Raw genomic sequence first — 72,089 nt, 5'->3', positions numbered from 1 at the left:
ACCGGGCCAGCACCCAGGACCTGTCTTCCGGTCCATACCCCTTCCAATGAACCAGGTACTGTACCGACCGCCGTACCAACCTGGAATCTACGATATGACCCACCTTGTACTCCACTTGCCCCTCGACCAAAACAGGAGGAGCAGCGGACTCGGAGTCTCCCCGGACTGCTTCAAAAGGTTTCAGTAGAGATTTATGGAAGACGTTAGGGATCTTGAAAGAAGGCGGAAGGCACAGCCTATACTCCACTGGATTGATTTTTTCCATAATCTTGTGTGGGCCAATGAATTTGGGCCCCAACTTGGCTGAGGAACCTTCAACTTAATGTTTTGCGTGGAGAGCCAAACCTTCTTTCCAACCTGAAACGTGGGACCTGGTGTTCGTTTCCTGTCCGCGAAAAACTTATACCTGCCCTGAGACCTAGATATATTCCACTGGACTTCTGCCCATGAATTCTTTAATAGCTGAACAGAGCTCTCAGCCCCGGGACACCCCGAGTCCAGACGAGAAAACTCACCAAAATGAGGACTGAACCCATAATTGATCAAGAAAGGAGTCATACCCGTGGATTGACTTACCTGACTATTGAAGGCAAATTCAGCCAACGGCAGTGCATCGCACCAGTCATTCTGTCTAGCAGAAGTTAGACACCTGAGGATCTGTTCCAGGGACTGATTAGTGCATTCCATCTGACCATTGCTCTCAGGATGGTATGCAGACGAAAGGGACAGAGACATCCCTAATTTTTTGCAAAAAGCACTCCAAAACTTAGTCATAAACTGCACACCACAATCAGACACCACATTCAGGGGTACCCCATGCAACCGGATGACATGCTGCACAAACAATTTGGATAAAGTCTCAGCTGACGGTAGTGCGGACAGGGGTACAAAAATGAGCCTGCTTAGAAAATTTGTCCACCACTACCCATTTCACCGTATTACCCTTAGATGGAGGGAGATTGGTAACAAAATACATGGACAAGTGAGTCCATGGCCTTTCGGGCACTGCCAAGGGCATCAGCTCCCCTGCCAGCCGGTTATGAGAGCTTTTAGAACGAGCGCAGACCCCACAACCAGAAATGAATTTTTTTATGTCCGAACCAAGGGTAGGCCACGAAAAGATCCTAGCCACCGCCAGACGCGTGGCTGAAATACCAGGGTGAGCATTCAGCTTTGATTCATGGAACTCCTGCAAGAGTTTCAGGCGAAGATGCTCTGGGACAAACAACTTACCCCCCTGGCTTGGCCGCCGGAGCCATCGACTGGGCCCCCTGAATCTCCCATTCCAATTCAGACGAGACCCCTGCTAACCCCAGGGTGAAGAATGGAGGACGGTGGCTCAGGGGGAGACACTGGCTGAAAACTGCACGATAAGGCGTCAGCCTTGACATTCTTAGACCCTGGACGAAATGTAATTGTAAACTGAAAACGGGGAAAAAAAAGTGACGAACGGGCCTAGCTGGGCGTTAGTCTTTTAGCAGACTCAATGTATGACAAATTTTTGTGATCAGTGATCACAGTAACCGGGTGACTGGCCCCCTCCAAAAAGTGCCTCTATTCTTCAAAAGCCAATTTGACCGCAAGAAGCTCTCTATTGCCTACGTCGTAATTTCTTTCCGCAGCAGAGAACTTCTTGAAAAAGGAAGCACATGGCCTGAGGTTGGTTAGAGTGGCAGGCCCTTGGGACAACACTGCCCCCGCCCCCACCCCCACCTCGGAGGCGTCCACTTCCACGACGAATGGTTTGGACGGATCTGGCTGTACTAACACGGGAGCAGACATAAAGCATCTTTTCAGGGTTGCAAAGGCCTCTTTTGTGAGCAAGGACCAGTTTCTCACATCCGCACCTTTACATGTAATATCTGTGAGTGGTTTGACCACCTGTGAAAACCCCGAATAAATATGCGGTAATAATTGGCGAACCCCAAGAAGCACTGAAGACCCTTAAGGTCTCGGGGTTGTGCCCAATCCGCAATGGCCTGCACCTTCTTAGGGTCCATGCGAAAACTCTCACAGGACACAATTAATCCCAAAAAAGACAATTCTTGAACAAAAAGCACACATTTCTCCAATTTGGCATACAGATGATTTTCCCTCAGTCTTTGGAGAATGGTTCGTACGTGATTCCGATGAGACTGACTGTCGGGAGAGTATATCAGAATATCGTCTAAGTAAATGACAACAAAACGACCAATGAGATCCGAGAATACCACGTTGATGAAATTCTGAAATATGGCGGGGGCATTGGTAAGACCAAACGGCATGACTAAATTTTCAAACAGTCCCTCTGTCGTGAGGAACGCGGTTTTCCATTCATCCCCCTTCTGGACCCTTATCAAATTATATGCCCCCCGAAGATCTAGTTTGGAGAACCATTTAGCCCCTGAAAGTTGGTTACACAAATCGGGAATCAACGGAAGGGGGTACGTATTTCATACAGTAATCTTATTGAGCTCACGAAAATCGAGGCAGGGACGTAAACCGCCATGTTTTTTCTTCACAAAAAAACCCCCCTGCCGCCACAGGTGAGACTGAGGGATGTATGTGTCCTTTGCGAAGACTCTCAGCAATGTAATCTTTCATGGCCAAGCGCTCAGGGCCAGACAAATTAAACAAACGGGCTACAGTCCTCGGAGTGCGGCGTCGTCCCAAGAGACCTCTGCGGCCCAGCGGCGGAATTCAGTGCAAAACCACTCAGCCGAGTGTTTCCCTTGACAGACACTCATCACCATGTCCTCTGCCAATCGCACTCGGTCAGGCTCATCATATATGTGCCCGAGGGCCTCAAAAAATGCATTCACAGACACTCTCTCAGGGGCAGTGGGAGGAAGGGAGAAAGCCCAAGCTTGTGGGGACTCTCTTAGTAAAGACATAATGACCCCTACCTTCTGACTTTCATCCCCAGAGGAACGTGGCCTCAAACTAAGAAGAGTTTGCACCCCTCCATGAAGATCCTGAACTCCTTTTTGTTCCCAGAAAAGAAGTCAGGCAGTTTAACAGGTGGTTCTGGAGACACCAAAGCAACATCACTCGCCCCAGCCCCCAGAGATCCAGCAGCTAAAGCCCCCCGCACTGTCTCGGAAACCTGCTGCTGAGAACGAGCAAGAACTTGCTGCTCCAGAGATAAACCCTGAAAAAACTGACTCAGACTTTTCATCTGTTCAGCCAGAGATTGTATGGGATCCATATTTCTCAGCAGAGAAAAAAAAACCCAAAAAACGTAACGGTCAGTTATAATGTCACGGTCCTTTTAGGGTCGGCATGCAGTCACAGCTGAGAAAGGACTCACCCACACTGCAGAGGGGCCCGGGGTCAGACACGGCCGGATAGTTCAGGCAAACAGGACCTGGAGAAGCTGAAGTCAGTGAGCAGTGAAGGACCTACGGTCATGTGACTGCAAGGGGGCGGGGCTTAGCATCCTGCTGCCAGAGATAGGCAAAATACTATACAGGAATACTCAAAGTCAGACAAACCGGGTCATACACAGAGATAACAGTAAAGTCCCAGGGATGAGAGAGACCGGATAGTCGGGGACAGGCAGTGGTCAAAGCCAAACAGACATAGAAGGTACAAATCAGAATCCAACAAGCAGTATCCAGAGAACAGGCCGAGTCGTACACCAAGTTATCAGGCAAACAAGAACACAGCACAAACACACTCAGGGGTCAACACACTCTGCCAAGATCAAAAGTATAACTGACAGGGATAGGAGCTTCCTGAGGCCATAAGAAGCCTTCCCAGAACCAGGGAGAGGCCACAATAATGAGCCCCAGGTGTGCAGGTAAGCCTGAACTGGGATCATAACCTTTAACCTCAGAAGTGCCAGTCATCAGCACTGGTTCCAGACATTAGCCCCACATGTGCGAGTCAAACTCGCACTGAGATCATGACACATGGTATGTGAAAAGAGCTCCATAGAGTAATCTAAAGTGTGGGCTGCCGCATCCTTAACTTTTGGTGGGGGTGAAGGACACAAGGAAAGGTGTTTTTCCTGACCAGAACCCTGCACTGACGACTCTGTGCTTGCAGGTTTCGAACTTTCAGAAGAGGAGGCAATAGAGCTAGTGGCTGTTTCGGCAATGTACGCCAAAACCTGTTCCTGATGCTCCAACTGTAAAATCGGTTTTCCTACACCAAGAAAAGGGAACCTTACAGGCCTTCTTGGGCCAGACAATGACGCAGACTCAACACCTCCTGCCTTAGTTGCTATTGTGCTTTTGCCAGAACCAGCCTATACACCACCACCATCAGTACCAGCTGCGCCCCCCTGCCCATGTCCGCGGCCTCTTCCACCATACTTCCTCATGTTTGGGAAAATGTACCAAAAATACCAGCAGAGAGATGTTACTGTATGACGAGCGTCCAGCTGTGTAAGGTGTATTAAAAAAATTAAATCTACGTATATATTTTGTTAGTCACAGACGCTCCCCCAGTATGTATTTGACCGTAATCCAACAAGCAGATATACGGTACTGTATCAGAAGTGTACAGCTGTATACGTTTTTTGTGTAACTAACAATCTCCTTATATGTATTTACGGAGTGTCACACACACACGCTGACTCTGTATAGATGTGACTGTAATGCAAACAGCAGATATACAATACTGTTTGAGAATCGGACAGCTCAATATGGTGTATGGAGAAATGGAAATGTCCGTATATGTATTTACGGAGTGTCACACACACACGCTGACTCTGCATAGATGTGACCGTAATGCGAACAGCAGATATACAATACTGTTTGAGAATCGGACAGCTCTATATGGTGTCTGTATGGAAAATTTTAAATCTCCGTCTATTTTTATACGGAGTGACACACGCTGTCTGTGTATAGTTTTGACCGTCATCAAACAACAGATATACGAAACTGTTTGAAAAGTGGACAGCTCTATACGGTGTAGGTCTGGAAAAATGGAAAATCTCCTCAGTTTTTTTTCCAGAGTCACAAACAGATAGCTTGTATTTGTCCGTGATACCAGCCGGTACACGGTAGTGTGTGAGGAGCATACATCGCTATAAGGTGTCTGTATGGAAAATTTTAAATCTCCGTCTATTTTTATACGGAGTGACACATGCTGTCTCTGTATAGTTTTGACCGTCATCAAACAGCAGATATACGAAACTGTTTGAAAAGCGGACAGCTCTATACGGTGTAGGTCTGCAAAAATGGAAAATCTCCTCCGTTTGTTTTTCCAGAGTCACACACAGATAGCTTGTATTTGTCCAGTACACGGTAGTGTGTGAGGAGCGTACACCGCTATACGGTGTGTGAAAAAATGAATGCTCTGTAACTGACCAGAACAAAATATTAAAAGTTGGAGTGCTTTGAAAAAAGCAGTTTGAACAGCAGTGTGCACACAGCAATGCAGCTATCAGGTAGCCTTAAAAGGCAGCCTAATCACCACCAGCGCTGCTGCACACAGCAAAAATCTTCCCCTTTCACTGTACACTAACTATACAGTGAAAAGCGCTATCAGCAGAAGCAATTTTTTTTTCTTCTTCCCTGCCTAACGCTCTCCCTATTCAGAATCAACAGCTGCACCTCTCCCTATACTAAGATCGGCAGAAGTTAGATGGCGGTCAGCGGTCACGGACTTTTATGGCCACTGTGACGCCACACAAAGCCAGCCAATCACTTCAATGCCCTTCTCTAAGATGATGGTGGCCGCTGCCCATGTCATCGCGTTGCCCACAGTGTGCGTCCTCCATCATTGGCTGAGAAAAGGCGCTGGAAGCATTATTTGAAACTCGACTTTGGCGCTTGGGTCGGTGACCTCATGGCTAACCACACGCTATGGTCGGGTTTCGATCAGAGAAACCTGACTTTAGCTAAAGTCGGCAACTTTTGAATTTGACCGACCCGTTTTGCTCAACTCTAGTTTCAGGCGTTCCCTCAAAACACATTTGCTCAGAGCGGGCCTATCACGTTCACTAATCAAAGTCATTCTATGTGTAAGTGTGCGTGTGTAGCCCATTCACTATCTCCATCCATCCCTCAAGACGGCTGGACCATCATTGTAAATACACCATTGTAAATACACACCTGTACTTTGTATCTCCTCCACCTCATTGTAGATTGTAAGCTCGCACAAGTAGGGTCATTTTATTTTGCTTTAATTATTGTATTGTTAACATTGTTACTTATGACTTGTGTTTAGAAACTGTTAAACTGTAAAGCGCTGCGGAATATGTTGGCGCTATATAAATAAAGATTATTATTATTATTACTAGCTGAAGAACCCGGCGCTGCCCGGGCATAGTAACTAACTGTGGTTAGTTATAGCAAATTATAATTATCCTCCATCCCATAGTCCCGTGCCCATATACCCATCATACATATTCACGATCCCATAGGCCCGTGCCCATATACCCATCATACATATCCTCCATCCCATAGTCGAGTGCCCATATACCCATCACACATCCTCCATCCCATAGTCCCATGCCCATATACCCATCGCACATCCTCCATCCCATAGTCCCGTGCCCATATACCCATCATACACATTCACCATCCCATAGTCCCATGCCCATATACCCATCATACATATCCTCCATCGCATAGTCCCATGCCCATATACCCATCATACATATCTGCCATCCCATAGTCCCGTGCCCATATACCCATCATACATATCCTCCATCCCATAGTCCCGTGCCCATATACCCGTCATAAATATCCTCCATCCCATAGTCCAGTGCCCATATACCCATCACACATCCTCCATCCCATAGTCAACCATTATGACATCATAGTGAGCAGTGGGGCTTGCAACCTATGATGACATCAGTGTCGCCATGGCAACCATTATGACATCATAATGAGGGGCGGGGCTTGATACACACACACTTTTTCCCCATTATGTAGATAGGGGCAAAATTGTTTGGTGAATTGGAACGGGCGGGGTTAAAATTTCGCCTCACAACAAAGCCTAGGACACTCTCGGGGTCCAGATGTGTGACTGTGCCAAATTTTGTGTCTGTAGCTGCGACGGTGCGGATGCCAATCCCGGACATACACACATACATACACTCACTTGAGCTTTATATATTAGATTACAGGTGCCAACGGGCACTTTTCAAGTTTCTGAGTTAGGATCTTGGGCCCCTATGGTGTGGGCCTGCTCCGTCCTGATACTCAGAGGTCGGAGCACCAACATTGTCCTCCTGCGCGCTGCTCGTTCCCGCCAAGTCTCCCCTGTTTCCAGCGCACTGCAGCTATTTAAGCTAAGCCACGTCCCCTATCACTAAGTGCAAAGGTCGGTCCGGGGTTTTAAGCTTTCCTCTGTGCAACACGGAAGACAACCCCGACAGTTTCGGATCTGTCACGCTAAAGGTACGCCTGGTGTGGTCCTTCTCCTTACAGTTGTGCCACAAAAGAAAAATCTAAAAAAAGCCCCGGGAGGTCGGAGGTGGTTCTCTAGGCTACTGTGCAGTGACCACTGACTACTAATGTGACCAATGGACTGGGACCTGTGAATTGACTTGTTCTGGCTCCATGAGGGACTTTAATTGTCCTCTGTTCCTTTAGTACCTTGAAGTCCGGTTCTCCAGGACTGAAATAGTCAATCCAAGTTTCCTAAGCCAGAGGAATGCAATGAGCTGTCTAGCAGTGGTTTTGATAAAGCAAAGATTGATGTAAGCAGATTGCATTTGAGATCTTACATCCTGAGTCTGCTTTCTGTTACCTGATTGATCCTCATCATCCTGATCTGACCTACAGGGAATACTTACACTGCCTCATCTAGAATTGATTCTGTAGGTTGTATAGATGTCACAACTGCAAGTTTACTCCTTTTCTGTTAGAACAAAACTATGAAATAATGTGGACATTCAAAATATTCAGAGGCAGAAATATAAGAAAGGCTGATGCCAGGAGAATAGATGTCTGGTAAATTCTAGCTAAACGATTGCAATGTGTGCCCTTTGTATCGCACCCTTCACCAAAAAACACAATAGATCTAGGCCACTAAACTTGACATTTAAAATGACTGTAGGGTTACAAAATCATTAACAACAATAATGGAGGATCTGAAACCAATGACAGGAAAGGGAAGTCAAAATTTGCTGCTGAACCATTTGCCATCCATTGTCATTTTAAAAAGCCCTGACTATGAAGATTAAATCTGCAACACGATATTCCTTTATTTAGAAAACCACAATACATACAAATTTTGCCATATTCTACAGGAAAACTCCTTTTCTCTGTTGTTTTGTAAACCTGAAGTTTCTTTCTTTATTGCTTTTTCAACCTTTTTTTACTGCCAAAGTTTTTGTTTTACATTTTCCAAGCATTTTGAGGGCATATTTTGTACTGGCATTTTCTGGCCATTTTTTTAAACCCCATTTAACAATGGAGTAGCAGTTTTTGAAACCAAAAAGTTGACAATGTGCTCAAAAAGATGCCTGTATATCTTTCAGGTCTTTGTTGAGTTTTCTTATTTTATTGACTTGTAAAGTATGGAGACGTCTGAAGAATGGTCAGGTCACTCTGCTTAACCACTTGGCGTTATTGCAAATCTGAAGATGTTAAAAGATGCTCAAAAGTCTTGAAAACATGATCAGGAAGTCGTTTTTACATAGAAACTCAAATGTTAATTTTTTTGAGAGCTTAGTAAGAGCTTTTTTGTGCAGGTTTCAGAGCAGACCTGGCCCCTATACACATTAGCCAACTGTTGGTCAAATAAACAATCTTTTCAGCTAACAGTTATCTATGCCGACTCTCCCTTATATTGGAACTAGAGATGAGCGAATGTGCTCAGAAATACTCGGCTATCACTCGAGTATCACGGTGCTTGGCTGTTTTCATTACTCGGCAAGTAACAGGAGGTGCTTGATGTAAAAGTCGAATACCCATCCTGCATCTTTGGTGCCTGTTATGCAGCCAATAAGCATGTGGGGATTACCTGTGAGTCACTGTAATGCCATAGCCAACTTGGTTGTGGCACTACTGTGATTTGCTGGCCATGTGACATCTTCAGGCATATAAAAGGACAGGCGCCGTCTGGCTTGGCACACTGAAACCATGGCACAGCTCTGTGACACTTCATATTGGAGAGAGAAAGTGCTTGTCTAGGCCTGTGTGCACAGTATAACAATTCAGAGGCCGGTAGTGTTAATACTAGTGCTGAAGCCGAGTCATGATACTAACAGGCCTTCTAAGGGCTAATTGTTTGTATCACATACATTCTGCATAGTCTTGGGAGGGAAAGAAAGTCGCATGAGCAGGCAGAGTGACAGCATCCAGTCTGTAGAAAGGGATTAGGTCTGTGCAGTCCGTTGGCAAATATATAGCTGCAGTTTTTATGTGGGGGCTGAAAAAATAGAATATATTTTGATCCATCAAGTATTACGTGCTTTGCCTTTTTTCTGTTATATAACACACACAAAAATCATTGAAACATTTTCCTGGGCTACACTTCTCAGCCATACACTATTCCGTATAGTGTGGAGTACATTTCTGTGATCTCTAAAACAGGGAAGAAGCTTGTAAAAATTTTGTAGGCTTCCTGTCACGGTCACGTGTGTCTGGACGCAGCGAGTACCGCAAGGCGAACCCATATGACAAACGTGACCCTGGATACACCGCCTCCAGTTGGGCGAATTTAAATAAGACGTGCAGCTGGATACACCGCCTCCAACTGGCGAATTTAGGTATTACATGTATTTATACAATAGTCTGGAAACCCCGGCTCCAGTAAGGCGAATTTAAATAATAAAGGGGAACCTGGGTAACATTAACAATGGTGGGCCCTGCGGTAGGGAAATAGGGAAGTGGAGACCTCCTGCACTCACCTGAGCCAGTGTCCCTGCACTCCTAACGTTCCCTATGCTGGTTCTGCACCGGGAGACGCACAGGAACCTTAAAACCCTGACTCGCCCTCACCCTAAACCCTCACTAGGGAATTGGTCGGTGCGGAAACTAATCCCACCACTGCACTAAACACACACAAGGAAAGACGACAAAACAGGGAAAACACCACTTAGCTTTGCTCTGTTGCGTACTCTCCTAGCAACAGAGCCCACCACCTGCATGCATCTTCTCCTCCACCCGGATCCATCACCATAGTGCAGCCTTGGTGCAGAGTCCACCACCCGTTGCAGCTGCCCAGTAAACAAAAATATCCATGGTACCGCTGAAAACGTCAGCTTGTCCCGCAAAAAACGAGCCATCATACAGCGTCAACCGCAAAAAAAAAAAAAAGTTATAGCTTGCAGAATAAAGCGATACAAAAATAATTATAATTATAATTTCCCATTAGGGTTAGGGTTAGGGCTGGGGTTAGGGCCAGGGCTAGGGTTAGGGCTAGGGTTAGGGCTAAGGTTAGGGCTAGGGTTAGGGCTAGGGTTAGGGCTGAGATTAGGGTTAGGGGTGTGTTGGGGTTAGGGTTGGAGTTATAATTGGGGGGGTTTCCACTGTTTGGGCACATCAGGGGCTCTCCAAATGCAACATGGCGTCTGATCTCAATTCCAGCCAATTCTGCATTGAAAAAGTCAAATGGTGCTCCTTCCCTTCCAAGCTCTGCCATGCGCCCAAACAGTGTTTTACCCCGACATATAGGGTATCAGCATACTCAGGACAAATTGCAAAACAACTTTTGGGGTCCAATTTCTCCTGTTACCCTTAGGAAAATAAAAAATTGGGGGCAAAAATATCATTTTTGTGGAAAAAAATGATTTTTTTATTTTCACGCCCAGGGTTTATAAACTTCTGTGAGGCACTTGGGGGTTCAAAGTGCTCACCACACATCTAGATAAGTTCCGTGGGGGGTCTAGTTTCCAAAATGGGGTTACTTGTGGGGAGTTTCAATAGTTTAGGTACATCAGGGGCTCTCCAAACGCACATGACACCCGCAGACCATTCCATCAAAGTCTGCATTCCAAAACGTCACTACTTCCCTTCCGAGCCCCGACGTGTGCCCATACAGTAATTTTCTCCCACATATGAGGTATCAGCGTACTCAGGACTGAGGTATCAGTGCACTCAGGACAAATTGGACAACAACTTTTGGGGTCCAATTTCTCCTTGTACCCTTGGGAAAATAAAAAAATTGGTGACTAAAAGATCATGTTTGTGGAAAAAATACAATTTTTTTATTTTCACGCCCGGGCTTTATAAACATCTGTGAAGCACTGGGGGGTTCAAAGTGCTCACCACACATCTAGATAAGTTTCTTGGGGGGTCTAGTTTCCAAAATGGTGTCATTTGTGGGGGATTTATACTGTTTTGGTACATCAGGGGCTTTCCAAATGCGACATGGTGTCCGATCTCAATTCCTGCCAAAAACGTCAAATGGAGCTGCTTCCCTTCCGAGCTCTGCCATGCGCCCAAATAGTCATTTACACCCACATATGGGGTATCAGCGTACTCAGGACAAATTGCACAATATCTTTTAGGGTCTTGTTACCCTTGGAAAAATAAGAATTGAGGGTGAAAAGATCATTTATGTGGAAAAAAATATGATTTTTTAATTGTACGGCTGTATGTTATAAACTTCTGTGAAGCCCTTGGGGGTTCAAAGTTCTCACCACACATCTAGATAAGTTCCTTGGGGGGTCTAGTTTCCAAAAGGTGTCATTTGTGGGGGTTTCCACTGTTTTGGTACATCAGGGGTTTTACAATCGCGACATGGTGTCCGATCTCAATTCCAGCCAAAAACGTCAAATGGCACTGCTTCCCTTCCGAGCTCTGCCATGCGCCCAAATAGTGGTTTACCCCCACATGTGGGGTATCAGCATACTCAGGGCAAATTGCACAATAACTTTTAGGGTCCTGTTACCCTTGGAAAAATAAAAATTGGTGGTGAAAAGATCATTTTTGTGGAAAAAATATGATTTTTTAATTGTACTGTTGTACTTTATAAACTTCTGTGAAGCCCTTGTGGGTTCAAACTTCTCACCACATATCTAGATAAGTTCCTTGGGGGGTGTAGTTTCCAAAATGGGGTCACTTGTGGGGGGTTTCCACTGTTTAGGTACATCAGGGGCTCTCCAAATGCGACATGGCTTCCAATCTGAATTCCAGCCAATTTTGCATTGAAAAAGTCAAACGGCGCTCCTTCCCTTCTGAGGTCTGCCATGCGCCGAAACAGTGGTTCGCCCCACATATCAGATATCAGCGTACTCAGGATAAATTGCACAATAACTTTTGCAGTCCAGTTTCTCCTGTTACCCTTGGTAAAATAAAAAAAATTGAACCTGAAGTATTTTTTTTGTGAAGAAAAGTTAAATGTTCATTTTTTTTAAATATTCAAAAAATTCCTGTGATGCACCTAAAGCTTTAATAAACTTCTTGAATGTGGTTTTGAGCACCTTAAGGGGTGCACTTCTTAGAATGGTGTCACTTTTGGGCATTTTCTATCATATAGACCCCTCAAAGTGGCTTCAAATGTGATGTGGTCCGTAAAAATAAAATGGTGTTGCAAAAATGAGAAATCGCTGGTCAAATTTTAACCCTTATAACTTCCTAACAAAAAAAAATTTTGGTTCCAAAATTGTGCTGATGTAAAGTAAACATGTGGGAAATTTTATTTATTAAGTTTTTTGTGTGCCGTATCTCTGTGATTTAAGTGCATAAAAATTCAAATTTGGAAAATTGCGAAATTTTCAAAATTTTCGCCAAATTTCCATTTCTTTACATATAAACGCAAGTTATATAAATGAAATTTTACCATTAACATGAAGTACAATATGTCACGAGAAAACGATGTCAGAATCACCGGGATCCATGGAAGCGTTTCAGAGTTATAACCTCATAAAGGGGCAATGGTCAGAATTGTAAAAATTGGCTCGGTCATGAATGTGCAAACCACCCTTGGGGCTTAAGGGGTTAAATAATAAGACGTGCAGCTGGATACACCGCCTCCAACTGGCGAATTTAGGTATTACATGTATTTATACAATAGTCTGGAAACCCCGCCTAAAGTAAGGCGAATTTAAATAATAAAGGGGAACCTGGGTAACATTAACAATGGTGGGCCCTACGATAGGGAAATAGGGAAGTGGAGACCTCCTGCACTCACCTGAGCCAGTGTCTCTGCTCTCCTAACGTTCCCTATGCCGGTTCCGCACCGGGCGATGCACAGGAACCTTAAAACCCTGACTTGCCCTCTCCCTAAACCCTCAATAGGGAATTGGTCGGTGCGGAAACTAATCCCACCACTGCACTAAACACACAAGGAAAGACGACAAAACAGGGAAAACACCACTTAGCTTTGCTCTGTTGCGTACGCTCCTAGCAACAGAGCCCACCACCTGCATGCATCTTCTCCTCCACCCAGATCAATCACCATAGTGCAGCCTTGGAGCAGAGTCCACCACCCGTTGCAGCTGCCCAGTAAACAGAGTCCCAAAGATGAGTCCAGCTTCTGCCAAAAAGTCCAGCTTGCTTGAGTCCAGTTTTCAGCAACCAAGTCCAGCATGCTGAGTGCAACTCTCACCATCGTCGCCACTCCACCAAGCCATGCAAGCACCTCCTGCTGACACCATAAACTGTGACTCCACCACGCCATGCCAGCCCTCCATGCAGACTCCATAGATGACTCAACCGCTCTGGCTGGGCTGCCCAGGACTCTAACTAAGCTCCTTCATTCACCCAGGCTTCCTTGAGAATGACTAACTCACAATATCACCACCAGTGATCAAACACACCTGAACTCTTTTATAGAGCCTCATACCTGATTTGTAATTAAGTGCACATTAAACCAAAGAAACTAAAGTGCACTACCGCTCACCACCACCGGGGCAACTTAGAATGAATGACACCACGTATAATAATTCTAATGGCCACCGGGGGCAATCACACCACTTTGGCACCAAGCCAAAGGAAAAAAAAGTTCACTTTGTCCATTTAACTTGTCAGATCCAGCCTGGATCATGACACTTCCATTTCTTAGCCATGCAGTTTTACATGGTCTGTGAACATTTCTGTGATCTCTAAAACTGAGAAAAAGCATTGAAACATTTTTCTGGATTAAATTTGATTGTCATCCATACATTTTTGCCTGCTTTCTGATACGTTATGGTCAAGTAAACTCACAAAAACCTCTTTGATTGCTGCAGGTGACCAATTTTTTATTTTATTCAAAATAAGTTTGGTTTCAAGAGACCAAGCAATTACAAAATGCATAAGGTGTGCGTAAAGGGACGGGGAAGTGGAAATGCAGATGATGGTACAAATAGATGCCGAGGATGTGGGGCTGGAGTGACTATACATAGAAAAAAGTTGGTTCAGCTCACCCTTTCAAAGCCGCTAAATCTTCATAGCACGGATCACGTCCCTGTCAGATGGTATGCAATGCAATTCTTGAGAAGAAAGATCCAGCTCAGAAGAATAATAAAACCCAAAACTTTTATTCCAAATCCAGAGAAAAAAAGACATGCCCGACTGGGAGACCCAGAGGAAAGGTTGCTGTTGGGACGTGTTTCGAACAACCACAGGTGCTCTTAGACTCAGTACTCAGTCTAAGAACACCTGTGGTTGTTCAAAACGCATCCAGTCTCCCAACAGCAATCTTTCCCTGGGTCTCCCAGTCGGGCATGTCTTATTTTTATCTGGATTTGGAATAAAAGTTTTGGATTTTATTATTCTTCTGAGCTGGATCTTTCTTCTCAAGAACTGGTGTGACTATGCCTATTGCTGGAACACAAGACACACACCATCACACAAAGGTTCTTGCCCCAGTTTGCAGGAAAGCACGGTACACCACTTCTGAAGCCAGAGCAGTGTGAAGAGGTTGTCGGTTGGATAGCAGATAATGCATCCAGCACCACACAGTCTTCCACACTGTCCAGTCTCACCAGCTTAAAGTCTGGATCAGTTAATCCTCACCCTGATCCTCCTTCCTCCCGCCATGTTGAATCCTAGAAGACTAGTGATCCCACACGAAAACACTTTGAGGCACTCTTTACAGCATCGTTTCTTGTTTGTGGCCTCTCAACCTGCATGCTCCAAGAGGAACAGGAGGACATGCTGCTTAGTGATGTACAAATCTTAACAGAGCCACAGCCACAAGAACATGAGGTGGGGAGCTGTAAATTTGGGATAAAAAGGAAGATGATGATGAGACAGTTGCCACTAAGTCTTGTTGTTAAGTCACAAAATCAGGAGTACCAGAGTGCGGTGGTGGAAGACGAAGTGGTGGATGACGAATTCACCGACCCAACCTGGGAAGCTGGCATGCAGAGCAAGGCAAGCATCCCTGAGGAGTAGAGATCGACAGCACCAAAACAGATGGGAAGACGCAGTGAGGTGACCAGAGGGAGAAGAAAGGCAACTGTTCCGTAGAGCACCGACACGCCTGAATTTCTCTGTCAAAGCGTTAGGTGTTTTATGAAGAGCCAATTTCAACCTGTGCCATGCAAAGATCAACAAGGGTCTGACCACTAAGAATCTAACTACCATCATCTAAGCACCCGACTCACTGGGCTGAACACCTGGGTCCACGATTGATTCCATCTGGTGACACCACTGCCTCTTCCCCTTTGATAGATGCTTCTGTTGTGAGTTCATTTTTCCCTTCACCAGTGAGGTCTGATGAACTCCCTCTTCTGGCGAAGGAAGGTAGTGAGGCTGATCACCAAACAACTGAGCAGGTAGAGGATGACTGGGTCACAGGAACTGATGACTGGATATAAGGCAGCCGACGCCCTGCTGCCTTGCTGGTGATTTCCTGCTGGATTCTTGGAGACCAGTCTGATTTCTGCTTCTCAAAGCTAAGTTTTGCTCTGCCTTTTTACACTTTAGTTCTGGTTTTGTTTGCCTTGTTTTTTGGAGTTCAGCCATCCCCGGCCAGGGGTGAGCTGAATTCCATTTTTGTCTCTGATCTGTTGATCTCTGGCTCTGTCTTCAGAATATACCTGAGTGCTGATATAGTCTTTTTGAAGCCTAGCGACTTCAGGGCCTGTTTTTCCTATCAGTCTGTTGGTTCATTTTTGGATAGGGTTTTTGCGGGTTGCAGACAGCAGCTTTTCTATCCTGTCCTATTTAGTTAGCTTGGGCCCCATCATTTGCTCAACCTATCTTTCTATCTGTGTTAGTGTTTTCATCTTGCTTCACTGTCATTATATGTTGGGGGCTGCTTATTGCTTTGGGGTCTGCTCTGGGGCAGTTTAGATTTCCACTTTCTTTCTTTAGGCCTATTTAGTTCTCCGGCTGTGATTGAGGGGTCTAGGGCATCGTAGGAACCCCACACGGCTACTGTTAGTTGTTGTGGATAGGATCAGGGGTCTGCAATCCAATAGCTTCCAACCTCTCCGGTTTTCTGGACTTAGCTTGTATTTTTGTTTTTCCTCCTTCGGTGACTCATTCATAACACTCTGCGTTATTAACTTCTGTGAAGAACTTGGGGGTTCAAAGCGCTCACCACACATCTAAATAAGTTCCTTAAGGGGTCTAGTTTCCAAAATAGTGTCACTTGTGAGGGGTTTTCACTGTTTAGGCCCATCAGGGGCTCTCCAAATGCGACATGGCATCCAATCTCAATTCCAGCCAATTCTGCATTGAAAAAGTCAAATGGTGCTCCTTCCCTTCAGAGCTCTGCCGTGCGCCTAAACAGTGATTTACCCCCATATATGGGATATGGGCGTACTCAGGACAAATTGCGCAACAACTTTGAGGGTCTAATTTCTCCTGTTACCCTTGTAAAAATAAAAATTTTGGGGCGAAAATATCATTTTTGTGGAAAAAAATGATTTTTTATTTTCACTACTCTACGTTATAAACTTCTGTGAAGCACTTGGAGGTTCAAAGTTTTCACCACACATCTAGATAAGTTCCATAAGGGGTCTAGTTTCCAAAATGGGGTCACTTGTTGGGGGTTTTCACTGTTTAGGCACATCATGGGCTCTCGAAACGCAACATGCGATCTAAATTCCAGCCAATTCTGCAGTGAAAAAGTCAAACAGTGCTCCTTCCATTGCAAGCCCTGGCATGTGCCCAAACAGTGGTTTACCCTCACATATGGGGTATGGGGTAATTTTGTCGTTCATTTTCTTACTTGTGAAAATAAAACAAATTGGTTCTGAAGTAAAATGTTTGTAAAAAAAAAGTTAAATGTTAATTTTTTCCTTCCACATTGCTTCAGTTCCTGTGAAGCATGTAAAGGGTTAATAAACTTCTTGAATGTGGTTTTGAGCACCTTGAGGGGTGCAGTTTTTAGAATGGTGTCACTTTTGGGCATTTTCTGTCATATTGACCTCTCAAAGTGACTTCAAATGTGAGGTGGTCTCTGAAAAAATGGTGTTGTAAATTTTGTTGTGAAAATGAGAAATCGCCGGTCAACTTTTAACCCTTATAACTTCCTAACAAAAAAAAATTTGGTTTCCAAAATTGTGCTGATGTAAAGCAGACATGTGGGAAATGTTATTTATTAAGTATTTTTTGTGCCATATCTCTCTGATTTAAGGGCATAAAAATTAAAAGTCTGAAAATAGCAAAAGTTAAAAAATTTTCGCCATATTTTTGTTTTTTTCATAAATAATATTGAAGAAATTTTACCTCTAGCATGAACGAAAATATGTCACGAAAAAGCATTCTCAGAATCAGCCTGATCTGTTAAAGCGTTCCAGAGTTATTACCTCATAAAGTGACAGTGGTCAGAATTGTAAAAATTGGCCTGGTCATTAAGCTGCAAATTGGCTCCGTCACTAAGGGGTTAATATTAGGCATGGACGCACTGACAAGGGATTTTACAGACATTCTTATATAGATTTTTCTGCGCAAGTATACCAGCCTCAAGAGGTCTAGAAGATCTAATTAATATTGTACTCAGTTTGTACTGTGAAATCTGATGGGGACCTGCTCTAAGGGGTTGAGATGAATAGTTGACATCTATCTAAAATGTATGGCCAGATTTAGACTTCTATTGTATTCCCTGAATGCAGATAACAGATTTTTTATCTATAGCAGCACTCCATTCTATTTGTGGAGAGCTATTTACACATTTCAGTTTAATAAGGAACACTGTGATTCCCGTGGATATATGGTGTATCTTACTGACATGTTAGATCGACTAATTAAGTGACTTGGTGGCTCTCTTACACTGAATTTAATACATTTTTCCTGGATTACAATTGAACTGCTGTTGGTTTAGTCTCCAATTTTACAAAATATACCATCTTTCACTTTTATCATGCAATAGGGAAGACTATCCTCCCTGTGAAAAGCATGTTACAAAGCATCCAGTGCAATATCAGTGCTTCTTCTGTGCGCAGATATGGATTTTTAATTAGAGCACATTCTCCTAAATCATTGTCCCATTGTAGCATAGAAAACAGTTTGATCTTTTCCCCAGACCAACAAAAGATCTCTGGTCCTTCTTTGTTGCAAAATATACCAGCATGTTATTGTATGGCATGACCGAGCTCTGCATATTTCAGATGACTGTAATATGGGTGCACTTTAGCGTCCATACTATACCTGAAATACCAGGACCTCCAATGCATCTGCTGAATTAGATTAATTTAGGATTCTAGGGTGACATCTAAAGACTATCATGCACATTAGATTGGGTGATAAGCTGCTGCTAAAGGAGGCTGGCAGCATCTCGCTCATAGAGAACACAGAAAAGCCAAATTTTCCTTTTAGGAATGAGCCAGCACTAAAATCCTCAGGTGCTTGTTGCCGAACCGAGCAATTCCTAACACTCGCTCGCTCATTTCGAGTAACGAGAATAATCGGAGTCAATGGGAAAGCCAAATTTTTTTATGACAGACCCTACAAAGAGGTCTGAGGAGCAGTGAAAATGTTCAAATGGATGGGAAAAGTGCTAAGAACAATGGTGTCACACTTTTACTTCACTTTAAGGAGTGACAATAAAACATTCCAAACCAACGAGAAATTGCATTTTACAGAAAAAAAAGGTGCCTCCAGTGACCCGCTGCTTCTCTGCTGCTACTCTTCTCCCATCCAGAGCCATAGGGGACATCTATATAAGGTACAGCCAGACTATAAGATGCACCACCCCACTTTCCTCCAAAATTTGGGAAGAAAAAAGTGCATCTTATAGTCCGAATAATAATACTGATAAATTTTGTATACAAGTTTTGGGAGATTTATATACCAACAGACCACTGAATAGTCTATTGGTGAGCATTATAATAGCAATTCAATTTTGAATAAGTATTTTGAGGGTTACATATCAACGAAATGTGCCCAAGAATACGTAATACTGTGTGGCTGAGAAATGTAACCCAGCAAAATTTTTAAATTCTTTATTTAGTATCACAAAAATGTACCCAGAACATAGAATAGTGTATTGGTAAGAAATGTGAAGACACAAGCAACATTTTCAAACGCTTTTTTTCTACTGTTATATACCACAAAATACTTTATAAATAATGAGAAATCGAATCCTGAAAAATTTGACCCGCGTTACCACCTGGGTCCAAAACTGAGGGATTATTCTTCGCCAAAGGAGTAGCATCAATACCCCACAAAGGGATAGGCGTCCGAGGAGGTGTCATAGGAAATCCACAACGTTTAGCAAAATCCAAGTCCATCAGGTTCAGAGCTGCTCCCGAATCCACAAAAGCCTTAGCGGAAAATGTGGACAGGGAGCAGATCAGAGTAATTGCCAGAAGAAACTTAGGTTGAACACCACCCACAGCAAATGTGTGTGCAAAACGTTTCTCTCGTTTAGGGCAGACAGAAAAAATATGCGAGGCATCACCACAGAAGAAACACAGCTTATTGCGCCTTCTGAACTCCTGACGTTGCGCCCTAGACAAAACTCTATCACATTGCATAGGTTCAGACATTTGTTCAACAGGTGGCAACACCTCTCGTGAGGTTTTGCGTTCACGCAAATGCCGATCAACCTGAATGGCTAATGACATAGAATCGTCAAGACCAGAGGGAACAGGAAATCCCACCATAGTATCTTTTACGGTTTCTGACAAACCCTTCCGAAAGAGAGCTGCCAAGGCACCATCATTCCAGGTAGTAAGGACCGCCCACTTTCGGAATTTTTGACAGTACAACTCTGCAGAATCCCGACCCTGGCTCAATGCCAACAGGGCCTTTTCAGCCTGATCAATAGCATTAGGTTCATCATACAACAACCCCAAGGCTTGAAAAAATGCATTCACATTAGTAAGAATAGGATCATCAGGTTTCAAAGAAAACACCCAATCCTGGGTGACAAAAGAGATGACAATTTTAACCTGCTGCGTGGAGCTCCCCAACGAGTTAGGCTTCAAGGCAAAAAATAATTTACAATTATTCTTAAAATTCAAAAATTTAGACCGATCCCCAAAAAAAACATCAGGAGTAGGGATCTTTGGCTCAGCAGCATGTGAATGAGCAAGATAGGCGGAAATTCCCCGCACTTCAGCAGTGAGCTGCTCCACACGATCAGACAATTGCTTCATCTCCATTGAGAAAGGAAAAAAAATTCCCACTACGGCCTCAGAGACATAGGGGAAAAAATGTACACAAAAAAAAAATTCTGACAAACTTTTTTTTTTTTTTTTTACAATTCTTTCCTGCTATTGAGTACCCTAGGATCTGCGGTATGGCTGGTGATTCTGTTATGAATGAGTCACCGAAGGAGGAAAAACAAAAATACAAGCTAAGTCCAGAAAACCGGAGAGGTTGGAAGCTATCGGATTGCAGACCCCTGATCCTATCCACAACAACTAACAGTAGCCGTGGGGGGTTCCTACGATGCCCTAGACCCCTCGATCACAGCCGGAGAACTAAATAGGCCTAAAGAAAGAAAGGGGAAATCTAAACTGCCCCAGAGCAGACCCCAAAGCAATAGGCAGCCCCAAACATATAATGACGGTGAAGCAAGATGAAAACACTAACACAGATAGAAAGATAGGTTGAGCAAACGATGGTGCCCAAGCTAACTAAAAAGGACAGGATAGTAAAGCTGCTGTCTGCAATCCATAAAAAACCCTACCAAAAAATGTCCCAACCGTCTGATAGGAAAAACAGGCCCTGAAGTCGCTAGGACTTCAAAAAGACTATATCAGCACTCAGGTAAATTCTGAAGACAAAGCAAAGAGACAAACTGATCAGAGACAAAAATGGAACTCAGCACACCCCTGACCGGGGATGGCTGAACTCAAAAAACAAGGTAAACAAAACAAAACTAATAAGTTCAATAGCAGAGCAAAAACTTATCATTGGGAAACAGGAATCAGACTGGTCTCCAAGAATCCAGCAGAGAAATCACCAGCGACTCAGAAGGGCGTCGGTTGCCTTATATCCAGTCAGAATTTCCTGTTACCCAGTCATCATCTACTAGATCAGGTGTTTGGTAATCAGCCTCACTACCTTCCTTCACCAGAAGAGGGAGTTCATCAGACATCGACAGTGAAGGGGAAAATGAACTCACAACAGCAGAGCAGTGAAAATAAAAAAATCATTTTTTTTCCTCAGAAATGATTTATTAGCCCTCTATTTTTTATTTTCACAAGGAAATTGGACCACAAAAGTTGTTGTGCAATTTGTCCTGAGTACACTGATACCCCAATTGTGGGGGGAATCACTGTTTGGGCACATGGGAGAGCTCGGAAGGGAAGGAGCACCATTTTGGAATGCAGACTTTGATGGGATGTTCGCTGGCTTCATTTTACATTTGCAGAGCCCCTGATGTGCCTAAACAGTAGAAACCCCCACATCTGACCCCATTTTGGAAAGTAGACCCCCCAAGGAGCTTATCTAGATGTGTGGTGAGCACTTTGAACACCCAAGTGCTTCACAGAAGTTTATAATGCAGAGCCGTGAAAATAAAAAATAATTTTTTTCCTCAAAAATGATTTTTTAGCCCACTATTTTTTATTTTCACAAGGGTAACAGGAGAAATTGGTTGGTGTGCAATTTGTCCTGAGTACGCTGATGCCCCATATGTTGGGGCAAACTACTATTTGGGCACATGTCTGGGCTCGGAAGGGAGGGAGCACCATTTGATTTTTTGAACGCAAAATTGGCTGGAATCAATGATAGCACCATTTAGCATTTGGTGACCCCTGATGTCCCTAAATAGTGGAAACCCCTCAATTAGTGGAAACCCCTCAATTCTAGCTCCATCCCTAACCCTAATCACACCCCCAACCCTAATCCCCACCCTAACCCTAATCCCAACCCTAATTCCCACCCTAACCCTAATTCCAACCATAACCCTAATTCCAACCCTAACCCTAATTCTAACCTTAACCCTAATTGTAACCCTAACTCCAACCCTAACCCTAATTCTAACCCTAACCCTAATTCTAACCCTAACCCTAATGGAAAAATGAAAATAAATATATTTTCTTTAATTCATTATATTTCCCTAACTAAGGGGGTGATAAAGGGGGGGTATTTACTATTTTTTTATTTTGATCACTGTGATTGATTCAAGCAAGGGATTCTCATTCAATCTCAACAGTGGCAAGTAACAGGTGTGGGCCTTTTTTCATCCATTTTTTATCCATTTCATTTTCGTTCTTTCATTTTTTCTTTTTTTTTCTTACTTCATTTTTTCATCTTATTTTTTATTTTTTTAGTTTATTCTTTTCATTATTTCCTTGAATGTTCTTTTATTAATACTCTTATTCATTTCTACAAAGAATATTGCTACTTATCGTGGCTGCCTTCCAGGGACTTTCCATGCTCACTAGAGTTGAGCGATACCGTCCGATACTTCAAAGTATCGGATCGGAATGGATCGGCCGATCTTTAAAAAAAGTATCGGTATCGCCGATTCCGATACCGGAAGTCCCATTCAAGTCTATGGGACTTCCGGTATCGGAATAAGAAAAACCCTGTTTTTGCCTTGTACAGCCTCTCTGGGGTCTGTACGGGCCTTTCGGGGGGCTGTGCCGGCCTGCCAGGGGGTCTGTGCAGGCTCCGGTGGTCTGTGCCGGCCTGCCGGTGGTCTGTGCAGGCTCCGGTGGGCTGTGCCGGCCTGCCGGGGGGCTGTGCCGGCCTGCCGGTGGTCTGTGCAGGCTCCGGGGGGCTGTGCCGGCCTGCCGGGGGGCTGTGCCGGCCTGCCGGGGGGCTGTGCAGGCTTCGGGGGTCTGTGCAGGCATCGTCCGATGGGACTACAAGTCCCATCGGGCGATGCCTGCTACCATGACAGTGATTGACACATTAGCCAATGATGGGACAGTAGTAGTCCCATCATCCGGCTAATGTGTTAAATGTTAAAAAAAAAAAAAAAAATACTACATACATACTACATGCATGCTACATACATACTACATGCTACATACATACTACATGCTACATACATACTACATGCATGCTACATGCATGCTACATACATACTACATACATACTACATACATACTACATGCATGCTACATGCATGCTACATACATGCTACATACATACTACATGCTACATACATACCACATACATACTACATACATACTACATACATACTACATGCATGCTACATACATACTACATACATACTACATACATACTACATACATACTACATGCATGCTACATACATACTACATGCTACATACATACCACATACATACTACATACATACTACATGCTACATACATACTACATATATACTACATGCATGCTACATACATACTACATGCTACATACATACCACATACATACTACATACATGCTACATGCTACATACATACTACATATATACTACATGCATGCTACATACATACTGCATGCTACATGCATACTACATACATACTACATGCTACATACATACCACATATATACTACATACATACAATACATTCATACAATACATACATAGACATACAGTACATATAACATAGAGTAACATACTTACCAATACTTGTCACATTGTTCCCCGAAGCCATTGTCTTTTCCGGAATAAATATTAACATAACAAACCACAAAAATACTCACCCACGATCCGAAGCAGTCCACGAGTGTGTCCCACGACGATCTTGGGTAGAGAACTGCAGCATCAGCTGTTGCTGCCGTTCTCTACGGGCTGCAGGAATCCAATGACGGAAGGTAGGTATCCTTCCGCACTGTATTCCTCCGCCACTTAAAAAAAAAAAGTCCCTAGTCTCACTTTATGCCATTGCTGTGTGGGAAATTCCCACGCAGCAATGGCATAAAGTGAGACTAGGGACTTTTTTTTTTTTTAAGTGGCGGAGGAATACAGTGCGGAAGGATACCTACCTTCCGTCATTGGATTCCTGCAGCCCGTAGAGAACGGCAGCATCATCTGATGCTGCAGTTCTCTACCCAAGATCGTCGTGGGACACACTCGTGGACTGCTTCGGATCGTGGGTGAGTATTTTTGTGGTTTGTTATGTTAATATTTATTCCGTAAAAGACAATGGCTTCGGGGAACAATGTGACAAGTATTGGTAAGTATGTTACTCTATGTTATATGTACTGTATGTCTATGTATGTATTGTATGGATGTATTGTATGTATGTAGTATATATGTGGTATGTATGTAGCATGTAGTATGTATGTAGTATGTATGTAGTATGTACACTCACTGGCCACTTTATTAGGTACACCTGTCCAACTGTGTGTTAAGACTTAATTTCTAATCAGCCAATCACATGGCGGCAACTCAGTGCATTTAGGCATGTAGACATGGTCAAGACAATCTCCTGCAGTTCAAACCGAGCATCAGTATGGGGAAGAAAGGTGATTTGAGTGCCTTTGAACGTGGCATGATTGTTGGTGCCAGAAGGGCTGGTCTGAGAATTTCAGAAACTGCTGATCTACTGGGATTTTCACGCACAACCATCTCTAGGGTTTACAGAGAATGGTCCGAAAAAGAAAAAAAATCCAGTGAGCGGCAGTTCTGTGGCCGGAAATGCCATGTTGATGCCAGAGGTCAGAGGAGAATGGGCAGACTGGTTCGAGCTGATAGAAAGGCAACAGTGACTCAAATTGCCACCCGTTACAACCAAGGTAGGCAGAAGAGCATCTCTGAACGCACAGTGCGTCGAACTTTGAGGCAGATGGGCTACAGCAGCAGAAGACCACACTGGGTACCACTCCTCTCAGCTAAGAACAGGAAACTGAGGCTACAATTTGCACAAGCTCATCGAAATTGGACAGTAGAAGATTGGAAAAACGTTGCCTGGTCTGATGAGTCTCGATTTCTGCTGCGACATTCGGATGGTAGGGTCAGAATTTGGCGTAAACAACATGAAAGCATGGATCCATCCTGCCTTGTATCAACGGTTCAGGCTGGTGGTGGTGGTGTCATGGTGTGGGGAATTTTTTCTGGGCACTCTTTGGGCCCCTTGGTACCAATTGAGCATCGTTGCAACGCCACAGCCTACCTGAGTATTGTTGCTGACCATGTCCATCCCTTTATGACCACAATGTACCCAACATCTGATGGCTACTTTCAGCAGGATAATGCGCCATGTCATAAAGCTCGAATCATCTCAGATTGGTTTCTTGAACATGACAATGAGTTTACTGTACTCAAATGGCCTCCTCAGTCACCAGATCTCAATCCAATAGAGCATCTTTGGGATGTGGTGGAACGGGAGATTCGCATCAGGGATGTGCAGCCGACAAATCTGCGCCAACTGTGTGATGCCATCATGTCAATATGGTCCAAAATCTCTGAGGAATGCTTCCAGCACCTTGTTGAATCTCTGCCACGAAGAATTGAGGCAGTTCTGAAGGCAAAAGGGGGTCCAACCCCTTACTAGCATGGTGTACCTAATAAAGTGGCCAGTGAGTGTATGTAGTATGTATGTGGTATGTATGTAGCATGTAGTATGTATGTAGCATGCATGTAGTATATATGTAGTATGTATGTAGCATGTAGTATGTATGTAGTATGTATGTGGTATGTATGTAGCATGTAGTATGTATGTAGCATGCATGTAGCATGCATGTAGTATGTATGTAGCATGCATGTAGTATGTATGTAGCATGCATGTAGTATGTATGTAGTATGTATGTAGCATGCATGTAGTATATATGTAGTATGTATGTAGTATGTATGTAGCATGTAGCATGTATGTAGTATGTATGTGGTATGTATGTAGCATGTAGTATGTATGTAGCATGCATGTAGCATGCATGTAGTATGTATGTAGCATGCATGTAGTATGTATGTAGCATGCATGTAGTATGTATGTAGTATGTATGTAGCATGCATGTAGTATGTATGTAGTATGTATGTAGTATGTATGTAGCATGTAGCATGTATGTAGTATGTATGTGGTATGTATGTAGCATGTAGTATGTATGTAGCATGCATGTAGCATGCATGTAGTATGTATATAGCATGCATGTAGTATGTATGTATGTAGTATGTATGTAGCATGCATGTAGTATGTATGTAGTATGTATGTAGTATGTATGTAGCATGCAGTATGTATGTAGCATGTATGTAGCATGTATGTAGTATGTATGTAGTATATATGTAGTATGTATGTAGCATGTAGTATGTATGTAGCATGCATGTAGTATATATGTAGTATGTATGTAGCATGTAGTATGTATGTAGCATGCATGTAGTATATATGTAGTATGTATGTAGCATGTAGTATGTATGTAGTATGTATGTAGTATTTTTTTTTTTTTTTTTTTTTTTTTTAACATTTAACACATTAGCCGGATGATGGGACTACTACTGTCCCATCATTGGCTAATGTGTCAATCACTGTCATGGTAGCAGGCATCGCCAGATGGGACTTGTAGTCCCATCGGACGATGCTTGCACAGACCCCCGGACATCAGCACAGCCCCCCGGCAGGCCGGCACAGACCCCCACAGGGTGCACAGACCACCGGCAGGCCGGCACAGCCCCCCGGCAGGCCGGTACAGACCCCCACAGGGTGCACAGACCACCGGCAGGCCGGCACAGCCCCCCGGCAGGCCGGTACAGAGCCCCACAGGGTGCACAGACCACCGGCAGGCCGGCACAGCCCCCCGGCAGGCCGGTACCGACCCCGGGCAGTCCACACAGCCCCCCGGCAGGCCGGCAGAGACCCCCGGAAGGCCCGAAATGACGGCGCATCATGATGCGCACACACCGCGCATCATGATGACGTCAGGCCGTCAATCAACTTTGAACTTCCGATTCCGATGCCGAATTCCGATATTGAAAAAATATCGGAAGTCGGTATCGGAATTCCGATACAGCAAGTATCGGCCGATACCCGATACTTGCGGTATCGGAATGCTCAACACTAATGCTCACACATATCTCCATACCTCTAGGTACTAGTTATTCTCGTATATGTCCTTTGGTCCTGTACGCAACTAAACATGTTATATTATCAACATTTTAGATACTTCTGTCATACATGAAGTGTGAACCCTGTGCTAACTGGTGATTCTTGTTTTTTGTCATATATTTATACATTTATGATGATTGTCATCTTTCATTAGCCCTTGTAATATTGATTCTGAAACAGTGGTTTCTATGTTTTTAATGGATTTTTTGTGTTTTTCTGTCTTTTGTTCCCAGTCTGATGAAGGTCTGAGTTGTAGACCGAAACGTCACATGATTTTGGGAGAATCTGTTGTATAAATAAATTTCTTCTGCATATACTTCTTTTGAGTGCCGGACTTTCTTATACTATACGTTTTGAGGAGTGGTATCCTTTTCCGTGCACCTCGAAGACGGAGTGACGTGTACTCCATTCCTAATAGGTGTGGGCAATATGAAGATCACGCCTCAATCCAGATAAAAATTGACTAGTGATTTCTCATTTTTCGAACAAAATTTACAAAAACATTTTTTAGGGACCACATCACATTTGAAGTGATTTTGAGGGGTCTGTATGGCAGAAAATACCCAAAAGTGACACCATTCTGAAAACTGCACCCCTCAAGGTGCTCAAAATTACATTCAAGAAGTTTATTAACCCTTCAGGTGCTTTACAGGAGTTAATGGAATGTGGAAGGAAAAAATTAACATTTACATTTTTTTCCCAAAAATGTTATTTTAGACTATTTTTTAATTTCATAAGGGTAACAGGAGAATATGGACTGCAAAATTTGTTGTGTAATTTCTGCTGTGAACGTTGGTACCCAATATTTGGGGGAAAACCACTGTTTGGGCACACGGCTCGGCTTGGAAGGCAAGGAGCACAGTTTGACTTTTTGAATGCAATGCCATGATGTGTTTAGAGAGCCCCTGGTGTGCAATTTCTCCTGAGTATGTCGATACCCCATATGTGGGTGGGATCACTGTTTGGGTTCGGTAGTGAAGGAACACAGTTTTACTTTTTCAGCCAAAAGTGGCTGGAAATGAGAACGGACAGCATGTCGCATTTAGGGAGCCCCTGTTGTGCCTAAATAGTGGAAACCCCCCACAAGTGTGACCCTATTCTATTATGGAAACTAGACAAGGAATCTACATGTGTTGTAAGCACCCTGAACCACCAGGTGCTTCACAGAAATTTATAACATTGAGTCGTGAAAATAAAAATTATAATAATAAAAAACTATTTTTTTCCACAAAAAAAGTATTTTAGCCCCAGTTTTTTTTTTATTTTCACAAGGGTAACAGGAGAAAATGGACCCCAAAATGGTTATTCAATTTTCCCTGAGTACACTGATACCCCATATGTGGTGGAAAACTACTGTTTGGGTGCACAGCAGGGCTTGGAAGGAGGGAGAGACGATTTGGAACGTAGACTCTGATGGAATGATCTGCAACCGCCATGTTGTGTTTAGAGAGCCCCTGATGTGCCTAAACAGTGGAAACCGCCCACAAGTGACCCCATTTTGGAAACTACAGCCCTCAAGCAATAGTTATAGTTATGATAATGCTTTTGGCTTTACTAGTGTATGAATTTATAATGTGGTGGTATGTGTATATTATGCACAGTACATTAGATTATTAAAGTGTGCTGTGTCAACCGGGTAAATATAAATTTTATTAAATTGTGGCTGTGTCGTACACTTTGAAGCAATCATTGATGCAAAGGCCAGGCTTCTCATGGCAGATTTAACAATGATAAATTGTGTCTTTTTGTATTCCCCTCTTGGATCACACTCTGCACCTTTGTTGCCATCTTCCATTCTTCACCATTTGGAGAACTTCTCCTGGAAAAATGTTGACCTGGGAGGATATGGCCACCATAAGTTTCAGAAGTACTGGGGATGTACAGTATGTGTAAGTGTTGATTTTACAAATGTATTGTGTGGGGCTTGTGTAAAGGGTACTATTTAATTTAAAAAGAGACAAAAAAAGGAAAAAGGAAACATTTTGAAGAAACACTTAGAAGAAAAAATTGTAAAGAAAAACAGTAGATGTAAAAAAAATTTGTATAAAACAAATTTGTATAAAGCAAATGACAATGACATTCATTACATTAATGTCCTGTTTATATAGTTACAAACAAATAAAGTTGCACTCTGTAAATTGAAAAAATGGAGATACTTAACTTATAAGTTGACCAATTCATGCATGCCGAACAGCCAACGACAAGGCGGTCTCAGCTTTGCTGGCAACCTACGTGTCTAGTGTGAATACCTCTCATAGGTTCAAGCCTGAATTTATGGGTAGGTAGGATCCTGCTGCAATTAAAAGCACCACAGGCTGGAGGACAGTGTGATCGGTCAGAGAGCTACTATAGAAATAACAAAAAATTGACTGGGACTTCCACAAATAAAGTCGCACTCTGTAATGCTAAAGCATGTAAATATGAAATATGAATAGCATTGTTGCTCTACACAATAAGAAAATAAATGGAGATACTTAGAACATAATTTGGCCAGTTCATGCATAGCCACCAGCCAACGATAAGGCAATCTCAAGTTTGCTGGGTGCCTACCTAACCTTAATTGAAGCAGGATCCTACCTACCCTTAAATTCTGGCTTTAGCGTAAGGCCAGGTTCACATAGTGTTAATGCAGTCTATTCAACGCCTAGCGATAACAGACTGCATTAATGCTACTCCCTAACACGACCGCGTTATGCGATCGCGCTAGTGCAGATGAAGTTAGCACTAACCGACCCCCAGATGCTGCAGACCGCGTCCGAGGGTCCGTCACATAATGACGGCACATTGCTAACACATGCCGATTATGACATGCGTTAGCGATGCGCTCGTCTATAGCAGTCTATGAGTGCTTTAATGCATCTGTTACATAGCGTTAATGCCGCTATGTAACGGACACGTTTAACACCCCCCCTAACGCAATATGAACCCAGCCTAAGAGAGGTATTCACACTAGACACGTAGGTTGCCAGAAAACCAGAGATCACCTTGTCATGGGCATGCATGAATTGGTCAAATTATATGCTAAGTACCATTTTTTCTTATTATCTAGAGCAGTAATGCTAGTCATATTTGATATATTTCATATTTACATGCTTTATCACTTCAAGGTGCAACTTTATTTGTTTGTTATATATAGAGATGGCTACTCCTAGTTCGCACCTGTGTGTACCAGTTTTCTGATTTGGACATGACAGTTTTTTGTTATTACTACCTATATAGTTACTCGGCACTAACTTTGCAAAAGAAAAGCGGTCATCACATATACTGCAACGTACGCTCCCCTAATGCACTAGCTATACATTTTCTTGGCAGTAGCTATTCTTTTTTTTGTTGCAAAAGAAATAAGGAAATCAGTAACACTGCGATGTACATTGCCCTAATGCACTAGCTAAGAAATTACCCAGATAACAATTCTTTTTTGTAAAATAAAAAACTGTTGTCCCTAACACTGTGATGTACACTCCCCTAATGCACTATCAAGAAATTTACTCTGAGCTAGCTATTCTTTTTTTTTTTTGCAAAAGCAAAACGGACGTCACTAACACTGCGACGCACGTCTCCTAATGCTCTAGCTAACAAATTACCAGGTGATAATTCTTTATTTTTTGCAAAAGGAAAACGCTACCTCCCTACTCTGCACTATTATTTTTTTTTCTATAAAATAAAATCGGAAGTCCACTACTCTAATACGCTAACAACTATTTTTATTTCCTCCCCTCCAAAAGAATCTAAAAACGGATGTCGCCTAAACTGCAAATTCCACTACTCTAGCTAAAAAAAAGGAAAAAGTCCGTTGGCGCAGTCTCTGATCAGCAGCGATACTGATCAGAACGCTGGACACAGGGCCCTATAGGTTTTGATTTCTTTTTCCCTTTATAATAAAGACCTTCATTTGGAAACTGCATTTTGTGTTTGCTTAGTAGCATAGTAATATTGTAACATAGTATTTAAGGTTAAAGGGAGACTTTAAGTCCATCTAGTTCAACCGACAGCCTAACATGTTGTGTTCTCTTTGTCTAATATTTTAATTTGTTTGGTGATCTGAAACATTTAAGTGTGTGACAAACATGCAAAAGAATAGGAAATCAGGGAGGGAGCAAAACACTTTTTCACACAACTGTATATGAAAAATCAGTCTGTCCATTGTCACTCTTCAGCTAACCATACACATTATATCAGAGTCAATTTTGGCTCGATCAGCTATTGGCTTCTTTCTACCCTTCTCCCAATAGACGATCTCAGGAAAAAAGATCAAAGGAAGTGAAAGGTGTTCAATCCTTGATTGCATAGTGAGTTCAGCCACTGACAAACATTTTGTATTCCCTCTTTTTGCCCATCCAAATATGCAAGTGTACACAAGGTGCTATTATGTAATGCATATGGACATCTCTATCTGCACTCAGTAAAACTAGCTGTGAACTTGTAGCTAAGTAAAATGCTTTAGGTTCAAATGATGCAGTAGAAGTGGCGCAGCAAAAACAAGCAGAGCTGAAAATGCAGGGAAGCCAAATGAGCGTGCAGAGCTGGACGTACTAGTATCAGCAGTGCCAAATGTATGGAAAGCACAGAAACATCAGACTTGTGTGAGAACAAAGATAGAAGTGATGAGTTGGTTACTGACTAACTAGACACATAACAGTTAAAGATGTGGACAATACCAAAACAGAAATCTTGATTCAGCAGAGTTGAGAGTGTGACATCACCAGGAATGGCTTCACTTAGCTTGGAAGTAGAGGCCAGTAGCTGGATAGCAGTCAGGAGAAACTAAGAAAATAATTAGACTCCTGGTTAGAACCAGGTAGAAAACAGCTCTTTATTCCTGTATAGCAAGTGGTAGCAGAGTGAACTACTTGCTGAATACTCATACAGCACACAGCTGCCTGAATCTGCCTTAAAAAGTCTTTGAAGTGCTTTCTATAGTAACCCAGTGCAGACTAGCACAGAGAAAACTGGCCATAGAGAAGGATGCTGAAGCTTCACAGGTGAGAAATAGTGGGTACATTTTCTAGAATCCTTCCTTTATATTTTTGATTCCTGCGTAATCCAAAAAGGCAACATTTTTCCAAAAAAGTCTTTGCATGAAACCATCCTTACTGTTTCTACCTTTCCCCATTGAAGAAATAATTCAATTAGGAAAACACAGAATTGAAACTAATGAATAATTGTCTGAACAAGTGTTACTGGTAAGAATCAATATGTAATTATGCTTCATTAACTGCACATCGACTAAAGTTTATTGTGTACTTACTAGCTCTGCATGAACCATGCACTTAAAAAGGGATCTGTGTCTCTAATTCCTTAATGTCAAAAATACTGTATATGGGATGGCATGACATGATGAAAAGTGGGATTTATATAGTAGAGGAGATACAGTAGGTGCTCCTATAGCAGCCTTATTCAGTTATTCAGTACAAATTGAAGGCAAAACTTGGGTATATTTACAGGCATAAAATACCATACTGGGATATACGTCTCAATTCTGTCGGCAGCACAGAGTTTGTCCGCTAGCTCCCTTTACAGTCTGATCTTCATTTTCTTGTGAGTCCCTATATTATTATTGCAAACATTATCACTGAAAACTAGGATAAATTCAATGGAAAGTCCAAGTCAAGGGCAGGCTAAAAAAACAATTAAAAAGGCTATGTACACCTTCGCACAGATTTTTCTTCATTTTTCATTTCCTTCTTAAATTCAAAGTTAAGCAACTTACTGATTATTCTTCATTAAAAGTTTTAGAATTCTGCAACATGACGGTATGTCCTTTATATAGCTGAGTGCTTTTGTAAAACTGATACAAAGCCATCTGAATTCTTACTTCTGACTGCAGCCTTTGCTGTCAGGAGAAGGCGCTCAGACGGATAGGTGGAAATTTTACACAGATCTATAAAGGAGAAGGAAGAAAGTATGTTCAGTGTTACAGAGGCAGACACTTTACAGAAAAGGAGGAAAGCATATGGAGAGGATGTAAGTGCAGGATAGAAGCTGTGCTTGTACGAGTGGGGAAATAACTATTTGATACACTGCTGATTTTTCAAGTTTTCCCACCTGCAAATAACGGAGAGGTGTGTAATTTTTACCGTAGGTACACTTCACCTGTGCAAGACAGAATCTTTAAATAAAAAACAGAAAATCATATTGTATGACTTTTACATAATTAATTTGCATTTTATTGCATGAAATAAGTATTTGCTACAATAGAAAAACCGAACTTAATATTTGGTGCAGAAACCTTTGTTTGCAATTACAGAGGTCAGATGTTTCCTGTAGTTCTTGACCAAGTTTGATACCAAAAAGTCCAGAACGTACCAAACCCCTGCACCTCAGCAATCCTATACACTGATGCCCACATGCAAGCTAATATGCAGACAAGTCATCACTTTCCAGGCAACCACACAGTTCCAGTTCCATGCGTGGCAGAAGTTATGCATATTAAGCCAGTTACTGGTCATAACTAGTGATGAGCGAGTATACTCGTTGCTCGGGTTTTTCCGAGCATGCTCGGGTGTCCTCTGAGTATTTTGGTGTGCACGGAGGTTTAGTTTTCGTCGTCTTATCTGCATGATTTGCGACTTGTACACAGACTGAATACATGTGGGCATTCCCTAACAAACAGGCATTCCTCACATATATTCAGCCTGTCTGCAAGTCGCAAATCATGCAGATAAGACGAGGAAAAATAAATCTCTGAGCACGCCAAAATACTCGAAGGACACCCGAGCATGCTCGGGAAAACCCGAGCAAAGAGTATACTTGCTCATCACTAGTCCTGATAATACACACCCTAAAAAAAAGCTTTGTGAAAGTGGCCTCAATTGGTTTGTTTCATCCTCGCTTTTCAGAGTGCACCACTTACCCTGTCTCCCAACTTCCCAATTGTTGGGAATTAGAGTTGAGCAAAAGGCGTCGGTCAAATTCAAAAGTCGCGGACTTTTGCTAAAGTCAGGTTTCGCTCAGCGAAACCCAACCATAGCATGAGGTTGGCCGACCCGAGCGCCAAAGTCGCGGTTCCCATAGTGCTTACAGGCGCCTTTGCTCAGCCAATGAGCAAGGACGCACACTGTGGGCAACGCAATGACATGTGCAGTGGCCACCACCATCTTAGAGAAGGGCATTTGAGTGATTGGCTTGCTTTGTGTGGCGTCACAGTGGCTATAAAAGCCCTGACCACCGACCGCCATCTTACTTCTGCTGATCTTAGCATAGGGAGAGGTTGCTGGCTGCCGCTGCTTCTCAATAGGGAGAGTGTTAGGCAGGAAAGAAAACATAGGCAGGGAAGAAAAAACATTCTGTGCTTCTGCTGATAGCAATTTTGCTGTATAGTTAGTGTGCAGTGACAGGGGAGGATTTTTGTGTGTGCAGCAGCGCTGGTTATTAGGCTGCCTTATTAGGCTACATGATAGCTGCATTGCTGTGTGCACACTGCTGTGCAGACTGCTTTTTACACAGCACTCCTACTTTTATTCTTTTTTTCTGAACAGTTACCGAGCGTTCATTTTTTCCCACACCGTATTGGGGTTGTACGCTCCTCACACACTACCGTGTACCGGCTGATATCACGGACAAATACATGCTATCTTTGTGTGACTCCTGAAAAAAATAGACGGAGCTTTACATTTTTTCATACATACACCGTATAGAGCTGTCCGCTTCTGATACAGTACTGTATATCTGCTGTTTGGATTACAGTCAAATCCATACTGAGACAGCGTCTGTGTGTGAATCTGGAGAAAAATAGATGTAGATTTACATTTTTCCATACATACACCATATAGAGCTGTCCGCTTCTGATACAGTACCATATATCTGCTATTTGGATTACGGTCAAATCCATAGTGAGACAGCGTCTGTGTGTGACTACGTAAAAAAAAAGACGGAGAGTTACATTTTTCGATAGATACACCGTATAGTGCTGTCCGCTTCTGATACAGTACCGTATATCTGCTATTTGGATTATGGTCAAATCCATACTGAGACAGCGTCTGTGTGTGACTCCGGAAAAAAATAGACGTAGATTTACATTTTTCCATACATACACCGTATAGAGCTGTCCGCTTCTGATACAGTACCATATATCTGCTGGTTGGTAACGGTCAAATACATACTGGGAGAGCGTTTGGGTGTGAGTAAGGGAATATATAAAAGGAGATTTAAATTTCCCCTATACTTTATACAGCTGTCCACTTCTGATACAGTACCGTATATCGGCTGGTTGGATTACGGTCAAATACATACTGGGAGAGCGTCTGTGAATAAGGAAATATATACGGAGATTTAACATTTTCACTAATAATAATCTTTATTTTTATACAGCGCTAACATATTCCGCAGCGCTTTACAGTTTGCACACATTTTCATCACTGTCCCCGATAGGGCTCACAATCTGTATTCCCTATCAGTACGTCTTTGGAGTGTGGGAGGAAACCAGAGTGCCTGGAGGAAACCCACGCAAACACAAGGAGCACATACAAACTCAGATGTTGTCCTTGGTGGGATTCAAACCCAGGACTCCAGCGCTGCAAGGCTGCAGCACTAACCACTGAGCCACTGTGCTGCCCACACCTTATACAGTACGCTACTCATATAGTACCACAGCATCTGTGTGTGACTCTGGAAAAAAATAGACGTAGATTTACATTTTTCCATACATACACCATATAGACCTGTCCGCTTATGATACAGTACCATATATCTGCTGGTTGGATTACGGTCAAATACATACTGGGAGAGCGTCTGGGTGTGAGTAAGGGAATATATAAGGAGATTTAAAATTTCCCCTACACTTTATACATCTGTCCGCTTCTGATGCTGTACCGTAAATCTGCTGGTTGGATTAAGATCAAATACATACTGGGAGAGTGTCTGTGAATAAGGAAATATATATGGAGATTTAACATTTTCACTACACCTTATACAGCTGTACGCTCCTCATATAGTACCTTATATCTGCTGGTATTTTTGGTACATTTTCCTAAACATGAGGAAGTATGGTGGAAGAGGCCATGGACGAGGGTGGGGGGGCAGCTGGTACTGATGATGGTGATGGTACATCTGCTGGTTATGCCAAAAGCACAATAGCAGCTAAGGAAGATGTTGACCCAGTGTCATCTTCTGGCTCAAGAAAGCCTGTAAGGTTCCCTTTTCTGGGAGTAGGTAGACCGCTTTTAAAGCCGGAGCATCAGGAACAGGTTTTGGCTTACATTGCCGAAACAGCCTCCAGCTCTATCATCTCCTCTTCTGAAGTTTCAAAAACTGCAAGCACTGAGTCGTCAGTGCAGGCTTCTGGTCATGAACAACACCTTTCCTTGTGTCCTTCACCCCCACCAAAAGTGAAAGATGCGGCAGGCCACACTTCAGATTACTCCATGGAGCTCTTTTCACATACCATGCCTGGGTTATAAGTCAAATCCTGAATTCCCCAGTCCAAGATGAATCTGACATGGAGTGCACTGATGCACAGCCACTGCTAGATGTTTCTGCTGGTACATTGACCCAGAGCACTACATTGCCCTCACAGTCTACTGAGCCAGAATCTGACCCTGATGAAACTCAGATGCCCCTTCCCACATACTATACCACCTTACACGGTGACACAGAGGAAGGTGCAGATGAAATTGAAGAGGAGGTGATCAATGGCCCAGTTGTTGACCCGGATTGGTGTCATGATACCAGTGCTGGGTGACCGGCACTTCTGAGGTTAATGTTTTGATCTCAGTGCAGACTCTTACCTGCACACCTGGGACCTATTATGTTGGCCTCTCATTGGTTCTGGGAAAGCTTCTTATAGCCTCAGGAAGCTCCCATCCCCCGTCAGTTATACTTTCGCCCTTGACATTGTGTGGTGACCCCTGAGTGTGTTTCTGCGGTGTTCTGGTTGCTTGATTCTGTGTGTACGACTCTGTCTGTTCTCTGGATATTGCTTTGGATTCTGCTTGGTACCTTCTATGTCTGTTTGGTTTTGACTTCTGCTTGGCCCTGACTATCCGTTCTGTCTCATCCCTGGTACTTTACTGATATCTCTGTGTATGACCTCTGTTTTGCCTGACTCTGAGTATTTCTGTATAGTGTCCTACCATCTCTGAAAGCAGGATGCTAAGCCCTGTCCCCTTGCAGTCACATGACCATAGGTCCTGTGACTGCTTGCTAAACTTCAACGTCCACAGGTCCTGTGTATCTGTACTTTCCGGCTGTACCTGACCCCGGGCCCCCCTACAGTGCGGGTGAGTCCCTGCTCAGCGGAGGCTGCATGCCGGCGCTGACAGGATCCTGACAATTGGCATCCATTGGGGAAGAGGGTGCCGCTGGCAATAGGTCAGAAGAGGAGAAGGATCCGCAGCAGGCATCGTCATCACAGCAGCGGTAATCCAGCAGGTCCGTAGCTGTTCAAAAACGTGGTAAAAAAATGAAAAGAGTTGCAGGACAGCTTGGCCAGACTGTCAAATTAGCACAGTGTGCAAGCCCTGAAAATTCATACCATAGTAGGAAGTGTGCAGTGTGGCACTTTTTTGACCAAAATCCTATTAATGAGGCAAAGGTTATCTGTAAGAAGTGCAGAAGGACCTTTAGCCGAGGGAAAAATCTCCGAAATTTGAATACCAGATACATGCTTAGACATTTAACGACCATGCACTTGCAAGCGTGGATGGACTACAAAACCTCAGGTAGCACATGTGTACCTGCTCTGACTGAAGATAGCCAGCAATGCTCCATTGCTTCCCCCACTGTAAGCCCACCGGTAAGCACACCAGCAGCAAGAAATGATGAGGTGTCGTCGCAAGGCCAAAGCAGTCAGGGAAGCACAATGTTTTTGCAACGAAAGACTGAATCTAGGCCATCACCACCATCACCATCACCAACCCCCTGTCAGTCTTTCAGGTTCACCGCTAGTTCCCCCATATGCAGCTCTCAAGTCCAGCTCACCCTACCAGACACTCTGAATAGGACAAGAAACTACTCGTCCTCTCATCACTGGCTTTGATAGCCTACATTGCCAAACTGATCTCATTAGAGATGATGCCCTTCCGTTTGGTTGAAAGTGAAGCGTTCCGAGAGCTCATGGCCTATTCTGTTCCATGCTATGACCTACCCAGTCGGCACTTCTTTTCTAGAAAAGCCATCCATGCCCTCCACCTGCATGTGAAAGACCGCATTGTCCATGCACTCAAAAAATCAGTGAGTGGAAAGGTGCACTTCACAACAGATGCATGGGCCAGTAGGCATGGCCAGGGCCATTATGTGTCCATCACTGCACACTGGGTTAATGTGGTGGATGCAGGGTCCACAGGGGACAGTGACGGTGGGACAGTGCTGCCTAGCACACGGTATAGGAAACAGTTGGCTGTAGGCGTTCGACCCTACTCCTCCTCCTCCAGAAGCGAAAGCTCATCTACAGAGTGCAGTCACACAACCACTCCATCCGCAGTTGCCAGTGTTGACCCGTGCTGTCCCACTATCGAAGAGCTAGAGGTAAGCGTCATTAGGCTGCTTTAAAGATGATGTCTTTCGGCGACAACAGACACACCGCGGAGGTACTGTCCGACTACTTACAGCGAGAAACTGAGTCATGGCTGGGCAGTCTAGATCTTGAGCCAGGCAAGGTAGTCAGTGACAACGGCCGTAATTTTGTGGTGGCCATAACCCTTGCAAAACTCACACACATACCTTGCCTGGCTCACACCTTGAACCTGATGGTGCAGTGCTTCCTAAATAATTATCCAGAGTTAACAGGCCTGCTCCATAAGGCGCGAAGACTGTGCTCGCACATCCGTTGCTCGCCCGTAGACTCCAGTCGTATGTAGAGGCTGCAGTGAGCGCTCCACCTCCCCAAGCACCGCTGTTGTGAATGCATTTTCTGGTTTACCTCTGGCTTCTGGTGAGGGTGGTGGAGATGGCTGTGTTGACAGAGGAATCGTGAGTTCTTCATCCGGCCTCCCTCTGGTGGTGACAGCAGGTAATGAAGCTGATCTAAATTGCAGAGACCTGCCATCTGAGGAGGAGGACTGTGAGTGGACATCAGGAGTCTCTGACTGGATTTAAGACAGCCGACTCCCTAATTTTGTGCTGGTGATTTTCTCCTGCCCTGAGGTTCTGGTTTCCAGTTCTGTTCCTGTCTTCTCAAGCTAAGTGTGCTCTGCTATTTTTCACATGAGATTTGGTCTGGTTTACTCAGTTTTTGTGGTCAGCCAGCCCCTGCTGGGGCTGTGCTGAATTTCCATTCTTATGTCTCTGTTTATGCCAGTTTGCTTTTTGTCCCTGATCAGATTGGTCTCTTTTTGCTCTGTCTTCAGAATATATCAGAGTGCTGATATAGGGAATTGAAGTCTAGCGACTTCAGGGTTTTTGTTATCAGAAAGTGTTGGACATTTTTGGCAGGGTTTTGTGCGTGATTGCAGACAGCATCTTTCCTTTCCTGTCCTTTCTAGTTAGTGTGGGCTCCATCGTTTGCGCAGCCTATTTTTCTATTTGTGTTTGTGTTTTCATTTGTCTCACCGTCAATACATGTTTGGGGGCTGTCTATTGCTTTGGGGTCTGCTCTGGGGCAGTTTAGATTTCCCCTTTTCTTGCTTTAGGCTTATTTAGTTCTCCTGCTGTGACGAGGCATCTAGGATCATCGTAGGTACACTCCACGGCTACTTCTAGTTATGTGGATAGGATCAGGGGTCTGCAATCCGCTTCGTTACCAACCTCTCTGGATTTCTGGGGCTTAGCTTGCTTTTGTTTTTCCTCCTCGGTGACTCATTCATAACAGAATCACCAGCCATACTGCAGATTCTAGGGTACTCAAAAGCAGGAAAAAAAATTGTTAAAAGAAAAAAAAGTGTCAGAATTTTTTTTTTATATGTATTTTTTCCTCTTATTCTCCTGGGCCGTAGGAGGATTTTTTCCTTAATGGAGATTAAGCAATTGTCTGATCATGTGGAGCAACTCGCTGCTGAAGTGCGGGAAATTTCCACCTATCTCGCTCAATCACATGCTGTTGAACCAAAAATCCCTACTCCTGATGTGTTTTCTGGGGATCGGTCTAAATTTTTGTATTTAAGAATAATTGTAAATTATTTCTTGCCTTGAAGCCTAACTCATCGGGGAGCTCTGCGCAGCAGGTTAAAAATTGTCATCTCCTTGCTGTGCGGCAATCCCCAGGACTGGGCATTTTCTTTGACACCTGAAAATCCTATTCGGACTAATGTGGATGCATTTTTTCAAGCCTTGGGATTGTTGTATGATGAACCTAATGCTATTGATCACGCTGAAAAAGCCCTATTGGCATTGAACCAGGGTCCGGATTCTGCAGAGTTATACTGTCAAAAATTCTGAAAGTGAGCGGTCCTTACTACATGGAATGATGGTGCCTTGGCAGCTCTCTTTCGCAAGGGTTTATCAGAAACCGTAAAAGATATTATGGTGGGATTTCCTGTTCCTTCTGGTCTTGACGATTCTATGTCATTAGCCATTCAAGTTGATCGGCGTTTACGTGAAGGTAAAACTACACGAGAGGTGTTGCCACCTTTTCAACAAATGTCTGAACCTATGCAGTGTGATAGAGTTTTGTCTAGGGTGCAACGTCAGGAGTATAGAAGGCGCAATAAGCTGTATTTTTTCTGTGGAGATGCCTCTCATATTATTTCTGTCTGCCCTAAATGAGAGAAACGTTTTGCACACACATTTGCTGTGGGTGGTGTACAACCTAAGTTCCTTTTGGCAATTACTCTGATCTGCTCCTTATCCACATTTTCTGCCAAGGCTTTTGTGGATTCAGGAGCGGCTTTGAATCTGATGGATTTGGATTTTGCTAAACGTTGTGGTTTTCCCATGATACCTCTGCGGACGCCTATTCCTTTGAGGGGTATTGATGCTCCTCCTTTGGCGGAGAATAAACCTCAGTTTTGGACCCAGGTCGCCCTAGACCACCAAGAAAATTGTAGATTTTTGGTACTGCATAATTTGCATGATACTATTGTTCTGGGCTTCCCCTGGTTGCAAATCCATAATCCAGTTTTGGATTGGAAATCTGTGTCTGTGGTGAGTTGGGGCTGTCTGTGTGCTCTTGGTGACACTCCTGTTTTCTCCACCTCTCCCCAGTCTCATGATGTTCCTGACTATTTGGCTGATTTTTATGGTGTATTTAGTGAGAGTAAGTCTGCGTCCCTACCTCCTCATAGGAGTTATGACTGTGCAATTGAGTTGAGGCCTGGGTGTAAATTTCCCAAGGGTCGGCTTTTCAACTTATCTGTACCTGAACACGAGGCTATGCGATCTTATATTAAGGAGTCATTGGAGAAGGGTCACATTAGACCATCTTCTTCACCCTTAGGTGCTGTTTTTTTTTCGTGGCTAAGAAAGATGGTTCATTAAGGCCTTGTATTGACTATCGTTCCCTTAACAAGATTAGATCAGTATCCGTTACCCCTGATTTCTGATTTATTCTCCAGAGTCAAAGGTACCTGCTGGTTTATTAAGCTTGACCTCGGGGGGGGGGGGTATAATCTTATTCGCATCAAGCATGGAGATGAATGGAAGACGGCGTTAAATACTCCGGAGGGACATTTTGAGTACCTGGTGATGCCTTTTGGGCTCACTAATGCCCCTTCTGTCTTCCAATCCTTCATGAATGATATTTTCCGGGACTGTGTGGATAAGTTTTTGATCATCTATTTGGATGATATTCTGATCTTTTCCAGTGATTGGGATTCTCATGTGGAACATGTTCGGACTGTGTTCTGGATTTTGAGGGAGAATTCCCTGTATGTTAAGGGATTGAAATGCCTTTTTGGTGTACAGAGGATTTCATTTTTGTGATTTATTTTGTCTCCGTCAACTATTGAAATGTACCCGGCCAAGGTGTGGGCCATTTATGATTGGGTTCGGCCCACTTCTTTGAAGGCTCTCCAGAAGTTTTTGGGTCTTGCTAATTTTTATCGTAAATTTATAGCTAATTTTTCTGGTATTGCCAAGCCACTGACTGATCTGACCAAGAAGGGCGCTGATTTGCTGAATTGGTCTCCAGAGGCTGTTTTGGCATTTCAGGAGCTGAAGCGGAGGTTCACTTCTGCTCCGGTTTTACTGCAACCTGATGTCTCACTACCATTTCAGGTAGAGGTAGATGCTTCGGAGATTGGTGCAGGAGCTGTTTTGTCCCAAAAAGATCCGGTGACTTCTAAAATGAATCCCTGAGCCTTCTTTTCCCGAAAGTTCTCCCCATCTGAATGCAACTATGATGTGGGGAATCGGGAATTGTTGGCCATGAAGTGGGCATTCGAGGAGTGGAGACATTGGTTGGAGGGAGCTAGACATCAAGTTGCGGTCCTCACTGACCACAAGAATTTGATTTACCTGGAGTCGGCCAAACACTTGAATCCTAGACAGGCTAGGTGGGCCTTGTTTTTCACGCGTTTTGATTTTGTGGTCTCCTTTCTTCCGGGCACTAAGAATGTTAAGGCAGATGCCCTTTCTAGGAGTTTCTTTGCTGATTCTCCTATTGTGACCAAACCTACTACCATCCTAGGTGAGGGGGTAGTTCTTTCTGCCATCTCGCCCGATTTGAGACGTCCCCTGGAAGAATTTCAGGAGGACAAACCTGAGCATTGTCCTATGGGAAAATTGTATGTTCCTGACCAGTGGAGGAAGAGAGTGATGTCTGAAGTTCATTGCTCCGCGTTGGCTGGTCATCCGGGTATTTTTGGTACCAGAGATTTGGTGAGCCGGTCTTTTTGGTGGCCTGCCTTATCTCGTGATGTCAGGAATTTTGTGCAGTCTTGTGGGACTTGTTCCCGGTCTAAACCCTGTTCTCATTCTAGTGGGTTGTTGATGGCCTTGCCGGTGCCCAAGAGGCCATGGACCCATATCTCAATGGATTTTATTTCTGATCTTCCTGTCTCTCAGAGAATGACTGTTATCTGGGTGATTTGTGATAGATTTTCTAAGATGGTCCATCTTGTACCACTCCCAAATCTGCCATCTTCCTCAGAGTTGGTGCCCTTGTTTTTACAACAGGTGGTTCGGTTGCATGGGATTCCTGAAAACATTGTGTCAGACAGAGGAGTCCAGGTTGTCTCCAGATTTTGGAAAGTCTTTTGTTCCAAGCTGGGAATTCAGTTATCCATCTCCTTTGCGTTTAACCCACAGACCAATGGACAGACTGAGAGAACAAACCAGAATTTGGAGTCCTATTTGAGATGTTTTATTTCTGCTGATCAGGATGATTGGGTCTCATTTTTGCCCTTGGCCGAATTTGCACTGAACAATAGAGCTAGTTCTGCCACTTTGATGTCACCCTTTTTCTGTAATTTTGGGTTTTATCCTCGATTCTCTTCAGGGCAAGTGGAATCTTCGTCTTGCCCAGGTGTTGACACTGTGGTAGAGAGAATGCAGCAGATTTGGGACCAAGTGGTGGATAAGTTGTCCCTCTCTCAAGAAAAGGCCCAGTGGTTTTCCAACCGGCATATGACCATTGGTCCCCGGTTTAAAGTGGGTGATATGGTTTGGTTATCGTCAAAAAATATCTGTATGAAGGTTGCATCTCCAAAGTTCAAGCCAAGATTTATTGGGCCTTATAGGATTTTGGAGATTCTTAACCCGGTTTCTTTTCGATTGGCTCTTCCAGTTACGTTCAAGATCCATAACGTGTTTCATAAGTCTCTGTTGAAGAGGTTTGTTGAGCCAGTGATTCCTATGGCGGCACCTCCTGACCCTGTGTTGGTTGAAGGTAATGTGGAATATGAGGTAGAGAAAATACTGGATTCTCGTCTGTCTAGACGGAGACTCCAGTATTTGGTCAAGTGGAAGGGTTATGGCCAGGAGGACAATTCTTGGGTCTCTGCCCATCCTGATCGGCCTGGAGGCGTTGATGAGGTTTCGGTGACCCTTCCTCAAGGGGGGTGTACTGTTGTGAACTCATCTTCTGGTTTACCTCTGGCTTCTGGTGAGGGTGGTGGAGATGGCTGTGTTGACAGAGGAGTCATGAGTTCTCCATCCGGGCTCCCTCTGGTGGTGACAGCGGGTAATGAAGCTGATCTAAATTGCAGAGACCTGCCACCTGAGGAGGAGGACTGTGAGTGGACATCAGGAGTCTCTGACTGGATTTAAGACAGCCGACTCCCTAATTTTGTGCTGGTGATTTTCTCCTGCCCTGAGGTTCTGGTTTCCAGTTCTGTTCCTGCCTTGTCAAGCTAAGTGTGCTCTGCTATTTTTCATATGAGATTTAGTCTAGTTTACTCAGTTTTTGTGGTCAGCCAGCCCCTTTTGGGGCTGTGCTGAATTTCCATTCTTATGTCTCTGTTTATGCCAGTTTGCTTTTTGTCCCTGATCAGATTGGTCTCTTTTTGCTCTGTCTTCAGAATATACCAGAGTGCTGATATAGGGAATTGAAGTCTAGCGACTTCAGGGTTTTTGCTATCAGAAAGTGTTGGACATTTTTTGGCAGGGTTTTGTGCGTGATTGCAGACAGCATCTTTCTTTTCCTGTCCTTTCTAGTTAGTGTGGGCCCCATCGTTTGCTCAGCCTATTTTTCTATCTGTATTTGTGTTTTCATCTTGTCTCACCGTCAATACATGTTTGGGGGCTGTCTATTGCTTTGGGGTCTGCTCTGGGGCAGTTTAGATTTCCCCTTTTCTTCCTTTAGGCTTATTTAGTTCTCCGGCTGTGATGAGGCGTCTAGGATCATCGTAGGTACGCTCCACGGCTACTGCTAGCTGTATGGATAGGATCAGGGGTCTGCAATCTGCTTAGTTACCAACCTCTCTGGTTTTCTGGGGCTTAGCTTGTTTTTGTTTTTCCTCCTCGGTGACTCATTCATAACACACCGCCTAATCATAGACGTTGCAACAAGGTGGAACTCCACCATGCACATGGTTGAGAGGCTGTGCGAACAGAGGCAGGCTGCAATGCATTTGTGGGAGGATACACGGGCAGGCAGTTTGAGGGCAGACATGGAGTTGTCGGGTGTGCAGTGGTCAAAGCTGAAAAACCTCTGTAAAGTCCTTCATTGTTTTGAGGAATGCACACGGCTGGTAAGCGCAGATGATGCCATCATAATCTTGAGCATACCACTTATGCGTCTGCTCATGCAAACTTTGACAAACATTAAGGATCAGGCGTCTGCAGCGCAGGAGGAACAGGGGGAGGAGGTGGAGGGAAGCCTTGCTGACAGTTATCCATTGTCTGCTCAAGGAACTGTCCTGGACGAGGTGGAGGAAGAAGAGAAGAGGAGGATGAGGGGGAAGATTATTTTGGGGAGGAGGATGCTTCTCGGGGGGCAAGAGAAAATGTTGGCTTTCCAAGGTCAGGTACAGGGTTTGTGCGTGACTGGAGGGATGTGGATTTGGCAGAAAGTGCTCCTCCACCCACCACTGTCAGTGCATCATTGACACCTGGAACATTGACCCACATGTGTGATTATCTCTTGCGGATCCTAAAAAGGGACCCCTGCATTGTCAAAGCTATGAAGGATGACGACTACTGGTTGGCCAGCATCCTTGATCCACGCTATAAAGGCAAATTACAGAACAAACAAGCAACTCTGGTAAACCGTTTGTTAGAGGCATTCCCAGCACACAGCAGCGGGGCAGGTTCTACCACGAGCCGTACTGGGCCAAATGGAAGTGGGGTTCATGGTGCACACAGCTGAACTGGAGTTGGAGACAGGAGTTTCATGACCAGGTTGTGGAATGATTTCTTGAGGACCACTCACACAACTGTTAATACTGAATCGATTGCAACAGACAGGAGACAGCGGTTGTCAACTATGGTTCAAAATTACTTTTCCTCCCCTATCGATGTTCTCCCTCACAGTTCATTCCCCTTTGACTACTGGGCCTCTAAATTGGACACCTGGCCTGAATTGGCACGATATGCCTTACAGGAGCTCGCTTGCCCTGCTGGTAGTGTGCTATCAGAAAGAGTCTTCAGTGCTGCTGGATCAATCCTGACAGAAAGAAGGACCCAGCTGTCGACCCAAAATGTTGGTTATTTCACCTTCATTAAAATGAACCATGCCTGGGTTTCAAAGGATTTTGTACCACCTTCCCCTGATGACACATAGGTTGACAGCAAAATGACTCGCTTTGTCCTCCACTTCCTCCGACTTCTGCAATTCCTCCATTTGCAGGTGCCTAATGTCCAGCCTACACCTCAACATATGCCAGTTTTTCCACCTCCCTAACTGGGCTGTATCCCCCCCAGGGCCGGTGTCAGCACCTGGCACACCCGGGCAAGTGCCGGGGCCCTGAGCAGGTGGGGGGCCCACTCACAGTACGCAAAAGTCTCTGACAGTGGGGGGCCCACTCGCCGTCACAGACACTGTCGTACTATGAGTCCTGTGCACTGCCATCGCTCACGAGTGGGCCACCCCTGCTTGCTCAGGGCACCAGCACTTGCAATACTTACCTCTCCCTGCTCCACCGCTGTGACCTCTTCCGCGTTTCCTGACAGTAACATTCAGATCAGAGAGCACGATGATGTCACGTCTGTACACCATCTGCCTGAACAGTCCAAGTGCAGAGAGCTGGAATATGGTGACGCTGAGGAGTCTAGAGTCGAGCAGTGCCCAGCGAGGAGAGGTGTTTCATTTTTTTAATGTTTGGAGTAATATATGGGGAGCATTATACACTGGAGAATTATATATGGGGCCCTTCACACACTTTAGCATCATAGATAGGGCCCATTATACACTGGAGCATCATATGGGGCTCATCATACACTGGAGCATTATAAATGGGGCCCATCATACACTGGAGCATCATCCATGGGGCCCATCATACACCTGCACATTATTAATGGGGCCCATTATATATGGAGCATTATACACTTATTTTTTTATGTCAGGTAATTTTTTATTAAACAATTTCAAAAATTGAAAAAACAGGTAGTTACATACAGGATATTTCCAAAATAGTGTATTACATAAACACAATAGAACACCACAGAAATCCCTCCCTACTCACCCTTCACCCGAAAAAACACCTCTTTGGATGCATTTGGTCTCTCACATCTACAATTTTTGGGTTATATCCTCCTCAACGCTCTCATCCATGTTAATCTAGGAGGCGCCAACCCGGGTGTGTCCAACCAAGGTGCCCACATACAGTATCTTCCCATTTCTTAGTTGTTCTTCTGTTTTGATACACATATTTTTCCACATCTACATTATTATTAACTGCAGCGGTAACTTCCGTGATTGTGGGTACAGAAGATCCCTTTCCGTGAGCCGCCATCCTTTTACGAGCTTGATATAATATTCGTGAGACTGCCAGCTGGTGCTCCTCTGAAAGCAGCAAAGTCTCCACCCGCCACAGAAGAGCCATTTTGGGGTCTAGTACCATTTGACATTGATAGACAGTATTAAGTAAATCATTCTCACCTCCCCAAAACCTACGTAACCAAGGACAGTTCCAGGTCATGTGTATCAGATCCCCATTGGGCATTCCACATTTCCAACAATCTGCCTCTGTAGCATAGCCCATTTTCAACAGCCATACAGGGGCTCGATAAACTCGATGAAGCAAATAAAGATGCGACACTCTCTGCGCCTCGCTAACCGAGGCTTTCGTGACTTCTTGCAAAGCATCCTCCCATTCATCATCTGTTAAATCCCCTACATGAACTTGCCACTTATTCTTCAGCGTCTCCAAACTTGCCACTCTCTTTTCCAACATGGTTGCATATATCATGGATATAATACCTCTTGATCCTCCTCCCATCACTACTCTATCCAACAGCGGAGTTTTAGCTGGATTACCTAGTGGTGCGAGTCGCTGTTGTGCTTCACAAGCATGTCTCAGCTTGAGATATTGAAAAAATCTTTTATTAGGGATGGAAAATGTCTGTTTGAGATCCTCAAAAGATCGAAACTCTCCTTCAGAATAAAGCTGTGATACTAGTTTAAGCCCTCTTCTCTCCCATAGCTCAAAACCCTTTAATTTATTTAGCTCTGTACATGTCAAGTTTCTCTAGAACAGGGAATGCGCCGTGACTCCCCGTATACCCAATATTTCTTTGGCCTTGTTCCATACCTTATCCATGCCCTTCATTATCGGAATATTGATAGCTTGACCCTGACGGAACCGCCCTGAGTCTAGCGCCTGCACCAGTAAGTCCTTTCCCACTACGCATGTAAGCATAAATCCCGAGGAAGTTCGCATGAAGGAATCCTCCTACCCCATCCTCTGAAATGCATCAACTGCACTGCAAGCTAATAGAGAAACGGGTCAGGAACCGCTAATCCCCCAAGTTATTTAGATGTGCGCAAAACCTCCAACCGAATTCTAGGAACACTCCTCTTCCAGATAAGCTCTCTAAATATTCTGTTTATCTGATAAAAGATTCAACCAGGAATCCAAATGGGCACATTGTGGAAGGCATACAAAGCTTGTGGCATGAGAACCATTTTTACCATGTTTGCCCTTCCCACCATACTCAGTGGTAACTTGCACCAGTCCTTTATTTTTGGATGAAATTTAGCAAGTAGCGGGGTAATATTTAAATGCTCAAAATCTTGTATATTATACCCAATATGAATTACCAAGTATTTAAACTCTTTCACTACATTTAATCGTCCAGCCAATTCCAAGGAGTTCTCGGGAGTATCTCCCACCCGCATAATTGAAGATTTCTCCCAGTTAAAACATAAACCAGAGATCACTGCGAAGGATCCAAAGACTTCCATTGCCACCCTCAGAGAAGACGGCCACTCTCCCAAAAACAAGAGCATGTCATCAGCATTAGTGTTGAGCATTCCGATACCGCAAGTATCGGGTATCGGCCGATATTAGCTGTATCGGAATTCCGATACTTAGTTCCGATACTTTTTTCATATCGAATACCGGAAACGGAAGTTCCCATAATGCTAGCAGCCCGCTCGATTTGATTCAGCCAATGGGGATCCTCAGAAGTGTGGGCACATCTTGTTAGGCATGTAGGCATGTTAACTACTGGCATGGCTGTGATTGGCTGCTGAAATGATGTCATGATGCACTATAAAAACCACAGCAGCCGCCATTTCTGGTCACTCTGCTGTGAATTCAGTTAGGGACAGGCTGCTGTTGAAGACTGTGAGGGACAGTTAGAAATAGCGATCATCAAACATATCTATTGCTCTACCCAGGCTACATAATCCACCCCTGTAGCATTTTTTTAGCCCAGCAGCGCTGTTTTAATAGCTGTCTGCAAGGGCTGTGTGAGTGCAGACCCAAAGTAGTGTGTCCTGCAGGCACGTCTGCTTGTAGGCCGCCCAGCGTGTCTCAGCCTCATACACATTTTTCTTTTATTGCTGCTTTTTTTTCTCCTGTATAGTGTGCTTCCATACGTATCCATATACGTTGGTTGCAAACACTAAAGGAGTGGACAGCGGAGCCTTTCAGCAGCCTTTCAGTGCTATAGCCCATTTCTCTGCACTGTTTTTGGCTGTCTGATAGGTCTCTCTGTGTGTGAGTGCAGCTCACGTTGCAGTGTGTTCTACAGCCACCGCTCGTTGTAGTCCGCTCAGCGTGCGTCACTGCCTCATACATAGTCCTTTTTTTGCAGCAAATTTAGCCAGATTTTTGCTCCTATATTAGTGTGCTTCCATCCGCATCCATTGTCATTGGTTGGTTGCAAACACTATATAGGATTAGATAGAGGAGCCTTTTTGCTGGCTTGTGCCCATCAGGGCCAGCCAGACTAGTATCACCCTATTTTTTGGAGCCTCATCAATTGCATTGTAGGTTAGCTTCCTGCACTGTAATCGCTCCAAAAAGTTTGTGATACTATAGCTTTCAAACTTTGGTCACATCCTTTTCTTTCCCCCCCCAAAAAAAAGGAAATAAAGTTCACCAAACACTCCACTTTACAGTTGTGTAGGCCACATTAGATCATATTAAAGTGTAGTACACACACTCTTAGCCAAACTAGTGTTTCTTATACTGGTTAGCAGGTGTTCAGGAATAAGAACACTAAGCCACCCCTTTTTTACTTTTCTGCCTATCTTTATCAGTCTACCAAGATGAAGAAGGCAGGGAGTAAGGCACGTGGTCGTGGCCGTGGAGTTTCAGCAGGGAGAGGACGTGGGGATTCGGTGTCTGCTGCGGCCACCAGTGACCCGGCATCCCCCAATTTTACCAGGCAACTGTCCTTCATGCGCAGCTTTGTAGGACCTCGCCGTACCCCACTGCTGCGTGACAAACAAATTGAAGCCGTTGTCAGATGGATGGCAGCTAACGCATCCACTTCAGTGACTTCAGCATCCTCACAGGGCCGGAGCACTGAAGAACAACCATCTGTCTCTTCACCACCTGCCAAATTGCCCAGGCAGTCTGAGAGCCCTGGACAGGAGCCATCTCAATCTTTACTTCTGTTCTCAGAATCTGTTGGCTTGGAAAGAGGTGGCCAGCCAAGCAGCATTCTACAGCGTGAAGAAGAGGGAGTATGCAGTGATGCGCAACTGCTTTGTCCCTCTGAATCTGAAGAGGCGGGTGGGCCAGTGCCTATTATCAGGACACCTCAGTGCTCATTTGATCATGATGAGACTCAGTTGCCAATTTCTGGTGCGTACGGTGCTGGCGAGACAACCCAGGACCAGCCGGTGCTTGAAGAGGGGAGTGGAGATGATGAGGTCCTTGACCCATCATGGCGTCAGCCACAGGAAGGTGGTGGGAGCAGCTCTGAGGAAGAGATTCCCCGAACGGCCAAAAGAGGAGGGAGAGGGCGGGGGCAGACTTGGTTGCCTGTAGCCTCCACTTTGGCACCCGTGAGGAGCAATCCTCTTCCAAAACACAAAACGGGCGCTCCCAGGACTTGCAGTGCGTGGTCTTTTTTTGACACAGTTGCAGATGACATTTGCTTTGTCAAATGCAAGCTGTGTCATCAGAAAGTTAAACGAGGGAAAAATGTGAGCAACCTCAATACCACAAATATGTGGAAACATGTGCGTACCAAGCATGAGGTGGAGTTACACAGACACGCTGAAGATGTAGGCCAACCATCAGCAGCACCTACCACCTCTTCAGCTCGTGCTGGGGCCTCTTCCTCCAGCTCACACACAGCTGGTTCGGCTTCCTCACTGGAACGCCATGGAAGAACCTCTGCCACTGTTGTCCAGAGACCCAGTGAAATTCCACTCACTGAACCACGTTCTCAGTCATCAGCACACTCCCAGGCCACTCACCAGCAATCGGTAGCACAGGCATGGGAGAAAAAGCGGCCATACTCGGCAAACCATCCCCGAGCACTGACTCTGAATGCCGGCATTGCCAAACTACTGGCCCTTGAGATGCTGTCATTCAGGCTGGTGGAGACTGACACCTTCCGGAACTTGATGTCATTGGCAGTTCCACAATACAATGTGCCCAACCGCTTTTATTTCAGCAGGCAAGCCGTCCCTGCCCTGCAAAAGCATGTGGAGGTAAAAATAAAAAATGTGCTACTAAACGCCGTCAGTAGCAAGGTCCACCTGACCACCGATGCGTGGACCAGTAGCCATGGACAGGGACGATTCCTTTCCCTCCCTGCCCATTGGGTCAATGTTGTGGAGCCGTGTACAGATCTGGAGAGTGGCTCTGTACGTATTCTGCCAACTCCAAGGATTGCAGGAATGCAGTCTGTATATATTGAGTCCTCCTCCTACTCTAGTTCCTCGGAATCAGCACTGCATGAGCCTGTTAAGCCAGATATGAGCACAGGTGTGGCCAAACGTCAACAGGCCGTCCTTAATTTCTTTGGGGAATCGGAGCCACACAGCACAGGAGCTCTGGAATGCCATCAAGCAGGAGAGCGATGTGTGGTTTGTGCCAGCGAATCTCCAGCCAGGTTTGGTAGTGAGTGACAATGGCCGAAATCTAGTGGCAGGTCTGGGCCTAGGCAACCTCACTCACATACCATGTCTGGCACACATGCTCAATTTGGTCGTGCAGAGCTTTCTGAGGGACTATCCGGATCTTGATGCACTGCTGCACAAGGTTCGCCTAGAGTGTGCTCACTTGCGGCGTTCCAGCATGGCAAGATCGCGCATTGCATCTCTGCAATGCCGATTCCGCCTGCCAGAACATCGCATCATATGTGAACTCCCCACCAGGTGGAATTCAACGTTACATATGTTGGAGCGGTTGTGTGAGCAGCAGGCAGCAGTAATGGAGTACCAGCTGCATCAGGCGCAAACAAGTCGCACTGTGCGCCGGACACACTTCACCACCACTGAGCGGGCCACTATGAGGGACATCTGCCAAGTTTTGCGTGCCTTCGATGACTCCACGCGGATGGCCAGTGCAGGTGATGCACTAGTCAGCATGACTGTCCCCCTTATCTGTCTGCTTCAAAAAAACCTTACAAGCACTAAGTGAGGAGGTTTTTGAAGAGGTCGAGGATGAGGAGTCAGAAATGCCATCTGCTTCTGGCAAGTCTGCGCAACGTGCCTCCAAACAAAGGCCCAGGCAGGGGACACTTAGTGAGGAGGATGACGAGGAGTCAATGGAGGAGGAGGAACACATCTCTCCAGAGGAGGCAGGTACACAAGGCTCTAGTAGTCAGTGTGTACAGCGAGGGTGGGGTGATGCTGAGCAGGCTGAGATGCTGCCTCAAGCTGGGGACAGAGTTTCCGGTCCAGTTGGCAGTCTGCAGCACATGGTTGATTTCATGCTGCAGTGCTTGTTAAATGACCACCGCATCGCCAACATTCTCCACACGGCTGATTCTGGGTGTACACCCTCCTAGATCCTCGCTACCGGGACAACTTACAAAGCCTCATACCACAGTTGAACTGGGAGCGAAAAATGCGGGAGTACCGAGAAACACTTGTGCAGGCCATCATGTTCTCCATTCCCCCCGCAAGCGTTGCTGGTAGTGCTTTGCAAAGCAGCCATGTGGGTAGAGGCAGTGGAGGAAGCTCTGCACAAAGAGGTAGCAGAGGCAGTGCCGTAGGACAAGGCAAGGCCAGTATGGCCCAAATGTGGAAAAGTTTTGTGGGACCGCCACAAACGGCTACACCATCACAGACGGCTCCAGTCAGCAGGAGGCAACGTTTCCGTCAGATGGTGACAGACTACTTGTCTTGCCCTGTTAGTGTACTCCCAGACGGCTCTTCCCCGTTCAATTATTGGGTCTCTAAGCTGGATACATGGCCAGAGCTTAGCCAGTATGCATTGGAGGTGCTGGCTTGCCCTGCTGCCAGTGTATTATCGGAACGTGTCTTTAGTGCTGCAGGTGGTGTTGTAACAGACCGTTGCACGCGACTATCGGCCGATAATGTTGACCGGCTTACTTTTGTGAAAATGAACAAGGCCTGGATCTCACCTGAATTTGCCAGTCCTCTTCCAGAATAAATAATTGGCTGGCAACAGGATCCAGGTCTCCTGTTGTGTTCATGTTTCTATGACCTGAATTTTATTTCCTGGGCTACAGCAACGCCCGTTGTTGCTCAGAAGTGCTGTCCGCACAGACAAAACACTCGCTCATGTGTAAGTGGGGTTCGGTAACGTCAGCTGATCCCCTGCTGTGTGTATGGCAAAGTGTCCTGCTCCCTCCACAGTCAAACAACCTCAGATTTACACCTGGCTCCAAGTAGGCCTCGGCCTACTACCTGATTTTCCCTGGGCTCCGACACCGCCAGTTGTTGCTCAGAAGTGCTGTCCGCACAGACAAAACACTCGCTCATGTGTAAGTGGGGTTCGGTAACGTCAGCTGATCCCCTGCTGTGTGTACGGCAAACTCTCCTGCTGCCTACAACTTCTGACTACCTCTGATTTAATATGTTCTCTGAGTTGCCCTCTGTCTCCACTCTGTTTTGAGTATTTCCTCCGGCCTACAACACCGCCTGTTTCTGCTCTCAAGTGCCGTCTGCACAATCCACACTTGTTCCTGTGTTACCTGGGTCCTGTAACATCTGCTCATCTCCAGAGGTGAGTCCGGCAATGTCTCGTGCTTTGTCTACATTCCCACTACTTGTAGTGGAAAAGTGGACAGAGCAGGAGACATTGCCTGACTCACCTCTAGGGAGAAGCTGCTGTTACAGAACCCCAGTAACACAGGAACAAGTGTGGGTTGTGCAGACGGCATTTCAGAGCAGCAACTGGCGTGGTTGGAAGCCAGAGGAAATACTCGAAACAGAGTGAAGACAGAGGCCTAATTGGAGTACATTGACAGTTAGTAGTAGTCTAGAAACAAACAATCGAAAACTGCCACCAAGTAGGCCTTGGCCTACTACCTGATTTTCTCTGGCTCCGACACCGCCAGTTGGTGCTCAGAAGTGCTGTCCACACAGAAAAACACACTTGTTCATGTGTAAATGGGGTTCAGTAACGTCAGCTGATCCCCTGCTGTGTGTACGGCAAACTCTCCAGCTGCCTCCAAATTCAAACAACGTCTTATCTTAAACTGCCTCCAAGTAGGCCTCAGCCTACAAAATGACTATCCCTGGGCTCCAACATCATCAGTTGTTGTTCGGAAGTGCTGTCCACACAGAAAAAAACACTCGTTCATGTGAAAGTGGGGTTCGGTAACGTCAGCTGATCCCCTGCTGTGTGGAGGGCAAAGTGCTGCTGCCTCCAAATTGTGACTAATTCAGATTTAAACATTCTCTGATTTGGCCTCTGTCTCCACTCTGTCTCTAGTATTTCCCCTGACCTCCAGCACCGCCAGTTCCTGCTCACAGTTGCCGTACACGCATTCCACATGTGTTCCTGTGTTACTGGGGTTCTGTAATGTCAGCAGATCCCCCAATGTGTGTCCGCCACCCTCTCCTGCGCTGTCCACCTTCCCACTGCAAGCGGTGGGAATGTGGACAGAGCAGGAGACAGTGGCAGACACACATCAGGGGATCTGTTGACATTACAGAACTCCAGTAACACAGGAACACGTGTGGATTGGGCAGACGGCTGCTGTACGCATAAACTGGCGGTGTTGGTGGTCACGTGAAATCCTGGGGACAGAGTGGAGACAGATGCCTAATTGGAGCACGTTGACAGTCTGTTGTAGCCTACAAACAATCTAAAACTGCCACCAAGTAGGCCTCGGCCTGCACCATGATTGTCCCTGGGCTCCAACGCTAGTTGGTGCTCGGAAGTGCTGTCCACACAGAAAAACACACTTGTTCATGTGTAAGTGGGGTTCGGTAACGTCAGCTGATCCCCTGCTGTGTGTACGGCAAACTCTCCTGCTGCCTCCAAATTCAACAACGTCTTATCTTAAACTGCCTCCAAGTAGGCCTCAGCCTACAAATGACAATCCCTGGGCTCCAACATCGTCAGTTGTTGTTCGGAAGTGCTGTCCACACAGAAAAAAACACTCGTTCATGTGAAAGTGGGGTTCGGTAACGTCAGCTGATCCCCTGCTGTGTGGAGGGCAAACTGCTGCTGCCTCCAAATTGTAACTACTTCAGATTTAAACATTCTCTGATTTGGCCTCTGTCTCCACTCTGTCTCTAGTATTTCCCCTGACCTCCAGCACCACCAGTTCCTGCTCACAGTTGCCGTCCGCGCATTCCACACTTGTTCCTGTGTTCCTGGTGTTCTCTTACGTGAGCAGATCCCCCAATGTGTGTCCGCCACTGTCTCCTGCGCTGTCCACCTTCCCACTGCAAGTGGTGGAAATGTGGACAGAGCAGGAGACAGTGGCAGACACACATCAGGGGATCTGCTGACATTACAGAACCCCAGTAACACAGGAACATGTGTGGATTGGGCAGACAGCTGCTGTACGCATAAACTGGCGGTGTTGGTGGTCACGTGAAATTCTGGAAACAGAGTGGAGACAGATGCCTAATTGGAGCACGTTGACAGTCTGTTGTAGCCTACAAACAATCTAAAACTGCCACCAAGTAGGCCTCGACCTGCACCATGATTGTCCCAGGGCTCCAACAATGCTAGTTGGTGCTCGGAAGTGCTGTCCACACAGAAAAACACACTTGTTCATGTGTAAGTGGGGTTCGGTAACGTCAGCTGATCCCCTGCTGTGTGTACGGCAAACTCTCCTGCTGCCTCCAAATTCAAACAACGTCTTATCTTAAACTGCCTCCAAGTAGGCCTCAGCCTACAAAATGACTATCCCTGGGCTCCAACATCGTCAGTTGTTGTTCGGAAGTGCTGTCCACACAGAAAAAAACACTCGTTCATGTGAAAGTGGGGTTCGGTAACGTCAGCTGATCCCCTGCTGTGTGGAGGGAAAACTGCTGCTGCCTCCAAATTGTAACTACTTCAGATTTAAACATTCTCTGATTTGGCCTCTGTCTCCACTCTGTCTCTAGTATTTCCCCTGACCTCCAGCACCGCCAGTTCCTGCTCACAGTTGCCGCCCGCGCATTCCACACTTGTTCCTGTGTTCCTGGTGTTCTGTTACGTGAGCAGATCCCCCAATGTGTGTCCGCCACTGTCTCCTGCGCTGTCCACCTTCCCACTGCAAGCGGTGGAAATGTGGACAGAGCAGGAGACAGTGGCAGACACACATCAGGGGATCTGCTGACATTACAGAACCCCAGTAACACAGGAACATGTGTGGATTGGGCAGACAGCTGCTGTACGCATAAACTGGCGGTGTTGGTGGTCACGTGAAATCCAGGAAACAGAGTGGAGACAGATGCCTAATTGAAGCACGTTGACAGTCTGTTGTAGCCTACAAACAATGTAAAACTGCCACCAAGTAGGCCTCGGCCTGCACCCTGATTGTCCCTGGGCTCCAACAACGCCAGTTGGTGCTCAGAAGTGCTGTCCACACAGAAAAACACACTTGTTCATGTGAAAGTGGGGTTCGGTAAAGTCTGCTGATCCCCTGCTGTGTGTACGGCAAACTCTCCTGCTGCCTCCAAAGTCAAAATACCTCAGATTTACATCTGGCTCCTAGTAGGCTTCGGCCTGCACCATGATTGTCCCTGGACTCCAACAATGCCAGTTGGTGCTCGGAAGTGCTGTCCACACAGAAAAAAACACTTGTTCATGTGAAAGTTGGGGTCAGTAACGTCAGCTGATCCCCTGCTGTGTGAAGGGCAAAGTGTCCTGCTCCATCCAAAGTCAAAACACCTCAGATTTACACTTGGCTCCTAGTAGGCCTCGGCCTGCACCCTGATTGTCCCTGGGCTCCAACAACGCCAGTTGGTGCTCGGAAGTGCTGTCCACACAGAAAAAAACACTCGTTCATGTGAAAGTGGGGTTCGGTAACGTCAGCTGATCCCCTGCTGTGTGGAGGGCAAACTGCTGCTGCCTCCAAATTGTAACTACTTCAGATTTAAACATTCTCTGATTTGGCCTCTGTCTCCACTCTGTCTCTAGTATTTCCCCTGGCCTCCAGCACCGCCAGTTCCTGCTCACAGTTGCCGTCCACGCATTCCACACTTGCTCCTGTGTTCCTGGTGTTCTGTTACGTGAGCTGATCCCCCAATGTGTGTCCGCCACTGTCTTCTGCGCTGTCCACCTTCCCACTGCAAGCGGTGGAAATGTGGACAGAGCAGGAGACAGTGGCAGACACACATCAGGGGATCTGCTGACATTACAGAACCCCAGTAACACAGGAACACGTGTGGATTGGGCAGACGGCTGCTGTACGCATAAACTGGCGGTGTTGGTGGTCACGTGAAATCCTGGAAACAGAGTGGAGACAGATGCCTAATTGGAGCACGTTGACAGTCAGTTGTAGCCTACAAACAATCTAAAACTACCACCAAGTAGGCCTCGGCCTTCACCATGATTGTCCCTGGGTTTCAACAACGCCAGTTGGTGCTCGGCAGTGTCTTTGGCATGGGTACTCCCTGTTGCCCAGCCTGGTTCCAGCACACCAGCTGTTTCCGGGTAGTGTCAAGGTCACTATGCCACCAATCCGTTGTACTGTCGTCTTGCGGCCGGATTAGCCGACTCTACGGTCCCTGCAGTTTAGGTGACTCCTTTGTGGGTTGCGGGAACTGGCACTGAAGGCTGGATCCGTAGTGCCAATGGGACATGGACCCCCTGTAGGACTGTGGGTTTCGGTAACTGCGGCCTGCTTGCGGCCTGGCTACTTTGCTTTGGATGGGTACCTTCTGCTACCCACCCGGGTGCCAGCACTGTCAGCTGGTTCTCGCCAGAGCCTTTGGCCTAGGTGCCTCCATCTCGGTATCCAAGGTCCAGCACCGTCAGCTGGTCCTTGGTAGTGCTTTTTAGCACAGGTACCTTCTGCTTAGTAACCGTGGTCCAGCACCGTCAGTTGGTCCTCGGTAGTGCCATTGGCTCTTGTTCCTTCTGCTACCCATCCGGGTTCCAGCACTGTCTGCTGGTTCTCGCCAGAGCCTTTGGCCTAGGAGCCTCCATCTCGGTATCCGAAGGTTCAGCACCGTCAGCTTGTCCTTGGTAGTGCTTTCTAGCACAGGTACCTCCTGCCTAGTAACCGTGGTCCAGCAACGTCAGCTGTTCTTCGGTAATGCCATTGGCTCTTGTAGCTTTTGCTACCCATCTGGGTTCCAGCACCGTCAGCTGGTTCTCGGCAGTGTCTTTGGCACGGGTAATCCCTGTTGCCCAGCCTGGTTCCAGCACGCCAGCTGTTTCCGGGTAGTGTCAAGGTCACTATGCCACCAATCCGTTGTCCTGTCGTCTTGCGGCCGGGTTAGCCGACTCTACGGTGCCTGCAGTTTAGGTGACTCCTATGTGGGCTGAGGGAACTGGCACTGAAGGCTGGATCCGTAGTGCCAATGGGACATGGACCCCCTGTAGGACTGTGGGTTTCGGTTACTGCGGCCGGCTTGCGGCCTGGCTACTTTGCTTTGGATGGGTACCTTCTGCTACCCACCCGGGTGCCAGCACTGTCAGCTGGTTCTCGCCAGAGCCTTTGGCCTAGGTGCCTCCATCTCAGTATCCGAGGTCCAGCACCGTCAGCTGGTCCTTGGTAGTGCTTTTTAGCACAGGTACCTTCTGCTTAGTAACCGTGGTCCAGCACCGTCAGTTGGTCCTCGGTAGTGCCATTGGCTCTTGTAGCTTTTGCTACCCATCTGGGTTCCAGCACCATCAGCTGGTTCTCGGCAGTGTCTTTGGCACGGGTACTCCCTGTTGCCCAGCCTGGTTCCAGCATGCCAGCTGTTTCCAGGTAGTGTCAAGGTCACTATGCCACCAATCCGTTGTCCTGTCGTCTTGCGGCCGGGTTAGCCGACTCTACGGTGCCTGCAGTTTAGGTGACTCCTATGTGGGTTGCGGGAACTGGCACTGAAGGCTGGATCCGTAGTGCCAATGGGACATGGACCCCCTGTAGGACTGTGGGTTTCGGTTACTGCGGCCGGCTTGCGGCCTGGCTACTTTGCTTTGGATGGGTACCTTCTGCTACCCACCCGGGTGCCAGCACTGTCAGCTGGTTCTCGCCAGAGCCTTTGGCCTAGGTGCCTCCATCTCAGTATCCAAGGTCCAGCACCGTCAGCTGGTCCTTGGTAGTGCTTTTAGCACAGGTACCTTCTGCTTAGTAACCGTGGTCCAGCACCGTCAGTTGGTCCTCGGTAGTGCCATTGGCTCTTGTTCCTTCTGCTACCCATCCGGGTTCCAGCACTGTCTGCTGGTTCTCGCCAGAGCCTTTGGCCTAGGAGCCTCCATCTCGGTATCCGAAGGTCCAGCACCGTCAGCTTGTCCTTGGTAGTGCTTTCTAGCACAGGTACCTCCTGCCTAGTAACCGTGGTCCAGCAACGTCAGCTGTTCTTCGGTAATGCCATTGGCTCTTGTAGCTTTTGCTACCCATCTGGGTTCCAGCACCGTCAGCTGGTTCTCGGCAGTGTCTTTGGCACGGGTAATCCCTGTTGCCCAGCCTGGTTCCAGCACGCCAGCTGTTTCCGGGTAGTGTCAAGGTCACTATGCCACCAATCCGTTGTCCTGTCGTCTTGCGGCCGGGTTAGCCGACTCTACGATGCCTGCAGTTTAGGTGACTCCTATGTGGGCTGAGGGAACTGGCACTGAAGGCTGGATCCGTAGTGCCAATGGGACATGGACCCCCTGTAGGACTGTGGGTTTCGGTAATTGCGGCCGGCTTGCGGCCTGGCTACTTTGCTTTGGATGGGTACCTTCTGCTACCCACCCAGGTGCCAGCACTGTCAGCTGGTTCTCGCCAGAGCCTTTGGCCTAGGTGCCTCCATCTCAGTATCCAAGGTCCAGCACCGTCAGCTGGTCCTTGGTAGTGCTTTTAGCACAGGTACCTTCTGCTTAGTAACCGTGGTCCAGCACCGTCAGTTGGTCCTCGGTAGTGCCATTGGCTCTTGTTCCTTCTGCTACCCATCCGGGTTCCAGCACTGTCTGCTGGTTCTCGCCAGAGCCTTTGGCCTAGGTGCCTCCATCTCGGTATCCGAGGTCCAGCACCGTCAGCTGGTCCTTGGTAGTGCTTTTTAGCACAGGTACCTTCTGCTTAGTAACCGTGGTCCAGCACCGTCAGTTGGTCCTCGGTAGTGCCATTGGCTCTTGTTCCTTCTGCTACCCATCCGGGTTCCAGCACTGTCTGCTGGTTCTCGCCAGAGCCTTTGGCCTAGGAGCCTCCATCTCGGTATCCGAAGGTCCAGCACCGTCAGCTTGTCCTTGGTAGTGCTTTCTAGCACAGGTACCTCCTGCCTAGTAACCGTGGTCCAGCAACGTCAGCTGTTCTTCGGTAATGCCATTGGCTCTTGTAGCTTTTGCTACCCATCTGGGTTCCAGCACCGTCAGCTGGTTCTCGGCAGTGTCTTTGGCACGGGTAATCCCTGTTGCCCAGCCTGGTTCCAGCACGCCAGCTGTTTCCGGGTAGTGTCAAGGTCACTATGCCACCAATCCGTTGTCCTGTCGTCTTGCGGCCGGGTTAGCCGACTCTACGATGCCTGCAGTTTAGGTGACTCCTATGTGGGCTGAGGGAACTGGCACTGAAGGCTGGATCCGTAGTGCCAATGGGACATGGACCCCCTGTAGGACTGTGGGTTTCGGTAATTGCGGCCGGCTTGCGGCCTGGCTACTTTGCTTTGGATGGGTACCTTCTGCTACCCACCCGGGTGCCAGCACTGTCAGCTGGTTCTCGCCAGAGCCTTTGGCCTAGGTGCCTCCATCTCAGTATCCGAGGTCCAGCACCGTCAGCTGGTCCTTGGTAGTGCTTTTTAGCACAGGTACCTTCTGCTTAGTAACCGTGGTCCAGCACCGTCAGTTGGTCCTCGGTAGTGCCATTGGCTCTTGTAGCTTTTGCTACCCATCTGGGTTCCAGCACCGTCAGCTGGTTCTCGGCAGTGTCTTTGGCACGGGTACTCCCTGTTGCCCAGCCTGGTTCCAGCATGCCAGCTGTTTCCGGGTAGTGTCAAGGTCACTATGCCACCAATCCGTTGTCCTGTCGTCTTGCGGCCGGGTTAGCCGACTCTACGGTGCCTGCAGTTTAGGTGACTCCTATGTGGGTTGCGGGAACTGGCACTGAAGGCTGGATCCGTAGTGCCAATGGGACATGGACCCCCTGTAGGACTGTGGGTTTCGGTTACTGCGGCCGGCTTGCGGCCTGGCTACTTTGCTTTGGATGGGTACCTTCTGCTACCCACCCGGGTGCCAGCACTGTCAGCTGGTTCTCGCCAGAGCCTTTGGCCTAGGTGCCTCCATCTCAGTATCCAAGGTCCAGCACCGTCAGCTGGTCCTTGGTAGTGCTTTTTAGCACAGGTACCTTCTGCTTAGTAACCGTGGTCCAGCACCGTCAGTTGGTCCTCGGTAGTGCCATTGGCTCTTGTTCCTTCTGCTACCCATCCGGGTTCCAGCACTGTCTGCTGGTTCTCGCCAGAGCCTTTGGCCTAGGTGCCTCCATCTCGGTATCCGAGGTTCAGCAACGTCAGCTGGTCCTTGGTAGTGGTTTCTAGCACAGGTACCTCCTGCATAGTAATCGGGGTCCAGCACCGTCAGCTGTTCCTCAGTAGTGCCATTGGCTATTGTTCCTTCTGCTGCCACTACAGGTTCCAGTACTGTCAGTTGGTTCTTGCCAGTTTCTCAGCCTTCTTGTACCTTCTGCTACATTTCCAAGATCAAGCTTTTTGAAATTGTCTTTGGTAATCCTTATTGATCTCCATGACGACGACCCTGATGACGACGACCCTGAAGACCACACCAAAGAAGACCAGAAATATGACCCTAAATAATAAGACCAAGAGGACAAAGAACATGAAGACAACCACCAAGATACAGAACAAAAGACAGAAGAACAAGAAGCAGAAGAAGCAAAAGCAGAAGAACAGAAAGCAGAGGAACATTAAGCATAAGTCTAAAAATCAGCATAGAAGAAATCAAAATTATAAGCAGAAGAAGACTAAGCAGTAAATGGGGGTGAGTCCGTTCCTCCTCGTGGTGCCCCTGGAAAATGCCTGCTGCTGCAGGCCAAACTGAACGCGGACAAATCCTGTTGTAAATCTTTTGTGACAGGCAGAACATAAGGTGTAATCTTATAACTTTTATAGATAAGTACTACAAGAATGCCTGTCACCATAAGAAAATGAAGAAAAAGAATAGGAAGAAGATGAAGAAATAGCATATGAAAATTAATAATAGCTGAATAAGAATAATATGAAGAATGGAAAAAAAAATTAATGGGAAGAAGGTGAAGAAGAAGAAAATGAATAAGGTGAAGAAAAAGTTGATGAAAAAAATGCTACTGCTGCGGATCATGAAGGAGAAAGTGTGGGAGAAGTACAAAAGAAGGTGAAGAGCATGGAAGTTGTGAAACATACATATCTGACTAAATATAAAAAAGTTAACATAGTCAATATCTTTTTAACTCCGAACGTCTTGAAAAAAAAAAATTGGAATTAATGCTATGCCATGTGATTTGAATAAACCACTATGCCTTTAATGTCTCCTCCACCTCCCACAATACATTCTACATGATTCTTATTTGTTTTCAATTATGTAGAATTAGCCAACAAGGAAATAAAGGGCTTTTTTAAATTCCGATACCGGAAGTCCCATTGACTTGAATGGGACTTCCGGTATCGGAATCGGCGATACCCGATATTTTTTCCGTATCGGGCGATACCATCCGATACGATATTTTTGGGTATCGAACGGTATCGCTCAACACTAATCAGCATACAACGCTATTTTTTCTTGCAAAGACTCATACCCAAACCCCTTAATTTCAGGTGTCGCCTGAATTACTACTGCCAAGGGCTCAATTGCCAGAGCAAACAGTAGGGGAGACAGGGGCACCCCTGTTTGGTCCCTCTGTGTAAGTTAATTGTATTTGAGATCTCCCCATTAATTCTACTTTTGGCCTCTGGACTCGAATACAGCAGCTGTATCCAGGCAATAATATTTTTACGGGAACCCATCTTGGCTAATATAGCCCACAACTTTGGCCATTCGACACTGTCAAATGCTTTAGCAGCATCCAAAGATGCAACAGCCCTAGGTTCCTTTCCCTTTGATGGGATCTGTAAATTTAGATTCAACCACTGGATATTAATTGCAGTTGATTTCTCTGGCATAAAACCAGTTTGATCCGGATGAATAATACTAGATATTACTCTAGACAGCCGCATCGCCAGAATCTTTGCAAAAATCATGACATGAACGTTTAAAAGGGAGATAGGCCTGTATGACTCTGGAAGACAAGGATCCTTATCAGCCTTGGGGATCACCACTATGATTGCTTCATTCAAGGACCGGGGCAAGTGCCCATCTTGCCTAGCCGCCTCAAACACCTTCAACAGCTGTGGAAGCATTATATTTGAGTACTGTTTATATACCTCCACAGGCAGCCCATCAGACCCCGGTGTCTTATTCCCTGCCATAGAATCTAGAGCCTCCTCTAATTCCTCCAGACTAATTGGTGCCTCCAGCCCAATAGCTTCCGATTCCGACAGAGTAGGCACACCAGCAGTCCCCAAAAAGCAACTGAGCAACTCGTCAGAGAACCCTCCCTGCGAATTATATAATGTCTCAAAAAACTCGCTAAAAGTTGCTAGAATTGCCCCAGAAGATCTTTCAAGTTCCCCATTTTTGTTTTTTATCTCCAGTACCATTGCAGGACCAGTCTTGATCAGGGTAGCTAGTAGATGTCCAGTTCCCTCCTCCTCCCCGAAATAGACCTGCCGCCGGAAGTATCGTTTGCCTGCAGCTTTTGAAAGCTTATGTTGGGCTGATCGTTGTTCCGCATTTTTTAATGCGTTAAAATGTATATCCGATGGAGTTTTCAAATATTGCAATTCTGCGGAGATAGCTTCCTTCTGTAAAAGTTCATCATATTCTCTAGACTTAGTTGTAACTCTATTCACTTCCGAGATCAACAGTCCTCTCACATAAGCTTTAGACGCATCCCGCAATCTTTCCCTGGGGGCTGTACCCTCATTAATAGCAAAAATTATTTTAGCAAGTCAAGGATCCTAACATCTGCTTGAATAATAAGTAACCAGAATGCGTTAAATGACCATGGTGCTCGTTCCCCTCTCCCGCCATTTTCCCAATTAAATGTCGCCATAACAGGGGAGTGATTTGACAAGGCCCTAGGTTGATACTTGTTTGCTTAATTATTACTAGGCAAGTTGAATTTGAGAGGATTCTTTTTATTATTGAACAACAACTATGTTCTCAATCAACCAAAAAGACCTATAAATATCAAAGCTTAATATTTTTGGAAGTTGGAGTGGGTTTTTTTTAGATTTGGCTATCTTAGGAGGATATCTGTTTGTGCAGGTAACTATTACTGTGCAGAATTATTAGGCAACTTAATAAAAACCAAATATATACCCATCTCACTTGTTTATTTTCACCAGGTAAACCAATATAACAACACAAAATGTAGAAATACACAATTCTGAAATTCAAAACCAAAAAAAAAAAGGGGACCAACAGAGCCACCTTTCTTTACGATGACACTCAAAAGCCTTCCATCCATACATTCTGTCAGTTGCTTGATCTGTTTACGATCAACATTGCGTGCAGCAGCCACCACGGCCTCCCTGACACTGTCCCCAGAGGTGTAATGTTTTGACTCCATGTAGATCTCACATTTTATGAGGGACCACAGGTTCTCTATGGGGTTCAGGTCAGGTGAACAAGGTGGCCATGTCATTATTTTTCCATCTTTTAGACCTTCACTGGGCAGCCACACTGTGGAGTATTTGGATGCATGTGATGGAGCATTGGCCTGCATGAAAATCATGTTTTTCTTGAACGATACCGACTTCTTCCTGTACCACTGGTTGAAGAAGGTGTCTTCCAGAAACTGCAAGTAGGTCTGGGAGTTGAGCTTCACTCCATCCTCAACCCGAAAAGGTCCCACAAGTTCATCTTTGATAATACCAGCCCATACCAGTACCCCACCTCCACCTTGCTGGCATCTGAGTCAGAGTGGAGCTCTCTGGCTTTTACTGATCCAGCCTCGGGCCCATCCATCTGGCCCATTAAGAGTCACTCTCATTTCATCAGTCCATAAAACCTTACAAAAATCTGTCTTAACATATTTCTTGGCCCAGGCTTGATGTTCTATTTGATGGTTCTTGTTCAAAGGTGGTCATTTTCCAGCCTTCCTTACCTTTGCTATGTCCCTGAGTATAGCACATCTTGTGTTTTTGATACTCCAGTAACGTTGCAGCTCTGAAATATGGCAAAACTGGTGGCAAATGGCATCTTGGCAGCTTCACGCTTGATTTTCATCAATTCATGGGCAGTTATTTTGAGCCTTTTTTGTCAACACTCTTCTTGCGACCCTGTTGGATATTTGCCATGAAACGCTTGATTGTTCAGTGATCAGTCACGCTTCAAAAGTTTGGCAATTTCAAGACTGCTGCATCCCTCTGCAAGACATCTCACAATTTTTGACTTTTCAGAGTCCGTCAAATCTCTCTTCTGACCCGTTTTGCCAAAGGAAAGGAAGTTACCTAATAATTAAGCACACCTTATATAGGGTGTTGATGTCATTATACCACACCCCTCCTCATTACAGAGATGCAAATCACCTGATTTACATAATTTGCAGTTGGCTTTCAAGCCTATACAACTTGGAGTAGGACAACACGTATGAAAAGGATGATGTGATCAAAATACTCATTTGCCTTAGAATTCTGCACATAACGTATAGGCCCATCATACACTGGAGCATCACCCATGGGGCCCATCATATACTGCAGCATCATATAGGGCCCATTATATATGGAGCATAATATAGGCCCATCATACAATGGAGCATCAGCCATGGGGCCCATCATATACTGGAGCATCCTATGGGGTCCATCATATACTAGAGCATCATATGTGGCCCATTATATATGGAGCATTTTATAGGCCAATCATACAATGGAGCATCATCCATGGGGCCCATCATATACTGGAGCATCATATGGGTTTCACTATTTATGGGGCATCATATAGGGTATGGCGCATTATATGGAGCACATATGGGGCCTATTCTGTATGGAGCATTATATGGAGCCCATTCTGTATGGAGCAATATATGGGGCCCATCATATACTGTATGGAGCTTTATATGCGACTCATTATACTGTATGGAGCAATATGTGGAGCTCATTCTACTCTATGGGGACCGTCCTATACTGTATGGCACATTATATGGGGACCATCATATACTGTAGCATTATGTGGAGCTCATCATATACTGTATGGAACATTATATGGGACCAATTATTCTGTATGGAGCAATATATGGGGCTCATTATTCTATATGGCGCACTATGTGGTGGCCATAATACTGTATGGAGGAATATACTGTCTCGTTTTTGAGCTATTGTAGAATTTAAAATAGATATCAGTCATGTAATGTAAAAAGTGAAGTATTTGTCATTGCACTATACCAATATTTCTCTGCCGTATCGGAGCATCATGAATTGTGTGGTATGTGTTAAAGGGGCCCACTGACACTCTTTCGCCTGGGGCACACGAAAACCTTGAGCCCTACCCCCCACAACTTTAGCCAAATAACCCCCAATTTTCAGTGCGTAACTATTATTATGAAGTAAATCAAGGTTGACAAGCTTAAGTAATAAGAATTGATGTCGTTGGCATTGAAATGGGCACTGTAGTTGTGTTTACTGTCCTCCACTCCCTGACGACTTTGCTTCCCCATTGACTTGCATTGGGTTTCGTGTTTCATTTGGTTGTCCGACTTTTTCCGATAGTCGGCCGATTTCGTTCGACTCGACTTTTGAGAAAGTCGGGTTTCATGAAACCTGACTCGACCCTAAAAAAGGCAAAGTCGCTCATCTCTACTGGGGATAAATACTTTCTCCTGGTTGACAGTCGAGAGAAGGAGCATCATCACACTGCTGGCCTAAACTGTATACACTTTGATGCTGGTAAGAGGGAGCTCAACCTCGGCACCATCGATGCTCAAAGATGCCCTTGATTAGAAGCTAGCCTCGCAAAATCCTGGGCTGGAGAAATCTTATAAGCACTGCACATGTTCAGCCACCCATCCCAGGCAGCAGTGGTGACCGGACTCCTTGGCGATGAGAAATAAACAAAAAATACACTAAGAAAATTAGCCATATGAAGAGAATGGAGGTAAATCAAAATAGCGAAAAAAAATGCTTCATTTCTTAATTTCGTATTGTCTACCATTATTTTCTATTTTTCAAAATTCATTTCCAAGTTTTGGTTCTTGGGTATATTTCTATATACAGTATTTATTTTTCAAATTTTTTTTTTTTACATTTTCTTGTATCTGAGTGTTCCTGCCCTATAATATATAATTTATTTAGAATTTAATATATTTTATAGATGTGCTGTAATGATTTCTAGCTTAGGGCCCTTGTGTTAAATCATGCCCTTTAAGTTATATATTTTTGACTGTGCATAAAATAGACCCAATGTGCCTCTTGTGAATCTGACAGACACTTAATAATACGTGACACAGTTTGTGGGGGGAGGGGAGACGTGATATAAGAAGCCTGTGTTTGATATGTAGCCCATAATAACTGGAACTTGTTGACAATGCTGTGACACTTGTCAATTACCAGCTGGCAGAAAATGCAGATGACATGCATAATTCATCAAAACTGTACCCTTTGTTGTCACGCTGTCTGATTTAGATTCACAGTGTAATCGAGTGTTTTTTTCAAATAAGGAGACATATTTTAATTAAACCACAGACTTTTCTCAATGTCAAGTTTAAACTTAGATGTTCAATTTAATGCAATTGCTCAGCTCGCACTGTCGGCTTCATCTATATGCAGATTTATCGGGCCTGCTATAAATGTATAGAAGAAGTATAATATTTACTGCCCTTTAAATTGCAAGTGCTTGGAGCAGGATTCTCATTTATACAGGAAAACTAAAAAAAACAACCTGGTGGTCCAAAATTAGGAGAGTAGAGCATAAAGGAAAATTGGGGATGTATAGAGAAGATGGGGAATGCAATAATAAAAATGGATCCTCTAAAATGGTGCTAGATTTTTCCAACCATTACAAAAGTCTTAACTTTCCCCTTTACCCACTATCCATTAACCTGGGGACAGAAGAGACTAGCAGGAACCCAGGATGCAGTGGCGAGCAGGAGGCAGAGCAAGAGTTAACGGGTATTTTATAAAGAGTTGTTATAACAGTAAATACTCCAGGCAGGGAGCGAGTTAAAATAGATGAACAAGGGATATACCGCAATAGAGCAATAGTATGAGTTCAAATAAAGGGTTAACTTATTAGTCAATGGTTCTCGGACAGTGGAGGCTGGAAAATTCCACGATGGCGTCGTAGGTGACACGTGAAGTTCCCGAACTGGTCCCAGAGAAAGGTGAAGCACTGTCTCCTAACGGAAGCGACATATCCTGGCCTTCTCACACATAGTCTTGTGGTCCTGGAGCAAGGTACTGCGTGAGTGGTTATCTGCGACACCGAGGTTGGTGAACTAAGTCCCGGAGTGGAGGCTGCAGTCACACTACCTGCTTCAGCGTGCACTGTTTGGTGAGTACTGTGTCGCTGTGTATGGAATGGTTTATCTTAGTCACGTCAGAGATGACAGGAGTAGTGGTCTCTGGAGGTACACAGTCTGTATGCGCGGGGGAATGGAGAGCGCAAAGCAGGCCTGCTTGTTGGCGTCAGTCTGCTGAGAGGGTGTCAACCTCCTGTTGTACACACTGTCTTCCCGCCAAAAGCCCCATTCTGGCGTGCCCGTCCCTTTTATGTCAGATCCGCCCCCTGCAGTCAGGTGCAAAGGTCTCTTCCAGTAAGAAAGTCCTTCCCCCGGCAACAATGGTGACAGTCCCGACAGTTCCGGCCCTGATACAAGAGGGATACCACCAGCCCAGTCCATCTCCCTACAGTTCCCCAAAACATTTAGCATCTATTTCTTCAAGGCTATGTAGGTCCTTGCTGAAAGGTTTTCATCATAGTAGGATTTAAAAAGGTTGTCTGAGACTCCTTAGGATAGGTCATCCATGTCTAATTGGTGTGGGTGTGAAAGTCTGCACCCACGCCGATTCGCTGTTTCCGGTGTCGGTTGGCATTGCTCAGTTACGGATCTGCACAACACAGCTCTGTCGACTGTATATAGGCCGCGACTGGGTACGGCGCATTCGTCCCTTATTCAAATCAATAGGGAACTGATATGCCGTACCCATCCGCGGCCTCTATACAGTCGACAGAGCTGTGATGCGCAGATCCATAACTGAGCAATGCCAACTGACACCTAAAACAGCAAATCGGTGGGGGTGCAGGATGTCACACCCCCCACGATCAGAGATTAATGACCTATCTTAAATATAGGCTATCAATGTTGAAGTCCCGGACAACCACTTTAAGGAGTTTGGCCTCTTTTGCAATGGGAATGTTCCAAAATGTTTTCATGCCTTCCAGAGAAGAACATTTTTAGATTCCCACCGACGAGCAATGGTATGGACAGAATGATGGCTAATACGATCCTTCTGTCCCAATATACAGTATGTTACCTGTTCACAAAAGGGCGATGTGCTGCTGATAGTGATGACTTTTTAGAATGCATAAAAAAAATAAAATCATTCACCAAACAAGTGCTTTTCTCAATTGTCAAGTGATTACTTTCACGATTCAGAGAAACGTTCATATGCCGATTATATGGTTCATACAAACGGATCATTACTGTGTTCGAGACTTTCTTACAGGGACATATGCATAGTCAATGATGGACTCCCTGCATATTACTTCCTCTTCCAGTAATGAACTCTATCAGGAGACATCAGCACAGGAAGGTGTCTGGAGTGATGTGGGTCGCCCTCCCAGGGCTGTGGAGTACTCGGTACTGGGCCGGTCCTTCAGAGGGGAATGTCACAGCAGCGGTGACCCAGTCCGTGGCCCTGGGCACCCATGTAAAAAGGGTTGAGTTGGGAATAAAGTTTATAAGTGATTCGTGACGCCACCTGTGGTGTTCGGCAAGGGAAGTGTTAAGCCGACGCTGCAAGCAGATCCTCTGGGACAGATAGTGTAGTGTAGCAATGTTGTTGTAGCCCTCCACAGGTAGGGCTGTTGGTCCCAGGGCAGTGTAGAGGAATGTTTAGGAAGAGGGTGCAGTGTTTGGCACAGAGATGTAACAGTGCTGAGGATGTTGCAGGAAGGAGGCAAGGACACAACAGGGTGCAGTTTCTTTACCTTTACTTGGCAAACGCAGTCCAGGGTCCTGGTTACAAATGTGGGTCGCCCTCACCGGCTTTACCCAATGCTGTGGGGTACTCGGTACCGGGCCGGTGTCAGGGGGACGATGTGTCACAGCAGCGGTGACCCGGTCCGTAGTCCTGGGCCCCAATATCAATGGCGGTGATGTTTGTTTGTAATGTAAAGTTCGTGACGCCACCTGTGGTGTTTGGCAAGTAAGATGTTAGCCAACGCTGTGTGCAGATCCTCTGGGGCTGCTGGTGTGTCGCAGCTTAGATGGTGTAGCTCCCCACAGGTGAAGCTGTAACCCCAGGGCAGTGTGAAATTACAATGGAGGAGTAAGGGCACGGGATGATGTAGATGTTGATACCCAGTGGTAGCGGTGCTGATGCGGGAATGATTGGAAGACACCAGAGCTTGCAGTTTCAAAGCTTTACTCACAGTTCGTAGTGCACACAGGTGCCCGCTTCGGTACTGTGTCCTCCAGGGCAGAGGCCCAGCCAACCTCCAGGCAAGATAAGACTCTCCCCGCCAGCACCCCGCCAATGTGTCCTTCCTGAACGACTCCTCTATTGCGCCTTTTAATGTGAAGAGCTCCAGTACCGTGGTTACTCTGTCAGATGTTCCTAACAACTCTCTCACTTGTATGACAGACAGCTGTAGCCTGCTTCGGGGACTCCCTTCTCCTGAATTCCGGCTCTCTATCCGTTTCGCTGTTGTGTCCCAAGTCTTGGTTGGGAGTAGTGCATGTACAGCCAACTACTTCACCGGTGTCTGCTGCAGAACCATAAGTGTCCATACAACCTCGGGGACCGGGCCCCGGCCTTGCGCTGAGAACCTATAGGCAGGGTTCCTATCCAACCCACTCCTCCTCTCTGTTATCTCTCCACTTCATTCCGTGCTTGTCTTTCTCTCTCTTATGGAAATGCAGATTACAGTTCTACGTCTCTCCTTCTCTCTTCCTTTCCCATGCCTGCTAGGTCAGGTCACTGAGGCAGCTGCAGCACTCCTTCCTCTATCCCTTCTTCCAGGGATCCCCCACTCCTCACTGTGTGGCTAGAAACTCCACTCAAACCAAACTGAACGGAACTGAACTCTGTCAGACGGCCCCCCTAAGGGACTGACCCTTCTCAGGGACTGACTTCCAGTCCGACTGTCCCCCTCAGGGACTGACCTGTAATTCTATCTTTCCCCTTCTTTTATACTAACTCCACCCACCTCCCAGCACATCTCGTGTTATGAAGCAGGGTTCCACGAAAGGTGCTCCTTCTACACCCTGAGCCTAAAGCTGCAATGTGGCCCTGCTGAACTATCCTGTGTGTGGGATGCAGGTGTTGGAGCATGGCAGGGAGTTCCCACCTTACCTGGATGGTGGGGCACTACACCTTAGGAGAAGGTGCAGTACCTCTGTGGCGACTGAGCCTCAGTTGCGCCACAGATGGCACAGGAGCAGGCTAGCCTGGAAGC

Source organism: Dendrobates tinctorius, unplaced genomic scaffold (genome assembly GCF_039654945.1).
Source record: "Dendrobates tinctorius isolate UK_male_01 unplaced genomic scaffold, ASM3965494v1 ptg000083l, whole genome shotgun sequence".
Classification (NCBI taxonomy): domain Eukaryota; kingdom Metazoa; phylum Chordata; class Amphibia; order Anura; family Dendrobatidae; genus Dendrobates; species Dendrobates tinctorius.
This window is presented reverse-complemented; position numbering follows the sequence as displayed.